The 68,222-nt window shown below is 42.0% G+C and overlaps 2 protein-coding genes across 4 annotated transcripts; both read left to right on the top strand.

The window, feature by feature from the left end:
* Window positions 1-2,953: 2,953 nt before the first annotated feature.
* LOC110086459 (uncharacterized) lies at window positions 2,954-20,408 on the top strand. Its single transcript, XM_020807389.3, has 10 exons — window positions 2,954-3,163; window positions 5,999-6,025; window positions 7,110-7,427; window positions 9,161-9,271; window positions 10,579-10,893; window positions 12,468-12,668; window positions 14,359-14,673; window positions 16,322-17,752; window positions 18,034-18,189; window positions 19,199-20,408. The coding sequence occupies exons 1-10, from the start codon at window positions 3,139-3,141 to the stop codon at window positions 19,609-19,611; spliced, it is 3,312 nt and encodes a 1,103-aa protein (XP_020663048.3). The 5' UTR covers window positions 2,954-3,138; the 3' UTR covers window positions 19,612-20,408.
* Window positions 20,409-47,317: 26,909 nt separating this feature from the next.
* On the top strand, window positions 47,318-68,022 carry SBK3 (SH3 domain binding kinase family member 3). Of its 3 annotated transcripts, none has more exons than XM_073004472.2 (4): window positions 47,318-48,271; window positions 61,411-61,611; window positions 65,053-65,255; window positions 65,701-68,022. In XM_073004472.2, exons 1-4 carry the CDS (start codon window positions 48,145-48,147, stop codon window positions 66,481-66,483), a joined length of 1,314 nt encoding a protein of 437 aa, XP_072860573.2. In that variant the 5' UTR covers window positions 47,318-48,144; the 3' UTR covers window positions 66,484-68,022. The 3 variants fall into 3 exon arrangements, with proteins under 3 accessions (XP_072860573.2, XP_072860575.2, XP_072860577.2); XM_073004474.2 differs by lacking the exon at window positions 47,318-48,271 and adding an exon at window positions 57,282-60,965; XM_073004476.2 differs by lacking the exon at window positions 47,318-48,271 and adding an exon at window positions 60,973-61,099.
* Window positions 68,023-68,222: the final 200 nt, after the last annotated feature.

Raw genomic sequence — 68,222 nt, 5'->3', positions numbered from 1 at the left:
TGAAGGTGTTCTCTTTAACATCTGGCAGTGATTTCCCCAAATTCCAAACTGTGATTGACTTTGTATTAGTGCAGAGAATGATACTCTTTGTAACCTGGACCTATAAGGCAGAGATTAGGCTGTATATTCAATTAATACATTAAACATAAATATTTTGTATGTACAGCAGCATAGACCCAAATGCTGAAAATAGGGCTGAATGACTTTCTAAAAAGGCATGTTGATATACACAAAAATAGAGTAACCAAAGATCTTAGCAACAATACACTCCTCTGGATTTTACTGGTCATGACTTCAACCATCTCAAGTAGCTAGCCACTTTTCTGTGTTACCCTGGAATGTTTGACTACATCATGCGGAGTTGCTATGGTTATCAGTGATTGTGCCAAAAACCATCGAACTGGGCCAGCAGCAGAAATTTTCATTGTGCAGGAATTCGGACAAGGGTTGAATCTCCCAAACTAGAGGCAGCCACTCTGAATCCAGAGGTTGCCAGATAAAAACACCTTCTTCCAGATGGGCCTCTGGTAGTGTCTTCCTTGTGGGCCCCACCCCCCTTGCTACCTCAGCCTGGCTGTTTCTGTTTGCCTTTTCCCAAATGCAAGAACTGACCAGCTGCTTCTCTGTTCCCAGGCTCTCCTGGCTGGGATTAAGAGTGTGACTCATATTTCCTGTGACGCTTCCCCTGTGGATGGAGTTGGCTTTGCCTTATTGCTCCTGCTCGCTGTGCTACCAGCGAGCATCAGTCTAAATTTCCTCTTGGTGTGGGTGTGAAGGAAACCTAAGAGTGTCACAAAGGATAAGATTTCCACAGATCTGGATACCTGAAAAGGAACTGTGATGCATGTTACCCTGTCTGGATAACTTTTATGCTTTCTTGTATCTCAACTACTCCCCAAGAACTCAGCCCCAATATAATTAACATGGAAAGTTCCAATTCGTTCTATCCCACATTAAATGAGCAAGCCAATAATTGTAAGAACTCATTGTACAGGCGAGAAACTGAGGCAGAGGGACTTGTCCCCAGGCTGACTTGAGATACAAGCAACGGATAAGAACAAACTATGTAATACAGTATAGGAGAGAATCTGCCAGTTGGTTTGAAGAAGTGGGAGGACTGGGCCAAATGTGACCCTCCAGATGTTGCAACTCCCGTCAGCCTGCAGGACTGTAATCCCTTCAACATCTACATGACTAATTTGCCAAACTCTGATTTAACTCTTTATTCTTGCAGCATTTTTCAGGTAAACGTGGCTTGCCTACTCTGGTGGCCCCACGGAATGACAAGCTGATTATTGATGAGTCTTTCACTTTTGAGTGTGTCCCCGTGTACAGGACTTTTGTAAACTATAAAGAATAAAGTCATTTGTGGCACTGCTCTTCAGTGATCTACTTAGGCTCAAAGCCAGCCTAAGTTAGGCTGAAGGTTTCCAAAGTCAATGGTTGAATTTTATTTCATGGGCAGTGGGGTGGTGGAATGTGAGCTCTGGAAGGTGAAAGGATGATGAAGAGGTGAAAAAAAAAGAAAGGCAAGCAAAGGAAAGGAGTAGCCCTGCCTCTCCTGCAACTTACTTGTCTATTTATTCATTTGTTTATTTAACTTTCATACCACCCATCTGAATAAAGGCTATTCTGTGTGGTTTACAGTGTTGAAGATACAACAGTAATAATATAACAACATACGTAACTAGAAATTCCAAATGAACACAAAATTGACAATACAGTACATTTTAAAATACTTTTAAAATATTTAAAAAGTAGGTGGTAATTAAAACAAGTTACTGGCTAATTCAGTGGTCTCCTCAGATGAGATGTTTTGGAAAGCCTGCCGACACATAAGAGTTTTTAGTGATTTCTTGAAAATCGACAGAGAAGGAGCCAGGCAGATTTCAGATGGCAGTTTGTTCCATAGCCAAGGAGCAACTGTTGGGAAAGCCCAGTTCCTTGTTTTCTACCTCTTGGCCTCTTTCCAGGCTGGCATCCTCAGCTGCCTTGCCTGGGATGAGAGTGTACAGCCATGTACTACAAAAAAGGAAAGGTGTGCAAAGCAGGGATCAGAGGCAGATGAGGCAGGAGGATGAAAGACGCAAGAGATTGATGGGCAGGGTCAGCTATGCCATGAGTAAGGCAGCTGCCTCAAGAAATTAGTTTTGGACATCATGAGAGGGCAGCAGGTAACTTGATTTGTTGTTATAGCATATTTAATGACATGGCTGCAGACAGGTACATGGGAGTTTCTGCTTTATGGCAAAGGGATTCAGCATATTAGGTCCTGTGAGGGAATGGAGTGGGTGGAAGTGGGGACCATTTGCTCTTCTTCATGAAACAGCAAAACGTCCTGGAGATGTGAAGTGAGGAAGACCTGGGTAGGTTCTGCCTTCTTTCTGTCCTGGGTAGCACAAGGTTGTGCTACTTGAGGTGAAGGACCAGATAGTGCCCCTCCCTCCATTCGACACCCAGAAGCCAACAGGATTGCCTGTTGACCACTGACCATGCGACAGCATCCGCCCCCATTCCTGAGGGCAACAGGCTAATTTAGGGGACGGGTCGCATAGCACGATAGCTGATACCTCCAACTGTGGAGAGGGACAGTGGGAAGGACCAGGAGGAAGAGTTAAAGGACTCCCATCACTTCTCTCCTGCATCTGCTCCTCCACAACAGCCTGATGGGTAGGTAGGGCAGCTCTGAACACAGAGAGGCATAAGCAGAGTGGAATGCAGATTGCATTGGATTACACAAGAGCCTTAACACCCTCTTCAGGGAGAGCTGGCAACCCCTCATAGACCTCCCCTCCACCCGAGGACACCACATTTTGCTGCAAAAATGCTACTCCTGAGGTGCCTGAAAATCCTCACAGAGAATGTCCTGGATGTGGTTCTCCCAGACTGGGCCTGATGGGAACTCCTCCTATCAGCCTCCCCTAGTCTGCATCTCTCGCTTCCCTCCCTCTTTCTTTCTTTCTGTGCTTCCCAGACTGCAGATGGGAAGCTACATGACCCAGAGCGAGCAGGGGTGTTTCCCACTTTCTTTTCGGCCTGCCTGACTCACTAGCTGGGCCCTTTGCCTTGACTAAAAGTCTCTCTGCCTAGTTGATTCCCTCTCAGCCAAGTGGGACCCTCGATCCTGTTATTAACACCATGCAACGCTCCTTCTTCTTTTTGGGTGAGTCTCATTCTATGATGCAGTACAATTTTCCTTTGTGGGCAGCTGAGGCTGTCAAAGGGAACTTATCTTCCACCAGCTGGATTGGACTCCAGCAGAGCTATGAAGTGTGGGTGTGAGTGTGAGTAATGATGGGGAACATGATGCCTAGGTTTGACGATTCTCCCCCCCCCAAAAAAAAAACTCCTCTGCATGGAAAACTGTATTTTGTTCACAGACCTTGCAAAGAAACCTATTCTTGGATCAGTGCAGCAAAAGCTTCCAATTTTACATAGGAAACCAGGGACCCTTAGGAGCAGAGATGGGGGAATTTTTTTTTAAATATAACTCCCAGAATACCATTGGCCAGGTCGGTTTGAATATCCCAAGGTTTGTAGTCCAAAAAAGTAATTTTTCCCATCTCTGCTCTGTCTTCATGCCTCTCTTCCCGCAGTTGTTATCCCTTGCTGAAAACCTTTCTCAATCTGCTGCATCTTGCAGTGATTTAATCTGCAATACCTTGTCTTTCACTGCTTTCTTAAAGAGAATGTTAGTGAACTCGCCGTAATCGTTGACTTGAAAAATAAAAATAAAAACCTTGGAGAATATCAATTCGCTTTACAGATTTGATTGCAATTTTATGGAAATGCTGCAATTCAACCCCACTCTGCAACATTTTACTGCCTCTTATGAGGAGTGAAGGAATGAAAGAAAAATAATGCACTGGCATTTTGCCTCTGTCTGTGCACATGCGGCTGACATGAAATATGTTGAGGGTCTCTCAAAATTTGCTAGAGAGTCAAGGGTGGGGATACAAATGGGAAAATACTTGTATATGCTAGCACATTTTAGTGAAGACCTGCCTCCTCAACAGGCATAATGTGAGCAGTGTGTTGACCAGGGTTCCTTCCAGAAAATAATGTCTTTTTGTAACATAAAGAAAAAAAATTGGAACATAGCAGCATGGTAAATTGAACCTACCTACCTACCTACCTACCTACCTACCTACCTACCTACCTACCTTCCTTCCTTCCTTCCTTCCTTCCTTCCTTCCTTCCTTCCTTCCTTCCTTCCTTCCTTCCTTCCTTCCTTCCTTCCTTCCTTCGCATTGCACAATTAAAATTAAACACAAATTAGAATATCAAGATAATTAGACTATTTTTGTTCAGAAGCAGGGTACTTCAATATCTCAGTCATTTGCTAGATCTTATTTTGTACCTGTGGTGGGGCATACATTGTATGCACACAATTGCTGCATTGATTGCATTTCTCCACAGTCATCTTGTATCCAAGTAGCCTTGATTATTATTTGATCTTCCTACTTCACTTCAAAGTCTATTAAGTGATTTCTGAGCTAGAATTTCACCTAGAGTTTTGTCCTGGTGGGAGACACTCTTCAGCATACATCCATTCAGCAAGGTGTGTTGTTTGTAAATTAATCCAGAAGTAGCTAGGTTTAGCCTAGCTACTTCTGGATCAATATTTAAAGCTTGAGATAGGTATAGAAAACGTTTCCTCAATTTATGAGGAAATTTCTTATGAAATACTTCCTCTAAAATCTTGTGTGTCACCTTGCCATTGTATAAGTCTCTCATGGCACAACAGTGGGCTTTTGAGGTAGGGTAGATCTGACATATCTAATGGAGGAATAAGACATTCAGGTGCTGATAACTTAAGTATCACCACTCTGTTTTTTTTTTTTCCCCAAGGCTAAACGGGACCAGTTCTTTCAGTCTTTCCTCATTAGGGCTTAGTTTCCAGCCCCCAGATCATCGTTACTGCCTGCCTCAGAACTTGTTCCACTTTGTCAGATTGCAGTTTGAACCACTGGTAGAGTGGGCAAATGCAATCGATTTCCCAGAAATCACACGACACATGGGGAAATGTGTTCCAGCCTGATCCCAAGTCATATCCAATGTGGACCTTTATGGTCCAGCTGTAAGACATCTACTTTTGGGGGCCGGGTTGAAGCAATTCCCCAGCAGATGGAAGGACCCCTTTAAGGCAAAGCACTTTGTTAAAGCCACCCTTTCTGGTGAGATCAGGCATTTATTTATTTATTTATTTGATTTTTACCCCGCCCCTCTAGACCATGTCTACTCTAGACCATGTACTGCTGCAGCCTTCTGATTGTACTCTAAGACTGCTTCAGAGTTTGGAGTCAACCTCTTTCAAAAAGTAGGGTGCAAGTGAATGCAAGAAATAATGCCATCAGCTATGATTAGGAGGATCAATTAGGAAAGAGCAGTTAACCAGAAGAAGGCAAGCCAAGAATGTAAAAATAGAAATAGAATCTTCTTCACTTACACGATTGTGTGAGGGAAATTGAACAAACACTCCCCCTTTAGGAAGTATCAGTCACACAAGGGACAGCACATTTGAGTGGAAAAACTTGTGTCCTTGTGCATACAGTTTTGATTAACAGGATTTTGGCAAGAGACTTTTTAAATCTGTAATGGTAGTCTCCACAATTTTACTCCTGCTGGTAAGGCATTATAGGAGTCAACGGTTAATACTAGCATCCATGTAAGGTTTACGTAACTTAAAGGAGATGCTTCCCAAGACCTTTGCAATTAGCTGCAATTATTTGTGGCAGAATATGCAAACCCTTCATGAACACCAATAGGATTCTAGCTATTTAATTCTTGAAATATTATTATTGTTGCTGCTGTTAGTTGTATGCAGATTCTTCCAACTGTCTCTGCCTTATCCGTGAGTCTAAAGGAACATTTATTCCTGAACACATAATCTGGCTTGGCAATATGCCCTGCTCTTCAGAACACATCTCAAAATGTATGATAGGATGGCCTTCAGCTTGTTCTTACTCTTTAGTAACATTTTATTTTGTTTTCACAGCTATTTTCACGAGTCTTCACACCACAGGTAAAAATGAAGGAATCCTTCTACTTTTTTCCACCCCCCTATGAACCTTAAAATGGAAAGTTGTTATCATTTATATTTGGCAGTGAGCTGAATTTTCCAAGTGTAGATCTTTATGCAGGCAAAAAAACGCACAAGCTAAACACAAGTTGCAGGCACCAGTCCCTTGGAAAGGTTAAGAAAAATATTTTTTTAATATGCTCAAATATTAGGTATCCAAAAAGAGGGCAGCCAGTGTAGTGATTATACTCAGGACACCTGGGTTCAAATCTCTGGTTGACCATAGAAATTCACTAGGTGGTGGCAGTAGTCAATCACTCATTGAACATCTCAACATACCTCAAAAACTCTGTCAGGGGCGCTATAATTGGACAATGACTTGATAACGTCACAATCCCACTGGAGGGGAGAATCCCACACAGTCAAAAGAGGACTGGACATGTTTGGTCACTATGGTAATATGGTTGACTGTAGGATGGAGGGAGAGGAATATGGAGAAAACCGGCAGGAGAAAGAATGAAAGGGAAACACCATGGAAGAGAGCACAACTGGGTTGGTCAAGCCTGAACAAGAGTCGTTGCAGGTCCAATTTACTTTACATAATGAGATATACACCACATGGATTACCCCACTTTCTTGCATACTGTAGCCCCCCAGGATGATCAAGGGTGCATCCATGTTGTTGCAGCGTGACCTAATCACACGCAATAGGTTTCCTCTCTGGTAGTAATTCTCAGGGAGAAAAGGCAGGGAGATGGAGGCCAGAAAAAGTACCAGCCGTGCCCTTCAATCATGTTGTAAGGCAGCACACTTACCCATTCATGGTTTTGTGAACATTCAGCTGAGAGAGAGGTTTGATTGTCACATTGCTTTAATCTAGCTAGTTCTGAGCTTTGTGATCATTGTCTTGAGAGCCAATAACATTGTTTAAGAAATCTGAATGGAAGTGAAAAAAGTTTGAGGACAGGTTTGAGAGGTTTCACAATTAAGTAGGAAGGTGGTATATCAAATGTCTATGCCTCCTGATTAAATTGGGAGGGACAGACATGTTGGTATCTATGTCACTTTAGTGACCCTTTTCTCCCAGCAGGCTCATTCCCAGTACGTTTAATTGGAGGCCCGAACCTCTGCGTGGGACGGGTGGAACTTTTTCACCAAGGCAAATGGGGAACGGTGTGTGACGATGACTGGGACATGCGGGATGCAGCCGTGGTATGCCGAGAGCTGGACTGCGGAGAAGCCCTTTCAGCTCCCCACGGGGCTTGGTTCGGGGAAGGAGCTGGCCCCATCTGGCTGAACGAGGTGCGTTGTGTGGGTACCGAGTGGCACCTCCACTCCTGCCGCCACCTTGGCTTTCGTAGGCATGTCTGCACCCATGAGGAGGACGCCAGTGTCATCTGCTCAGGTGAGACTCTTGCGTTCACACTGAGGTTGCCTCCACAAGATGTGAAGAGGGATAAATATCTTGCCACACAGTTCCATATGAGTGAAAAGATATTAGCAACATCCCTAGAATATGTGAGGTGCAGAGTGGATTTCCCTCAGTTTCATGTAACTGTAACTCTACAACACTGACATTATACGCTTCCAGTTCAAAGGAAATGGTTTCAGCATCAGCATCCTTCTGCATATGAAGTGAGCACTGTGAGGAACAAGCAACATTCTTCAGATCACAGTAATATTTGCTAACCTCTATTTCAGATGTTTAGTTTGTAAGACTGAATAGGGTTGTTAATGGTAGGACTTTTTGGAGGCCTGTAATTCATTTTACTACCATGTTTCCCTGAAAGACAGGGTCTTATATTAATCTTTGCTCCAAAAACCACATTAGGGTTTATTTGCAGGGGATGTTTTATTTTTTCCTGTACAACAATCTACATATATTCAAATACAGTCATGTCGCCTTCTTCTGGTTGCTGCACAAGGGTGGAGGGCGGGGTTTCACTTAACTAGGGCTTATTTTAGGGGTAGGGCTTATATTACAAGCATCCTGAAAAATCATACTAGGGCTTATTTTCAGGTTAGGTCTTATTTTCGAGGAAACAGGGTATAAATCAGAATCAACTTGATGGAACAACCCATCTGAGATCCAAACAGCTGAAGAAGAGGAGACACCTCTTAGGTAGAAAAGAATGAATTTGCAAACTGGACAGGACTTGAGGCCCTCAAAAACAGAAGCTCTTACTTTTTTCCCCTGCTAAAGTCTTTACCCAAATATTTTTGAAGGCATCTGCTTGTTCCAGAGACTTCCTGAAAGCAAAGAGATGTTCTCTGTTATGTCTGATTTAAAGCAGATCCCAAGGAAAGTAGAGGTGGATCAACTACACAGAGTCAACAATTCAGCCCTAGCATTTCCCACAGGTTGCACTGAGCCTGGAGATATACATGAATAAAAATGTTTAAAAAATATAAAGGAATATAAAGAAAAAGAACAAAGTGAGTGTCCAAATTTTCATTTCCAGATTCAACCTTTGGAAGTTATGGAGTCTGGGAGGACTTAAGGGACCAACTCAACAGCACCCGGAAGTAAAACTGGCCTCCAGGAATAGAAAAGCCTGTTTTATTGGGAGGCATTTTTTTTACTTTTACATGATGGGGCTCAGGAGGGCGTGTGCAGCCTGTGTATCATGCTTTGTTTGCCCCTGAGGTAAAAGACATTAAATTACTGCTTAGTACTGTATGTAGTTGAACAATGAGGGTTGACCTGTTTGTTGCAGGTTACAAGGAGAGTCAGTGTAGCCAGTGTGGCTTTCGGGAGGGGGCTTTTTAAAACGTGTAACATTTTGGGCCTCTTTATTGGAAGAAGGACAGTCTATAAAGAAAACAAGCAAATAAAAAAAAATAACAGAGCAATTTATATGAAAAAGGCCAACTTCAGCACTCCCTTGAAGGGACCACACACCACACCCCTCCCCTTTTTTTTGGATTTATGGAAGAATATAGCATCAGCTTTAAATGACAGGTTGCATGTGAGGTTTGGATATGATGAACAGGGAACTGGACTTCAAAAGCTGGCCTTCAGTAACCACTGATTTTTCTGTCCCTAAATAAAAGTGGAATCTGGGTATTCTGTAATTCATTGCGGGCCCCTGGGCCAAGAACTTGCTCTCAATTTCTCTTCTCGTGTCTCTTATACAGAACAGCGCTTCCCTCCTTTCACTGCTGCACCCCCTCCCACGGCTTTCAGGAGGGGCCAACTAGAGGAAGTAACTGAAACAGGACCTCATTTATCTCCTACACCTGCTGAGGGTGAGTATGCAGAGCACAGTGGTGCCTCGCTTAACGATTGCCTCATTGAACGACGAAACTGCTATATAACGATTGTTTTGCAATCGCTTTTGCGATCACAAAACAATGTTTTAATAGGCAAAATTTGCTTCCTGACGATCGGTTCCCTGCTTGGGGAACTGATTCTTTGCTAGATGACGTTTTTAAAACAGCTGATCCGCGGCTTCAAAATGGCCACCCGCTGTGTAAAATGGCTCCCCACTGTGTTTTTGGATGGATTCCTCGCTTTAGAGGCACCAAAAATGGCCACCCCTATGGAGGATCTTCGCTGAACGGTGAGTTATTCAGCCCATTGGAATGCATTGAACGGGTTTTCAATGTGTTTCAATGGGATTTTTTTATTTCGCTTAACAAGGATTTTGCTCTACAGCGATTTTGCTGGAACGGATTATCCTCATTAAGCGAGACACCACTGTATTGCTGAAATCCATCACTCCCTGTTCAGCCAGTGTTGCAACGTCCATCTCCAGATTAGGAGCAATGGAAGTACGGAAGAGGGCGACTGTGCTGAACCATGCTCAGAAAGCCCGTATGTCTTCTCTCTATAAGCGTGCTCAGCCTAACAGGGTAGATTTTGATCTGGGAGAGTCATTTATTTGCCCCAAGAAGCATTTTTGACTTGAATCTCTTGGGAAAGGTGGTTCTCCTGGGTGGATTTGTTTTAAGGCTAAAACAGAAATTAGGAAGAATGTATGCAGAAAAATCTGTTGGGATGAGATATGGGGGGGCAGGACTATGCTGAAAGGCTTTGCTCAATGAAGATTTTAAGAAAAATTTCAGGCAAACTTTTGGAAATATGTCAGCTGCAGAGTTATAGGAGCCCAGTCCCTGGTTGCTGTGCTTTTTAATGGTTCTGCGTTTAATCAAGCGATATTTAAGTAACATCATTTTTTTCAATGCATTTTAATATTATGTCCAAAGTTCTGTTGCATAATGTAAGCAAAATCAAAAGTTTTGGTCTGTTCATGCACTGATAAATAAATAGCCCCCACCATGATTCCTGGGGGCCTGTGAGCACATATGTATACGCGGAACCCCAAGAATGGTGGCAGGGGCTTACACTACACAACAGAATTTTGGCCTATATTCATGCTGTTTTGTATTGGTACATATTGCGATCTTGTTACAAGCTGCCTGGAGTCCCAGGTTTAAGGGAAAGGCAGGATGTCAATTAAATGGATAAAACTAACCAATAAATAAATAAATACCCTAACTTCAGCTCTCCAGCTATAGCCTTTCTTAAACCACACTTCTCTTTCCTCATGCAGGGTCTCCTTCTCTGCGCCTTGTGGGCGGCCGAAGCCACTGTTCTGGCCGGCTAGAGATCTTTCATGAAGGGCAGTGGGGAACAGTGTGTGATGACATGTGGGACCTTCTAGATGTTGCTGTGGTCTGCCGAGCACTGGACTGTGGAGAGGCTCTGGCAGCACCAGGTGGTGCTTTCTTTGGTGAGGGAAATAGTGTCATCTGGTTGGATGATGTACAGTGCCAAGGAGAAGAGTCAACTTTGGCAGAGTGTCATACCAGCCCTTGGGGGACAAACAACTGCCGACATAGTGAAGATGCTGGAGCTGTCTGTTCAGGTGAGACTGGCATAGCATAGAGGTATTACTGGTTTATTGGTCATACATGGGTCCCAGACTGGATGGATAGATCAGTGGCTTGGGTACATGGTCTGATTCACCACTATGCCTTCCGCAAGTAGAGCCAGCCTGTGTGGCCTTGTCCAAGCTGCATAGTTCTAGGATGCCCCCAGAAGAAGGGAATGGCAAACCACTTCTGAGTACTCTCTACCTGGAAGACCCGGAAAATGGTCACCATGAATCTGAATTTACTTGATAGCCCATGATAATGATAGTGATAGCTCCGAAGGAAATCTAGGAACTTTACTTCCGTGAATGGGCAAAAACCTAAACAACTCTAATGGATTTATCACATCATCTCTCTGAATTATTCTGAAGAATTTTTTGTGTGAAGCCATATGTATAGTTTAAACATGCCTTGGTGTTCTAAGGGTATTCAAACATTGCCCATGATGCAAGGGGGTTGTTTGGTAAACAAAAAAAAAATGCTTTCAAAATCAGAAATTGGGTATTATTTGTGCTTTTGGACTACCAGTGGCCATGCTGCCTGGGAAATTCTGGTAGTTGCAGTTCTGAAACATATATATGGACAATTATACCTTGCGGATGATAGATGCGTAGTGGGGTCAGGATTGTGCAAATAAGCTCCACTTCCATCTCCCACACTTCCATAGAGGTCAGTCTCAACTTCATGTGATGAATGTCAAGAATTTAAGACAACTCTGTAAGCACATTTGACTACTCACATTTAAGTGGTTGGGTGCCCTTTCTTATTTGGGTTCGGACATTTGTCTGGACATTCAGCTGAATACAGTTACCAGCTGCTTGTCAGAAGTGGACAGCTGCAGAAAGGCTGGAGGGCAGGGCTTATGCGCATCCTCACATTTCCACCATGCATAGACTTCTCTATGCTTTCAAACATACTTTCGGAATATGTCTTAGATATACAGTGGTGCCTCGCATAACGATGTTAATTGGTTCCATTAAAAACATCGTTATGTGAAAACATCGTTAAGCGAAACACCATTTCCCATAGGAATGCATTGAAAACTGGTTAATCCGTTCCAATAGGAGCCTATTCAATACATTTCAATGGTGAAAAAAAATCACCAAAAATTCAAAAAGACTCAAAACGAAGCCAAATTACTTTAACAAAGGTTTTATTAGGTGCACTAATGATTCCAAGCATTTTAAACATTTTAGAATATTTTTAAATAGCGAAAACAGTGCTGTCAAAAAAAAGTTAAGCGAAACAGGGGACCTAAAACTGTCATCGTTAAGTGAAGCAAGGTCCCAAACATCATTATGCGAAAATCCCCCATAGGAAACATCGTTAGGTGAGGCGGCAAAATTTCCAGCAAAGGCCATTGTTATGCGAATTCATTGCTGAACCAGGCACTCGTTAAGCGAGGCACCACTGTACCATATTTATATATATACGTATTCAAGCCATAGCAATAATTAACACTTATACACCGAATACTACTGCTCTAAAACACCATTTGAGATATTAGTTGCATTGCAGCTTCTTTGACTCAACTGAGTCTGTTACCTGATTTACCTTCTCACCACAGGCGAAATGCCCCTGGCCATGGTCGAAGAACACATGGCGATGCTCTCAAGAACCGTGGCACCTCAGAGATCCAGGTCGCTAGCTCCAAAGAGAATCCCGCGTCCTGTTCGCCCTACAAGAGGCCAAGAAGAGCCTGTGGCTAATGAAGTATCACACACACAGGAGAGCCCAAAGGGACATGCTTCAGAAGAAATACTGGGTGGTGAGTAGCAGCCAGAAAAAGGCATTTGCCTCCATTGCAGACTGCAAAACATTGAAGTACTATTGAGACGTCCAGCGCTCCGTCTCGCCCAATGAGACTTCACCACTTTCAGCCTGTGACTTCAGACATGGTGGACAGAGTGCTTGACCGCTGTCACGCCACCACCTCCTCCCTTAACCCTTGCCCGGCCTGGCTAAACAAAGCAGCCAGGCCTATAACATCTGATTGGGCTACGGCAATAATTAATGGGTCTCTCCAGGAGGACAAGGTTCCCGTTGCCCTCAAGGAGACACTCATTAGGTCCATTAGGAAGAAACTGAGCTTGGTGGCGAACAATATTGGTAATTATAGGCCCGTCACCAATGTTTCTTTTCTCAGCAAGGTAGTTGAGAGGGTGGTAGCCAATCAGCTGCAGGCTCTTCTGGATGAAACCAATGCCCTGGATCCATTCCAGTCAAGCTTCAAGCCGTGCCGCGGCACAGAAACAATATTGGCCACCCTCTTTGATTACCTACTGAGGGAGGCTCTACATCTCCTTTTTTCAAAAACGAGTGGATGCTGTTTCGTCCCTTGAGCACTTCCTGGGGGCTGTTCAGCAATGGATGCAAGTGAATGGACTGAGGCTGAATCCGTGCAAGACAGAGGTCCTTCGGGTGGGTGCCCCAGACATCAGTGGTCTGGAAAACACCTTCTCCTTTGGGGGGGGGCGGTGACTCTTACCACCAAGAGTGAGGTTCGCAGTTTGGGTATACATCTGGACCCGGCGCTCACCATGGAGACCCAGGTGTCGTCAGTGGTTCATTACGCACATTTCCACCTTCAGCGGATTGCCCAGCTGCATCCCTGTCTTGATGTGGGGGTGCTCACCACTTTGGCCCATGAGCTCATAGTCTCAAGATTAGACTACTGTCATGCGCTCTATATGAAACCGCCTTGCATTGGCTCCCCATTTGTTTCTGCGTTGATTTCAAAGTTCTTACAATTACATATAAAGCCCTAAGCGGTTTAGGACCTCGATATCTGGCAGAGTGTCTTTTCCCACCCAGTTCTGCCAGAGTTCTGCTGTTGTCTCTGGCCACTGCCTTCTCGGCACTTTGCCAGCCAAACAAAGATAGGCATTGAGTTGTAGTTGCTTAGGGGCAGACTGTGTACAAAAGTGGAGAGCCATAATCAGTAATCATTTTTATTGATTTTTTTCCTCAAATACTTACAGAGGAATTGAAGTGTCAAGAGCCTACCAGTTTCCTTAGGCAACCGAAGAGATGCCTGGGTTCCCCATTTGTATTGTTCTACAAGGCTAAGAAGAACAGCCTTGTGCATGTTATGTAGATACAAAACCCACAACTGCATGGTCAAATGTAAAGATTCCCCTAGGACTGCTATCACAACAAATCCCCCCCCCCCCGTTGTATTTGAGGAGAAAACAAAATGCTGGAAGATCCGTTTATGGATCCTCTCTGTCATGTCTGGGTACAGAATGTGTGCCTCTCCCAGAAGCCAAGGGCTGCACGATCATGGTATCTGGATACCTTAGAATGGGTTATGTTTGTGTGTAAATGAAATATAGACCTTTGACGGTGTCTATGATGACAAGACAGCCCCAAAAGGGAAACACTGTGGTTAATGAAGAAGCAATCTGTGATGTGCAGGACTTTGACTCTTTTCGTTGTCTAATCATTTGCCATTTTAGGCCAATGGCGAGTGCGACTGGTAGGAGGCCCTGGATCTTGTGCTGGGCGAGTGGAGGTTCTCTATAAAGATCGTTGGGGAACAGTGTGTGATGATGGCTGGGATCTAGTGGATGCAGCCGTGGTGTGTCGTGAGTTGGGCTGTGGGGCCCCTCTTCTCAGTCCTGGTAATTCACGTTATGGACCAGGATCTGGTCCTATTTGGTTGGATGATGTCAACTGCACTGGGTCAGAATTCACTCTGCGGCGCTGTCGCTCCCAACCTTGGGGAAAGCACAACTGCAATCACCATGAGGATGCTTCTGTCATCTGCACAGGTGGGGAACTACCTAATTTCTATCCTTCAGAGAGCCCATTGACCTGGTTCTTGGGAATGACCAGAAATGTTGTTTTTCAGGAAGAAACCAACAATTGGTTGTTTTGGTCTGAGTTTACAAAACAAGGCAATGAAAAGTTCAGACTTTGGGGGTGGGGTTGTAGTAACAATGCTCTAAGCAGGGTAGAACCTAGTTTGGTTTTAGGGACTAATCTCAACATTTTATTCCAAATAAATCTACAGTAGGATTCCTATACCCCTGGGGGATTGCTTCTAACCCCCTCGTGCAGTTTCTGAAAACTGTGGGTATTTTTATTTATTTATTTATTTATTTATTTATTTATTTATTTATTTATTTATTTATTTATTTATTTATTTATTTATTTATTTATTTATTCATTCATTCATTCATTCATTTGATTTGATTTGATTTGATTTGTACCCCGCCTATCTGGACTACCAGATCACTCCAGGCGGCTAACATTATACAAAATGTTAAGGGCAAACATACAAAAAATATTTTCACTATGTATTACTAGAACTGGACAGGGTCCACAGCCTGGGGGTGCTCCTGGACCCCAGTCTAACTCTGGAAGCCCAGGTGGACTCAGTGGCCAGGGGTGCCTTCCTTCAGCTGTGGAAATTATACCAGCTATGGCCCTACCTGGATGAGTGGAGTCTCATGACAGTTACACACACACTGGTAACATATCACATAGATTACTGCAATGCGCTCTACATGGGGCTGCCTTTGAAGACAGTCCGGCAACTGCAACTGGTCCAGAATTGAGCTGCACGGCTGGTGAGTGGTGGGGCCACTAGGGAACACATCAAGCTGATTATGTTTAAATTACATTGGCTACCAGTTGCTGCCCGGGCCCAATTCAAAGTGCTTCTTTTGACATATAAAGCCCTAAACGGCTTGCGTCCTGGATACCTGGACTGGCTCCTTCCATATGAACCTACCCGGCAGTTAAGATCTAGTCAGAGGGCCCTTTTGAAAGAGCCGTCCCTCAAGGAGGTAAGAGGGATGGCTTATAGACAAAGGACCTTTTTGGCAGCTGCCCCCAGATTATGGAATGCCATCCCAATTGAGATTTGTCTGAAGCTGACAACATTTCGGCACCAGGTCAAAACCTTCCTCTTCCAGAAGGCTTTCAATTGAAATAACAAATAAACGAACGAACGAACGAACGAACGAACGAACGAACGAACGAACGAACGAACAAACAAACAAACAAACAAACAAACAAACAAACAAACAAACAAACAAACAAACATAGGGAGCAAGAAACCATGCTATGTATTCCAACAACAAGAATACATAGCATGGTCTCTGGCTCCCTTTAGTATCCAGTTCTGGTAAATACATAGTGAAATTATGTATTTCTACTTTTTTCTTTTAATATTTTAAATATTTTTAGAGTACGGATAAGTGAAACCATGGATACCAGTCCTGTAGATATGGGGATCCTACAGTATTTCACAAATATATACTGTATTGGTTTTATACCTACTTAAATGCCAAGGCTCCCTTCTAGAGAACCCAGGGCATTGTATTTTATACAGAATGCTGAGAGCTGATAATGGCTGGGGGATAAGGAAAGGCTGCTAAAATGCTTTTGGCATTTTGTCTTTTGTTTTCTCAGGCAAATGGAAGCGCCTGTCATTGTTGAAGCCAACCAGTGATTCAAATATAGCGAGATCCACCACCACTACCACCACTACACAAAGTACAAGATCTGTAGAGAAGCTGGGGGTACATATCATGTTGCATGCTTTTGAAGCCACCACAGCCACTCAGAGTTTTCCAGATGAATGGGAAACGGAGTCATTCCATCCAACATACCCTACTGAACCACTTATAGCCACACAAAATGTGGAGCTAGAACAGGAAAAGAACAGAAAGCCAATAAACTCCATGGACATAGTCGAAACAACTATTAATCCTGTAATTCAGCAGCACATCGAGGAAATAGAGTCAACCACTCCTCCAAATACAAGGGTGATAACTCACAAATCGGTGCAAAACCCTACATACCCCTCAGTTGAGTTTCAGCCATCCTCAGCTGTGTGGAATCTAGAATCCGAAAATGAAATTGAGACAGCAACCCAAGGGAATATGGATAAAACAGTGCTTAATCCAGAAATCATAGAAAATGTTCAGGATGTGGAATCAAGCAGCTTCCTAAAGACAAGCATACCCCCACACATAGGGGAACAAAACCCCACCTCCCACTCTGTTACATTTCTGCATCCTTTAAGCAAGGGAGATCTGGAATCTGAGAGAAAAACTGAGACAACAAACTCATTAGGAACAGAACACCCCACAACTCCTGCTCCAGAGATGATGGTACCAACCAGCCATGCCAGGACAACAACATACACATACACAGGGGAACAAGAACCCATCCACCCTTCAGTCAAATCTCAATCGTCCTCAACCACAAAGGATTTGGAATCTAAAAGTGTAACTGAAACAACAATCCACTGGGACACGGATAAAACAATACCTAATACAGAGATGCTGGAAATGGTTCAGGAAACAGCATCAACCAGCTCCACAAACACACGGACAGCCTCACACAAACGGGAGCAAAAGCCCACCTCCACATCCATTGAGTCCCTGTCGTCTTTAGACCAGGGCAATCTGGAATTTGAGAGAGAAAATGAAACAGTAAGCCCATCAGGAACAGAACACCCCACAGCTACACAAGGCCTAAAGTCTGTGACAGATGTGGTGCCTTCTCTCCATGGGGACCATACAGCTGAAGGGCCTTCAGTCACACAGAACACAGAACCCATCAACTCCTCAGATGAAAATCAGCCTACCATCGCAGGATGGCTTCAGGAACCTGAGGGAGAGTTGGAGACAACCACGAATGTAGCAAAGGAGTTTGTCCTTTTCTCAAACAGCCTAGGTGTTAAAGTGGGAATGGATCTGGCAACAACCACAGAGAAAGAACAATCTAGGGATCGTTTGGAAACGGTCAACCCCCAAATTTTTAACTCAGAAGAGAACACCAGTCAGCGTCAACAAGAAGCACAGAACATAGATCTCCAGACTGTGAAGCCCATGGGTGAGAAACTGCCTGGAGACAGTAGTAAGATTTTGGGAGGGAGCAGATATCTTTGTTAGCCCCCTTTTCCCATGAGCTAAGGCTGCTCCTTGTCCTCCTCCTCACTACTACCACAGAAGAAAAGGCAGATAGGTGGACAACAGCAGGAGCAGCAGTATCTGCCCGCTCATTCATTTACTTGCCTTTTCCCCCCAGAATGAAATCCCAGGGTGGAGAGAGGACAGACAAGGAAGCCTCCATTTTAAATTTGTGTTAACCATGTTTTCTCTATTTTGCACCAGCATCAGCCTTCATTCTGAATACCTTGAGCACTTTGGATGCAACAGATGTTCACAAAACAACTGATCTTCCCCAAAGGCCAGTGTCACATGCAGCTGCCATTGGTGAGCTGCTGCAGGATGGTTTGGTGAGCTCCGGAGATTCAGAAAATGGGATGAGTAAGTAGCTACTTCTAAGACAAGCTCTTGGTATTAAAACTAGGGGAAAGGCCTTTAGCTGAAGACCTCTTTAACATCCTCCCCACCTTATTTCAAATAAATTGTATAGTTCAGAGCCTTAGAATGACATCCCAGTTGCCCCACTGGCCAAGGCTTAAGCCCTGTAGGCAAGGACTGGACTCTTCTCTCCACAGAATAATTTCCCATTTTTACATCTTTGACTATGCCTATTGACCATCCAGACAACTGCACAGCTTCATCTCCATGTAGACTTACTCACTGGAACTGTTTCCTACCCACTGGGTGGATCATTCATTGAGTTCGGTGCCTTGCTGTGGCGCTAGAGGCTGGGAGTTCGATTCCCCACTATGTCTTATGGGAGAAAAGGCAGTCTGTGTCACCTTTCGCAAGCTATGCAGCCCCAAAGTGCCCCCAGGAGGTAATAATGGTACTTCTGAGTACTTTATACAGTACATAGAAACCCCTAGAAAGGGTTGCCATAAGTTAAAATTGACTTGACAGAACATTATTACTACAGTGGTACCTCGACTTACAAACGTCTCCACTTGCGAATGTTTTGAGATACGAACGGCTCCATTCACAAAATGTTGCTTCGACTTATGAACAAAGCCTCAACTTACGAACCAAAAAGAAAGCTTTCCTGCTCTTTTTTTGACCTAAGTTCATCTTAGGTCAAAAGAAGAAGAAAAAAAATTCTCTCCCTAGTAGTAGAGTACAGATTAACCGGCTTTGCATTAGTTCCTATGGGAACTAATGCCTCTACTTACGAACAGGGCCTCGACATATGAACGAAAAACAGCCTGAATGGATTAAATAGTTTTCAGTGCATTCCTATGGGAAATCCTGCCTCAACTTATGAACTTTTCGACATACAAACGCTGTTCCAATACGGATTAAGTTAGTAAGTCGAGGTACCACTGTATAAGTAATATTGTGGTTAGAGTATTTGGGGCACAATGCAGTCATTGATTCTATTCTGTCTTCTCAGGCTACCCAGATGCCACCTCTGCACCAGACCCGACTGAAGCACCAGGTCCAAACATTTCATCTGCTGAGGCTGTCACTCATCATCCTAAACCTAGCAAGGCATCTCCTGGTTGCCCCATTAAAAACGAGCCAGTGGGGGAAGACCAAGGCTGCGGCTGTTCACCACCTGCCCTGGGAAAATTGGCCCATGCCATGGAAGGTCTCCACGGGGAACTGGGCTCACTTTCCTCTGCCATTCATCATCAGGGCTTCCAACTGGAGGCTGTGGCCCGCAGTTTGGCAGAGTTAGCAGCCTCTGTGCACCATCTGGTAAAGATTCTGCCCATCCTAGTACAGCCAGCTCCAGCCCAGTCCTCCTCAGCCTCATTTAGGCAGGATGAGGACCTGCTGCTGAACCAGCTGCCCCTAAAATGAAAACAGGACTTCCTGAAAGCCAAAGAAGTTGCTCCTCAAACCATAGAGATTGGAAAGAAACACCATCTAGTCAAACTCAACTGTGAAATGTGCTCACTTGTCAAGTTCTCCCATACAGTCTTATTAAATGTGCCGGAAGCAGAGGTAATTCACATTGCAGAGAGAGACTAAAGATTACAACAGCTTAGCACATTTCGACAGCATGACCTGGTGTTTTAAAGACATCCATTAGGTTCTCAGGACTAATTTTGTATCAAACGTATCTCCTTGCTTGGAAAATTCTAAGTTTTTCCAGTTTAAATAACTAGAGGAACATGTCAGGGTGTTTCTGCATCATGTATATTTGAAGATGTCTGCAAATCAAAGGAACTGCTGGATCAAATAAACTCAGTCAGAAAACAGGTATGTCTGAAAGATAGAAACCTCAGAGATGGGTGCAGGATTGTGTTTAAGAGAAATTTTAAACTGAACTGGATGAAGTTGAAGGGGAATTAGTGAGCTAATAGGCTGATTGCTGTTTTCTCTTAAAATATATCAGATTTTTACATTCAGATCTTTCCTGACTGATTTTCCTGCGTCATCTGCCCATGGAAACTTTCCATGTAAAGAAGCAGTTGCATATGATGTCATTTTATATCTGTGACTGGAGCCATCTGGAAGCTAGCATTGATGGTAATTCCCTTTAGTAATATGTCCACTATTTTAGCCTGTTCAGAATAACAAAGAAGTTGCACAGAAGGTAACAGTAGACAAGCTACCTACACCAACCAGAAAAATATATTTCTCTGAAGACCTAATATTTTCTTTTTAATTTGTTTTCCTTCTCTGTCTTACAGTATTTTCTTATCTTAATTGGAAGATTTTGCCTTCACAAGCCATCTCACAAAATGCTAACGGTGTACAAATCCAATCAGAGTGCCAGCATTTAAACCATTGTGTTATGAAATACAATAACTGAAAGCTGACATTTGAGAACCAGTCAAAATGCAGAATGTAGGTAATTGAAAAGTGATGCAGCAGGTTACCAAGCCACAAAAGGCAAAGATTCAGGGATAACTCCAGACAGGTGGTTCCTAGCCATACCAATCAAAGTATTTTTGTAGCCTTCATAGGTCTTCTGTACAGTGGTGCCTCGGTAGACGATAATAATCTGTTCCACTGAAATCGCTGTTTAGCGAAATCATTGTCTAGTGAAAAGCATTTCCCCATTGGAATACATTGAAACCTGTTTAATGCATTCCAATGGGGAAGAATCGTCATTGTCCAGTGAAGATCGGCCATAGGAAAGCCGCTTTGCGAACCACCGATCAGCTGTTTAAATCGCTGTCTTGCGAAGCTTAATTCCCCAAAAACACCTGTTTTGCAAGCAGAGGAAGCTGTCAAAATCGTTGTCTAGCGAAAATCGGTTTGCAAAGCAGCGACCAAACATTGTCCAACGAAATTCTCCCATAGGAATCACTGTTTTGCGAATCGCTATAGCAATCGCAAAAAGCCAATGTCTAGTGAAAAAACTGTCATACAAGGTAACTGTCTAGCGAGGCACCACTGTAATTAAAAAAGAAAGAAGGCACATGACCTAGGAAGGTTTCGGATGGAGGATCCTCAAGTGTGTTTATCCAGTAAAAGCCTGTACTACCAAATGAAAGACCACTAAAGAATATTGAGATAGCTCAGGGGTTTAAGTATTTGGCTGTGAAGCCAGAGCTAGGGAGTTTGATTCCTCACTATGCCTCCAGGGAGTACAGCTAGTCTACATGGCCTAGGAAAAACTGCACAATTCCAGAGTGCCCCAGAAGAAGGGAAGGGTAAAACACTTCTGAGTATTCCGTACCTAGAAAACTCTGGAAAGAGTTGCTGTGAGTCAAAATTGACTTGATGGTCAATTGTTGTTGTTATACTGAGAGGGGACCACTGCACAATGGCAGAGCACAGACTTTGTCTGCATAAAGTTCTGGGTTGACTCTCCAGCATCTTCAGTTAGGGTTGTAAAAGAATTCTGTCTGAAACCCTAGATAGCAACTGCCAGTTAGAGCTGGCGATATTTGGTTAGACAGACCATTTCACTGATCGAATTAATTCACTTTCCTAAGACTCATCTGTTAGTAGTATATGCAGGACCACCTGGAATCACAAACCAGAACCCAGTCTGTGCCTGTGATTACTTGGCAATCTATGGTCCACACAATGAAGGCCAAAATGCATTATAACAATATAGTATATGACATAGCAGATTTCTCCACTGATCTTCAAGCATTTCAGTGGGTTTCAAGCCTGTAAAGTAAAGGTAAAGGTTCCCCTTGACAATTTTTGTCCAGTTGTGTTCGACTCTAGGGGGCAGTGCTCATCCCCGTTTCCAAGCCATAGAGCCAGCGTTTGTCCAAAGACAATCTTCTGTGGTCACATGGCCAGTGCGACTTAGACACAGAACGCTGTTACCTTCCCACCGAGGTGGTCCCTATTTATCTACTTGCATTTGCATGCTTTCGAACCACTATGTTGGCGGGAGCTGGGACAAAGCAACGGGAGCTCACTCCGTCGTGTGGATTTGATCTTACGACTGTTTGGTCTTCTGACCCTGCAGCACGGGCTTCTGCGGTTTAGCCCGCAGCGCCACCATGTCAAGCCTATATCTTCCACTTAAAGATTGTAAGCTGACTGAAATAGTCAGGACAGACATGTGCTGGGTTTCACAGCAAACCACCATTTTATACAGGCCATTTCAAATATTTAGACCACATTAAAATAAAATAGTAATTCTGAAAGTTGGGCCACAATTCCTGTTATGAGATTAAATAAGTAATAACTCAAGAAGGTAGAGGCAAGATTTGAACCAGAAATGCTCGAGTTTATATTCTTACCCACTGAGCTATGCATGCTGTTGGTCTCCACACTATCTTTGCTAATTGCTCTTGGGTGTCTGAGAGCTTGAAAGTGGACTGGAAAGTTTTTTCATTCTATAAAACGTTTGATGAAACAAATCAGAATGCACCAGTCCTGAAACTGAACTGGCCACCAGATGGCATCACAATATTAGAGACATCACTTAAGCACCCTTTAGAGCAGGATGGAGAAGATGTGGCCTGCCAGATGTTGAACTAGAATTGTTTCAGCCCTATCCAGCCGAGCCAATGAGTGATGAAAGTACCAGCTGAAAAAACATCTAGGCGGCTTCACTTTACCCACTTTGGCTTTAGAAGGATGATTTCAGGCAATAAAGTTCCTTTGACATTGCTGATACCCTTTGCAGAAAGCTTTGTATGAAAAATGATGAAATTCGTATTAACATGACAAAAATAGGGTCTTGTGGCAATTTAAAGTCCCAGTTTATGAATTCCAGCTTCTCAGTATAAGCTTTTGTGGGCTGCGGTCTCCCAGCAGATGCACCTAATGAAGAAGACTGCAGTGCCAAAAAAAAAGCAGCAGCAAAAAGCAAGCAAGCAAACAAGACAAACAAGCAAAACCAACCAAATAAATAAACATATACAGTACTATAATTCAATTATTTTAAAAAATATCCAATTTATGAACACAGGATGTTGTGCTTCTGTATCTATGATTGAAAACACCAGGACATGGCCCAGTATTGCTGCACAATATTATGCCCCACAGTGCCAGCGGGAAAAAGGATACCAAGCTTTACATAGCAAAGGGCAGCCTGAATGTTCACACCATTGGCAGCAGTCAAAATGGTCTACAGCAGTGGTTACCAATCTAGCAGTGGGAGGGTGGCTTTGCAGCCTAAGGAAGCCTAAGGAAGACAGAGGATGAGATGGTTGGACAGTGTCTGCGAAGCAACCAACATGAATTTGACACAACTACGGGAGGCAGTGGAAGATAGGAGGGCCTGTCGTGCTCTGGTCCATGGGGTCACGAAGAGTCAGACACGACTAAACGACTACACGACGACGTGATTCTCTTTTGCCACTAGATTGGTAAAGTTCTTTTCCCACCTTTGGCATTTGAGGCAAGCCCCCATCCCCTCTTTCCATTTATTTGTTGCTTCCATTGTTTTGTTGATAGCCCCTTTTCCCTTTCTGATCCTCCTCCAAGTAGCAAGCATGCAGGAGCTCCTTCATGCTAGAGACACCACTCCCTCCTTTTTTCTTCTGACTGTAACTATAGATGATAATTGTAAGTAAAAATACATTTTTTCTACTTTAAATGCCTCTAGAGCATTGATTCCCAACTTTGGCTCCCCAGATGCTCTAGGACTAAAACTCCCAGAAGCCTTCACCACTAGCTGTGCTGGCCAGGATTTCTTGGCGTTGTATTCCAAGACCCAAAGTTAGGAAAGGCTAGTCTACAGAATATGCCCTTTTGCTCTGTGACATTCACAAAGTGACACCAAGCAAGGGAAAATCCCAGAAGGTGACTCCTTTTTTCATTATTTAACCACTTTGCACTGAAACACAAAGCAATTTGTCAGGGCTGTTTTTCAACCTTTTAAAATAATATAAGAAGAGAATTCATAACCCATAAAGCTACGTACACACTGACTGAATCTAGAACTTTTGTGTCCAGAGAAACTGTAGTTCTGATTACTGGTACACAGAAACAGTAAGAACAATTTACCTCCATTCTTTCCTGCTTAAGTTTTCCATGTAGCATTTAGCTGACCTCTGTCAGAAATCTTTTGCTGGGCCTTGGGTGTGATCTGACAACACAATTCTTCTTCAAGAGACAATAGTATCCTTGCTGGGGTTACTGCTCCCACTTATTCCAGGAAGTGATTGATTAGGCATCCTTCAGTCTCGAGAGAATATGGTAACATGCTCTGTATGGAGGCCTTGGAATAGCATCTAGTGTGGCTGAGAAGGCCAATTCCAGGAAGTAGTTTTATGCAAATTAGTATTAGAATATTAATCCCTGAGAGTTGGGAAAGTAGTTAACTGCCTGTGACATTCACCCCTTGTGGCCCCTGCTTGTCTTCCCAAACACGGAGCTCATGAAAGTACAGTAGACCAAAACCTCTCTTTACACGCTGCCACCAGTTGATCTCCTTATCAACGTACTTAGAAAAGAAGTACATCCATTCAGTACTAACTTTTTAATGGAACAGGTTTATTGATTACAGATGGTTTCTAGGATAATTCATAAGCATCTTCTTTCAGTTTCACTAAGTATCAATATTAATCTTCTATATTAAATATCACAGGTTACTAATCACTCCTCAGACTAATCACTTCTCAGATCCCCAAACTGTCTCTCTCTCCAATTCCTAACACAGACTCTTCTCCCATCCTCCTCTCAGGAACATCTCTCTCGGCTTCGCCTCTCAACCACATTAGCATAGAAAATGAATAATACATGACTTATTACCTAACAAAGGGTGAACATTACACTGCCCTCGTCCAGTTCTATTCTTCCTCAACTTTTAGACAGTTCAAAGTTCACAGAATTCCACCGATAAGGTTCTCACTAACAAAGTTGGCTCTGATAGACCTCTGCCCTGATGTACAGTGGACCCTCGACTTACAGACGGCTCAACTTACAGACTTTTCAAGTTACAGACTTCTCTGGCCGCAAAATTTAGGTTCAACTTGCAGCCGGAGAATTGACCTACAGACTAGAAAAAACCAAAATGGAACAAAAATTGAACAAAAATGGCTGGTTACGGGATTAATCGGTTTTCAATGCATTGTAGGTCAATGGAGACTGACCTACAGACCTTTTGACCTGCAGCCACCATTCCAATATGGATTAATTCTGTAAGTAGAGGGTCCACTGTAAAAAAATTATCATGGCGCCATTTCAACTCTTTTCAAAACAGCAAACGGTTGACTGCCAAAGGCAAAAAGTGATACACTAAAAAAAATATGACACACTACTTAACCATAAAACCAAATGCTGGAACAATTTGTTCCTCAAAGGCTACAGGATCACCGCACCCAAACCTGGGGAACAGAACAAAATGACTAGAAGCCTTAAAGGCAGAGGAATCTTTGACTAGTTGAGAAGCAGCAATCCTAGCCTCCAATAAGGTTTGCCGGTGAGAAACTAGCCAAGGCTCTTCACTCTCCATGGCATGATGGTATGGGCACTGGAGACGTGACTTCACAGTATAAGGGGAAGTAGTAATGACATCATCACTGTGGCATAATTGGCACGGTGACACCATAATAGGCTAATGCTACATCCCAAAGCCAAAGGTGGCAGTTTGCTACAAATTAATCCTCTCCAGATGAAGATAGCAAGGCTGTAGAAACAGTAGCAAGGCTGGCAACCAGACAGCTCAATAAATCAAGAGAAATAGAGCTGATTCATCAGCGAACAAAGATCTTCCAGAGCTGAGACACTCAACTAGCATCTGTGGCTAGGCGAAAATAGAAATGAAAGCACCGTGAGTCTTTAAAGATTAACTGGTTTATTTTGGTGACAGATTTCCAAGATTGCAATCCACTTCCTCAGAAACTGTTTTTATTTTGTGTTCTTGAAGGCTTTCATGGGCGGGATCCAATGGTTGTTCTGGTTTTTTCAGACTGTTTGGCCATGTTCTGGAGGTTTTTGTCTTGTTTTTGTTACAAGCTGAACAAGAGTAAATGTGGCTTTGATAACAAGTCTTTGAAAAATGTAGCTGGAAAGTTTGTGGAAGAAAGAAGAACATAATCCAAGGAACAGACACATGCTGTGGTGACATAGATGGGAACGGTTTTAACTGTGTGCAAAATACTTGAGTTTCAGAGGTAACTGGACCTTAATATTTTGAAGATCTATTCCTCAGATAGATTACAACAAAGGGACACATGATTGGTGTGATGAGTTTTTATATACCGTATTTGCCAGTGTATAAGGCGACTGGGTGTATAAGACAACCCCCCAACATTCCCACTCAGAATGTAGAGTTTGTTATATACTTGCTGTATAAGACTACCCCCTCTTCTGCATACGTGATTCTGCTTTGGCTGCATCATGGGGAGAGTTCCTTTTGCCCCGTTTGGTTCCTTTTCGGAGAGAGCCAGGGTTTGCTGGAAAAAGGTACAGCAGAGAGGCAGCAGCCATTTTGGAGAGGCGGCAGCCATTTTGAGAGGCAGCAGCCATGTGGTCGCATCTCAAAATGGCTGCTGCCTCTCTGCTGTTCCCGACAGTCAGCTGTTCGGCGCTAGAGTCAGGCTGCTCCCAGGATAGGAGTGGGGCTCTACTCGGTCTTACTACCAGGTAAGTGACTTCGCTGGGAGAGAGGGAGGGTTTGCTGGACATGCACCCGGCGTATAAGACGACTCTCCCACTTGGAGGCATGTTTTTCAGGGCCAAAAAGTCATCTTGTATGCCGGCAAATATGGTATGTAGTTGTAACATTCCCCTTTATTATGTCAATGGTTCATGTTTTGCTGTGTTAATTGTTCATGCATATTCATGTTGCTGCAAGGCGGAGCCCAGGAGAGTTGTTATAAGAGGCGGAGCCTGGGAGGAAGAGTCAGTCACGAGTATGACTAGAGGGAGAGAGAGGATAGAGTGTGGAGTTTGAGTAAATCTGAGGTGTGATTAGAGTTAGGAGTGTATTATCAAATAGAAGATGGTTGTTAATAATCAATTTACCTGAAAAAGATATTCACGAATCACTATCAATTTCTGTAATCAATAAACAAAAGTTATATTTAAAAGACTTTGAAGTTTGGACCTGAATCTTCATCTTCCTGAAGTAATGATGATTTAGTGATCACCTGGTGGCAGCAGTGTAAAAGAGGGGATTGTTTGCCATTGTGTGCTCTGAGTCTTGATGGTCAAGCAAAGGGCACGAGGGTAGACATAAGGAGTTGCGCTTCAGTTGTGGGTGAGTTTTATGATGCAATAAAAAGGATTCAGAACTTTGAAGCATCATTTTTTTTTTTTTTTTTGGAATTACAGCTTCCAGAGTCTTCCACCTTACTTAGCATGGCCACTGGGAACTGTAGTCCAAAAAAAATTACTTTGCCCAGCTCTTGGAAAAGAGGCAAAGTTGCATTTACACTAAGGGGGTGAAGCCAACTGTTTGAGGTAGCTCTAGCAGTAAAGTCCAACATAAGATTCATCTGTACGTAACATCTTTGTACAATCAAAAAGAAACATCAGTCCCCTCGCCCTGTTCTTTCGTGTACTACTGAGGAAGTTCTCAAACTTTCAAGAAGGAGAACATGTGGTCCACTAGATATTGCTGAATGTCAGCTCCTGCAATCCTATCCAGCCTGGCCAATAATGAGAGATGATGGGAGTTTCAGTCTAGCAGTACAGTAGTTGATGGCTCAATGAATCTCCATCCCAATTTGGAGTGGGTCCTCTTTAATGTAAGAACCATGTGCTGTCAAGTCAATTGTGATTTATGGTGGCCTTCTCCAGGGTTTTTCAGGTAGAAAATATTCAGAAGTGTTTTTTCCATTCCCTTTTTCTGGAGGGGAAAAGGCCACACAGACTGGCTGTCCTTGCAGTGAAAACCTCATCTTGGAACATAGATCAACAGAAAAGTGGGCCAGGGAGATGGGGAAAAATTACTATAAAACCAGTTTGAGTCTGTGGGGGATGGACATCACTGAAACAGCTGCCATGTATGTGCTTTCTTTGTCCTCACTTTTAAGTACCAAAATGGTTGGTCTGGGAATGGCTTTTTGTGATAGTGAACATTTTGGGGGAAAACAATCTATGAATACACTACGATCTCTTATCAACTGCTATTAGTAATCATCAGTTGCTATGAACAAATACAATGTTTTTGCAGTCTTGGGTGACATTTTGGTTGGTTCTTGAGAAGATGCTGAGATTTCCACTCCATGAATCACCACCACCATTCATTCATCTCTCTCTCTCTCTATATATATATCTGTATTTTTTTTACTCATGAAAATATAAATTATCTTGATGCACTGGCACCACATTGTTTCCTTCAAATCTCTGGTCCAAGTGACTTATGTTTCCCAGCTGGGCTGAGAATGCAAAGAGGTGCAGCGAGGTGGAGCATGGGCTTCAAATGCCACCCCTTTGACCCCAGACTGAGGACTCAGCCAGCTGCATTATATTTAGCACAGTGATTATAGAATGAGAGGCGTGTCAGGTGCAGCTGCTGCTCAGGAATAGGGGGGAAAGGAGAGGTGCTAATTCACTCCGTCATGGCTTGGGAGTGGCAGCCCAGGTGCCCAGAGAGATTCTGATAAGGACAGAGCTGCTGTCCCGAAAAGCCAGAGGCCCCACTGGGGACCTTGCACCTGACCCCATTATGCAAGAGCTCATTAGCAACTAATCCTACCACCTGTTCTGGCCTTGAGGGGGCCAGAGGTGCAGATCGTGACAAGGGAAGCCCCTCCCATTACGCCCTATTAGGCCATGTGCGGCGGGTATCACAACCAATGCATCGGCAAAAGAGTCCTAACGCTTCCATTTTCTCCTTCCATATTCAAGCACAAGAACAGAAATGGAAAGGGCACTGGAAGAAAGGCTAGAGCATTCATCTTAAAGGTGCAGCTGTGTGGGGAGTTTGAGGAAATAAAACTTCTCACATTTGGTGCTACCTCCTTATCTCCCTCAGCATTAATGTCAAGCTTCTATTTTTCATTGTTGATTCTTCCCACATGGCCGCCCTATTAATCAGCCTGTTTTCCTTGCCTATGGCTATACCTTCCTTCAGCCCAATTTGCCATCTTGTCACTGCAGCGTTTGTCCTAATGCCTGGGATATCCTCTTCCCTGCCCTTGTCTATCTTCTCGAGATGAACCCTTGCATATGTTTTCCCCCTAGTTTCACCCTACCCTTTGCTACACCACTACTGAACAGTTCATGCCTTTTTTGTGGTATTCACGTGTATATCTTGGGCTTCTAACTGGGCAGTCTTCTCTGCCTGCTGTGAATGCAAAGATAACTGTCTTCATCGGAAGTTCAGCCCCAAACCAGTAAGACTGTGTCTCTGAGATGATGAAAAAATTGAATAGCACGGGTTCATTTTTTTTCATATATCATCTGAAAATGGTATCATATATTCATACTGAATGGCCTCTCTCCCCTGCCAAAACAAGAAGAAACTGCTTAGGGTCTGAAACAGGTGTGTGTGTGGGGGGGAGGAATTACCTTTTAATAGCAAATAATACATCCCCAAAGTTCTTGCCACTTGCCACTTTTATAGCCACTCTCCTCATCCCCATTGGGACATATATAGCCTGTTGAAGCCTGGCAGAGGGCAAAATATGATTGGGGACTCTACGAATAGGGTTGCCAGATACATGGGTACCAAAAGGAGGACACAGAAAGACAAAAAAGAGGACAGAGGAGGACGCATTGAATGTTTCATTTGAATCGGTCTGGATTAAACCTGCAATCAATACAATTTTATTACAATAGCTGCCAATAAATGTCTCTTAATGAACCAACCAAGAAACAGTCATGTTAAAAAATAAAAATAAATTCAATTGAGGCTTTTTTCGAAATACCAAAACACATTATATAAACAGCCAATTGTATCCAAACCCACCCCAGCCCGGCTGCGGGGATCCCCCAGCCGCTCGTGCTCTGCACAGACTCAGAGGCAATCTTGCTAACCTGGACGCCCAAACAAGGCTCTGGCGCATGCAGGGGGAAAGCGGTGCTGGACAAAGCCGAATGAGGCAGCCTCCGCTGCCCCAAGGGTCATAAGTTCAAGGCTGGAGAGTGTGGGAGTTGGAGTCAGTGAAAGGGACTTTGAACACACACAGTCCGGGCACTCGCCTTCCCATCGATGTACTCAGGCGCTGCTTGCTCCTGCCTGGCTCCGTGAGCAGAGCTTTGCTCATGCTGCCTTTCTGTGCTCCACGTGGGCTGGGCAGGCATGGCGGATCACCGAGCAGCTGCTGCCATGGTGGGAGGGGGCGAGGGCTGCGCCCTGGTGCCAGCAGCAGGTAACTGGGAGTGGGCGGGCAGGTAGGTAGTCCATCTACCTCTCCCCCTCCCATTCAAAATTATAATATAAACTATACAAAAGTCTGATATTTTAAAGGTTTTTATTAGAGATGGGGACAAATAAAAAAATGGCGATTCATTTTGATCTGTTATTTGTCAAGGTTAACGGAGCAATGAATACGAATATATGAATATTCTTCGACGAATCAATGGATCAATTTGACAATTCAGCTGCATTTTAAATGGCTATAACACTGGCTTCCAACTACCCAGAGGCACCAAATTTGCAGAGAGGCTTCCTCAGACAGTTTCCTACAACCTCTGAAAATTTGGTGAACATTGGATCACAGACCCCTGAATTATATAGTCACAAAGAGGGACCCCCCAAGGAAAGCTCCCCTCCAGAATCACAACGGAGCTTCCTATATCTTTCCCCAACATGTCTGCCAACTTTGGTGAAGATTGGATATCGGACATCCCAGTTATTCACTCACATATTGGGTCCCCCCAGGAGAGTTTACCACATGGCACAGAAGCCCATTCTGCCTACCGGCCGCCAATCAACTGATCAGAAGCTGATAGGCAGCCACCGCAACAGCCAGCCCCCACACTCCCTTCCTTTCCCTACCTTCGCCCCCACCCCACTCCCACTGACACCCCTTTACCTTAATAGCTCCTGCCCAGGTCTCCATCAGACCTTCACAGTGTAAAAAAGGCAGGCTAAGAGAATCCAGGCTGCCCTTTGCAAAGATGGCAGCTGCAGCTTCCTTACCCTAACGAAGCAGCAACAGCCATCTTTGCAAATGGCAGCCAGTTGCCATTTTTACATGCATGTCTCCAAGGCCAGAAGACCTCTGTAGCAGCAATTAAGGTAAGAGGGTGTTGGTGGGGGTGGAGTGGGGCCTAAGGTAGGGAAAAGAAGGGGGTAGGGGTAGGCTGTGGTATCGGGTGGCTGTGTGGTGGCAGCTGGTAGGCGGAATGGTGGGTTTTTTTTGTTTTTTAATACGAAAGATGAATAAAAATGGGCAAATATTCATCCCTTCATATTTGTGGGGGTCTCTGGAACCCACAAATATGGATCAACGAATGTTTAACAAATCGGCTATATTCGTCAGAAAAAGCGATCCGTTTTTATATTCGTCCCCATCTTTAGTTTTTATCTTTGCCTGCCGGACGGAGGACATTAGGCTAAAAAGGAGGGCATGTTTTCTTTTTGCCTAACATCTGGCAACCCTATCTAAGAAGCTCCCCACTTTTGTGCTGGATGAACTCCTCTGGGTGGCAAATTGGTATCAAAAGAAGCACCAGAAATTGAAATGCAAAAAAGGCGATGCAATTTTTAAAAGTCCTTTCCTTCACTGTTGTTTCCTGTTCTCTTTCACCTCCTTGCTTGATCTTTTTTTAAGCCAGCTTCATCCTGCTGGTTCTGCATCATGACACTCTGGCTGCTCTTTTAGTAGGAGGAGAAGGATGCAGGTGTGCTGCCAACAGAAATTAGACAGCGATGGTGGGGCCCTTCCCATTAGGAGAGAATTGCACCATTCTCCACTACTGGTACCTTGCCACCTGGGGTAGCTAAATCACTCTGCCTAATGCCAGGGCCAGCTCTGCTTCTTCTCCTTACACCTCCAGCAAAAAAGAACATACTCTCCTTTGAGATATCCCCGTCAGGCGTCACAAACACGTATGGTACGCATCATCTTTGTCGTCGTCATCGCCGTCATATCTAGGTAAAACTAAGTCTCAACACCTCCCATTTTAGAAATTGAGGGCTGTAGGCCTTGTTGTATTGGGAGGTTACTAAGCAGCTATCAAGTGCTTCCTCCCCAAGACAGCAAAACACTGACATGGAGCCAATAATACATCAGCAAAAGTATTACTCCCAGAGAAGATGCTGTCAACACGCACGGCTGTTTGCACAATCCACCCAACAGGCCATGCTCAGAGCATATTATACAAGCGCTCATAAAACATTGATGTGCCAGTATTACTGGGTACAGAGGATCAACTGGAACACACTGTGAAAAAAAGGAGATGCCAATCTGATACAATAAATACAACTGGAAAATATAAATGTTCTGCCCTTTGCCATCGCCAATAGTTGCTTGGGCCTACTTCAGGAGTGTTGTGGAATGCCATTCTGTCATCAAGGCCTTCACTCTGGCATGGCCACACAAGGAGGCTATTAATAGCTCAACACGTCTATTTATATCTCCTACTCACCTCCTCTGGTCCTCACTGCCCCTTGGCTTTTTCCTTCTCACAGCTCCTGGAGTGGGAAGAATATGGCAGTCTCTTCTGCAAAGGGAAAGGGACACCTACCTTGGCTTCACAAGTACTCCACGCAAGCCGCACTGGTGCCTTTCACAGGCAACTATGGCCTTACAAGGGAAAATGCCCCAATGAAGGTTCTAGATGAGAAAAAGAGGCAGGCTTAATTGGCAGAACTTGCTTCTTTGTGTCTGTGGCAATCAAATGAAGTCTCTTTCTCTTGCTTCGGAAATGGGGAATGTGTGGTCCCTTCAGCTGTTGTTAGGTGGAAACTCCAAGAAAAAAAGAGAAAGAATTCAATTTATATTTTTCTCTCTGAGATAACATGTATGTTTACTTTTAGGGCTATACAGAAGACACAAAGCTTAAAATAAATTAACCCTCTTGGGATTTTATCTAGGTGAATTATGGCATCGAATGTCTCAACCTGGAGGTTAGCCCAGTTCCTCTTATGTAGTATATCTACACTGTGGAGTTGTGGCTGTTAGATCCCACTTTAACTGCCTTGGCTTCTTCCTAAAGAATCATGGGATCTGTAGTCTGATAAAAGACTTAGAACCATCAACTCCAGGACTATCCTTCCAACTACAGCAGAGACTTCTAAGTCTCTCACCAAATGACAAATCTCAGGATTCTATAAGGTGGGAGGAGGCTCTTGAGAGTCCCCTGGACTGCCAGGAGAACAAATCTATCCATTCTAAAGGAAATCAACCCTGAGTACTTACTGAAAGGACAGATCCTAAAGCTGAGGCACCAATACTTTGGCCATCTCATGAGAAGAGAAGACTCCTTGAAAAAGACCCTGATGCTGGGAAAGTGTGAAGGCAAGAGGAGAAGGGGACAACAGAGGACGAGGTGGGTGGACGGTGTCATTGAAGCGACCAACATGAATTTAACCCAACTCTGGGAGGCAGTGGAAGACAGGAGGGCCTGGCATGCTCTGGTCCATGGGGTCACGAAGAGTCGGACACGACTAAATGACTAAACAACAACATGGCATTCAAAGGGGTGTCAGACTGTTGTATCTGTACAGTGTGGAAGCGCTCATGGCTCACCAGTATTGCCCAGTACATTATGTTCAATGCACTGGCTAATTCTGAAAAAACAAACAAATAAACAAAAAACAAGGCTAGGCTACGGCTTATCAGCAGCTGAGGAGACACGATTAAGGCATTGGTCTCTACCCCACATCAGCACTCGGCATAAGTTCTCAAGAATGGAAGCCTTTAACGTATGCAAGCAGACACAATGGTTTTTTTAATTTTATTTTCATCTCTGGTGTTGTGGTAGAGACACTTTCCTTCACTCTGTCTTCCAGCTATCCATCTCCTCATCCTGAGTAAACAAATTAACCAGCTGGATGGCTGCTCGGAAGTCTTTGCAGGAAAATAGCTTCCTGCCTGACCTTTCCCTCTGCCAAGCCCAGGTGCTGCTAATGTGGTGTCAAGTATTAATTGCTTTCCAAATGAGGTCAGCAAGGTCAGGCAATCTCCCCTACAGCTGGCTCCTTCAAGGGTCAGGAAAAAGCTGAGCAGAGGACAGAAAGAGGGCCTTAGGAGAGAGGCAGAGTCTGTTAAAGAATGGCTTCTTGGTACAACATGCTAAAAAGACAGCTGAAGTACAAGGAGATAAACTAGGTAGAGCCAGCAATTTGATATTGGATGCGCATGACTGCAAAGGTATTACTTGTGAATCATTTGAGAAGAGTGTTCCCATTTTGTGAAAGAGTGCCACTAACCAGGGAGCAGTTCTGGAATTTTGTTTTCAAACTGCAGCAAGTCAATTTTTCAATATTTATTGATATGAATAAAAGAAACTACAGGGAAATATGTGGAGCAATACCATCATCCATCATTGAATGACTGAGTTGGAAGGGGCATATAAAACCATTGAGTCCAATCCCCTTCTCAACGTACGAATCCAAATCAAAGCAGATCTGAATGTTGGCTGTCCAATTTTCTCTTGAATGTCTCCTGCGTTGGAGCGCTCACTACCTCCCAAGGTCATTGGTCCCATTGTCATACTGCTCTAACAGTTAAGAGGTTTTTCATGATATTCAGCCTAAATCTGGCTTCCTGTAGCTTGGATCCAGTAATATGTGTCCTGCACACTGAGATGACTAAGAACAGATCCTGCCTTCTCTGTTGACTGTTCAAGTATTTGAAAAAGTGCTATCATATCTCATTATTCATTGTACATACTGACAAAGACTGATGGGAAACATTGGTCAAAAACTATTGGATGGCCACAGCTGCCCACTTGTGTTTAGAATTACAACCTTGTTTTAATGTCAAAGTGATTCTACTACAAGTTGTATTAAATCAAATTGATTCAGTTATAACTTGTATTGGAAAAGTGTCTTCAGATTTTTATTTATTTATTAAATTTATACCCCACCCATCTAGACTGAAATGACAACAGAGATGTTGTCCGCTATAGAAGGAGACTCTCTCTCCCTCATCTAAGTGAGTGGGAAATCCTGCCGATTGTATAAAACGAACTCTCATTTTTTTTTATTGGAACAATCTTACAAGAAAAGAAGCAAAGTCTTACAAACAAGACAAAACCTAAGCAGTATGGAAAAATGGGGGGAAAGCAATAAAACTAAAATCAGACCAACAATAGACTCTTGTAGGAACATATGCAGCATTAAAATATCAAACTGCATGCAATCATCAGCCAAAATAAAGCTAAGAAGGCAAAGCTGCCCACAGTGACTCACTGGAAAGGCCTGGAACTGGCAAGACTCCTTCCTCCCATAAGGTTTTCTGTCCCTGTTGTGACAACTACGGGGTTAAAAACAAACCAGTAATAACATTTTTAACATCAGAGTATCTGTTGTCTGTCTGGCCATGGCTGGGAGACCCAGAGGTGTTAGTGGTAATTTTCTCTTCATATCCCCATTGTGGAATAATGACTATACTAATTAATTTTGTTAAGTATTTTAATGTATCCCTATGGCAGGTGAGGCAGGCTAAAAGGCTGGTCCAAGAGGCTTCTCTATTACCTGAGGTAGAGCAACAATGGTAGTAATGCCAAATCACAGTACATAATAAAAACAGATGATCCCACAGCTGCCCCCTCATTCTTCCCTGCAGGAAAAAATCAATAAAATAATAATTTCACTAACTAGTATTTTCCTTTTATGACACTCTTGATTAGTTGATTGAACTAATTCCTTCACTCTGCCCAACTGTAGGGCCAAATCCTGTCTCTGCTTAATACTGGCAGAGCTCTACCATTTTACAATGCAGTTTCCCCCTACAAATAAAGGAAAACACACACACACAGCCTAGTACCATGCTTGTTTAGTCTAGAATTTAGATCCAGCTGTAAATCCATGGTAAAAGACTCAATTGGTGTTGATGCAGCTGCACAGCTCTAGCATTTAGGACTGGTATGAGGCTGGGAAACTGTGAAGGCAAGAGGAGAAGGGGACAACAGAAAGACAATCTACATTGAATGACATGTCCATTTGGAAAGTGGGGTGGGTGGGGTTAAAATTATAATCTCATTTCATCTCAGGGCAGATTCAGTGAAACCTCTTTCTTCTCTTTCATTTTCCTTAGTATAGCCAGTTCCCTTGTTCAAACGCCTAGTCAACTTCTTTTTCATACATTTTGTATCCCATTCTTGCTGCAACATGGAGTGACCATATGCAAAGGACTTATACAAAACAAGAGGATATAACCTTTGCGAAATCCCGAAGGATATGAGATTATACCTTTTACAAAAAGCTTTTGTAGCTTTTAAAGTTCTGAAGTCCATTCCCCCTCCCCAACTTACGTGAAAGGAACAGGTGGCTGTCTCCCCTTTGCATCTGGATATTGAAAGGTATGGGCAGTCTCCTTGAAGTTGCTGATGTTCGTAATGGGGGGCCATTGTCCCATAGCAATTAAGTAGCTCTTTTTTTAACATTAGAGAATTCACTTCAATACTCAAATCCAATAATACTGTTCTGGCAGGACACAAACTCTGTGTGCTGCCAAGGAGCTGTTGACAGAGCATGCCCTCCAGAAATAGACCCCAGGAAATTTCCATTCCCAGAAAGCCCAGATGTGAAGAATTGGGGGCTTAGTACAGGAGATCCATCAGTTAGAGCAATGTGTTCAGGGGACCAGGTGGAAAAAATGGAGTGGCTCTTGTATGTTCTTCAACAACTATGTACAAAAAAAGGTTTGAGCAGACATGGGGATAAAATATCTCTGCCTCCTGAAATTGTCTGCCTTGAATAACTAAAAGAGCAAACAACATGGCCTCCTTGGTCACCATATACAATACTTCCTTCATCCTGAGGTCACAGAAAAGAGGCAGGAAGATGTGGTGGGAGTGGAGACACCTGTTAATGTTGGCCTTCACCCTTGCCTTGTAGTTTTATTTTCTAAATTCAAAAAGGAGAACCTTCCTTTGTGAATTGCACAACCAACAGGCTTAAAGACATGTATTCACACAATTAAATGTTCTTAAGGTAAAGGTTCCCCTTGACGTTTTCAGTCCAGTCGTGTCCGACTTTAGGGGGCGGCACTCATCCCGCTTTTCAAGCCATAGAGCCAGTGCCTGTCCGAAGACAGTTTTCCGTTGTCACGTGGCCAGCGTGACTAGGGAACACCGTTTTACCTTCCCACCGAGATGGTACCTATTTATCTACTTGCATTTACGTGCTTTCGAACTGCTAGGTTGGCAAGGAGCTGGGACAAAGCGACGGGTGCTCATTCCGTCGCATGGATTCGATCTTATGACTGCTGGTCTTCTGACCCTGCAGCACACAAAGGCTTCTGCAGTTTAGCCCACAGCGCCACCATGTCCCTTTTTAAATGTTCTTAGCAACATTCAAAGTGGTAGCCATGCTACCCTGTCTTGGTATATAACAAGAACAAAACAAAAGCACCGAATATTGTGGTACCTTAAAGACTAACCAATTTATATCAGTGTGAGATTTTGTGGATTATGGCGTAGTTCCAGGTGAGAGAGTAGATACGTCTCAGAAAGTGGATTGCAACCCATGAAAGCTCCCATTGAAATAAGTTTGAAAGTCTTTAGGTTGCCACCAGCCTTTTGTTTTAATTTTTATTCTATAGGTTCTTAACAGTTCACGTGGATTCTCTCATGACTGGCTAAGCACAGTCGTATGGGTAGAATCTACGGCTGAAATCCAGTAGTAAATCACTAGAGTAGGTTCACTGAATCAATAGAACTTTTGGAAGAGTTGACACCAGACCTCCACAGAGTCAATGGGCCTACTCTAGTTGTGACTTACTATTGGATTTCAGCCTATATGTTGCGCCTCAACCCTCTTGCCAGCCAAATCACGAACCAAAGAAAATTACATAAGTCATACCAAGTTATAAAGTTACATAAATGTAACCGTCAGCATCTCAACATAGCCCTGCTCTCAAGACAGATTAACTGTTCTTCCAACCACAGCCCCCGTCCCCTCCAGGAGGTGCTCTCCCTATAGTACAAACCAGCATCTATGAATATAGCTTAGGGATCATCAACACTGCTAATGCCATTTAGAAATGACAAGAAACAAGGGAGTACACTATTTATTTTTCCATTCCCAGTTTGAGTCTTTGGAGTTGACATGTGTCAAGACTGCCATTTGGATTTAGATTCTTTTGGAAGTGTTATATGTATATCAAAAGAAACCACATGGGACCTATATGGGTCTTTAAGTCTGTTCTTGCTCTTCAACAGCAACTTTTTACATCTGGACTTGTGATCCAAATAATGTTCTCTCACACCTGGCATAGCACCTAACAAGTTGTGTTGTTAGGGTGTCATTTTTCAAGTCAAAATTAAGGAGACATGCATTGCTTCACTGAAAACGTAGGGGGAAATATCCACACTTATATCCTTTAACTCATCATATAATGGAAGAGTACAATGGCAATGTTGTCATTGATGAAAACAAAGCAGTGGCCATTTTCCTTGCTTCCTTGGTTTACCATTTATGTGGCTACTCATACTCATTGCTGTTCATACTCCTGGTTGGTGTGGGTGCTTCAGTTCCACTTCTTGTTGGCTTGCTCCTGCCTACATGTGTGCCATGGAAGGGCATGTGCTTGATTCTAGGAAAGAACAGGACAAAGCTGTCATTTCCAAAGTGCTGCATCGCCATCCATGATTGCCCACCCTGATTTTTTAGCAAGAAAAAGCAGTGCTGTTATGACAAAGATGAAACATTGGGTTGGATGGGAACTTATTGTGTATTTTGGAAGTTGGAAAAAAATGCATTCAGCCCCAACAAATCAGGAGCAGAATATAATGGTGTGGTTGTCCTACTTTTTATATATAAAAGTAGGACAACCACACCATTATATTCTGCCCCTGATTTGTTGGGGCTGAATGCATTTTTCTTCCAACTTTTATATATATAAAAGTAGGACAACCACACCATAATAACTGCTTGCTTGCATCTCTGTTTCTATGCTCTTGTATGTTGCACATCTGTACGATGGTTATGATGCTGGTGGATAACCAATAAATTAGGGGAGAAGCTCTGTCACTCCTGTTGCTCGGTGATACAGTAATTACAATGGCAGCTATGCTTCTTCTTATATTGAAGAATGATTCCACTATCAACTCATCCCCTCCATGCCATGTGCAGGAAAAGGGATGGGTGAAAACAGAGGAGAACAAATGGCTGATAACATGTGCGTTATTTGGACTAATACTGTGTCTTGAAACACATCATTAGGTGTTACAGTATGACAAAAAATAATACTGTAAAGGAAGAGTCCATCATTCAATCAATTAAGCATAACCTTTACTTATTTGTTTTAAAAAGACCTCCCCCCGTCAAAAGTTGAAAAAGGAAGGTTCTGTTTTGTTTCTCAGAGGACAAGGGAACTGATGTGACAGAACAGACAAAATCAAAGCTCTGCACACTTGGTTTCTTCTCCACAGTGGCACATTTCATTACATTAGATGCCATTTTTTAGTATTTGTGTGGCATTTATACAGCCTTGTGCAGGACACCCAACATCAAAAGAATGGCATTTCTTGCATGACCTACAGAATTAATTTAAATGGGGGAAAGCCATGTGTATTGAATTATACAAGTTGTATTATATGAATCTATTATATTCAAGTTGTTGTATTATATGAATCTATTATATTCAATGACTTAAATAAAAGTATTTCGATATGTATTATGCAGACCACTAATACTACATGGATCATTTTAAAAATACTTTCTACAGTCTGTGTATTTAACAAACCGCTGTGCTAACAAATAGCTTTTGTCATTATTCTAAGCTTCAAAGATTAAAGCTTAGGAAAAAAATAGTTTGCTCCAGCTGTTCCAATTTTTAAGTAACCGTAACTAGGAGTACTTAAGCTTAGTTCCAGATGCAAAAGCCAAGTAGTTGCGTACCAAGAAAGTCTTCCAACAGCTGTGGAATTTTACAAGGCATAAAAAGAGCTGTTCAAGGAATTTTACTAGCCTGATATGAAGCCGATGGGCTAACTGATTATCATTAGCTCATAAACATCTCTGTGCTGGCAAATGGTGACCCTTGAGTTGGGTGCCTTCCTCGCTTGAATACCTTGCATAAGAATAATGTATAAACATAAATCAAAAGCTGATGAAACGGAACATAAAATATTGTAAAAAAAAAAGCCTGCCTACTGCCCATAATTCCTGATAAACCTTTCCCATTAAATGATTTATTCCCTATAACAGAAGGATGACTTGAACAGATTATATCATTTGCTCCTATTTTCTTTATGCATTGGAAACGGTTGAAATGCAGATAAAATATTTTTTTTAAGATTTAAAAAATTGCTTATAAGTACTGTATAAATTGTGAGAAAGAAACTATTGGGGGTATACACACAGATTTGTATTTGTATGTACAGTATTTAATTGATGTGCAACAAGAGTGTGATTTTATGTACACTCTTTTACAGATTACAAATTAAATTAATTTTTTTTCATTTAAAATTTTATATACTTTGTTTATTGGAAATAATGTTAGTATCCTGAATACCTTGAAGATTCATGATTTCTTCAGAACAGGTAATCCCTTCTCTCATATACATCACAACTATTCCATATTATTTGTGGCATAATAAAACAAGCCTACCAAGTAACAAACAAAAACTATCTAACAGCAAATTCAGACGTTACAGTAGGAAAATGAAAAGGGCCATGCAAAGCAAAGGAAAATATTGCTTTTAAATAATAACAAAAGAGATTTAAAATGCCATCAGGATTATGCAGAAAATAACTTCTCGTGTAGGGAGGAGAATTCTAGAAACACATACACAACAACAATAACCAAAAGACTGGACAGTTATAGAAGTGAAAGGGAAGAGATAAATTAGTGACGGTTGGACATGACACTAAAGGAAAAACTACGGCTAAGTCTCCAGAGCCATTTAAGACCTTATCAGAGAAAAGACACAGTAGGTATGACATAAGAAAAGATTAAGGAGAATACAGTAAGAGAACATAATGTGATGAACTTGAAGAACAGTCATTGTTAAAATAAAATTGAAAAAAACAGAAAAGGAGACTTGAGATTTATGGATGCAATTGCAATAATAAATAAATCCAGGGATTCTGAGAGAAGCATCAGCTAGAGCCTGTGCAGAAAAAAATAGCTATTAAGGATTTGGAAAAACCACACAATAAACTCAGTGAAGACATAAGGGAGAGAATTGTATGTAAAAATTTGATGTCATCCAGTTCATTGCTAGCAGCACAAAGCCACGGATAATTCAATATTTATTTAATTGGTGTTAATGATAAGAGTAAAGGTATGTGGAAGATTTTTTGAAGGTGACAACAGCACATAAATGTTGGTGAAGTAGAGTAAAGTGAGACAAGAAAGGATATCAGATGAAAACTGCTAGCAACAATGCTGTATGTTCATATGGGACAGGAAAAAAAAGCAGAAGAAGGCATTTTATTTTATAAATCTCTATGTGTATAATTGGAGGAAATATCTGTGAGAACTCCAAAAGTGTAATAAATCTGATCCCCAAATACACATTGGGGGGCGGGGGAGGCAGGAATGTAGAAAGATGCCTGTGTTGTCATGGAAACACTGAAGATAGGCAATTATATGGAAGCTTTCTACAATAGATTTACAGTAACTGAGGAAATTAAGGAAGTCTGTTTTCATACTGTCAAAGCATTTAAAAAAGAGGGAACAAGTCAAAAGCAAAGAAGATTCAAAGTCCCAATAAAATGTACACACTCAAAGTACGTAGAAGCAATGGGAGAAAAAAGGCAAGAGAAAACGCCAGAACTGAAACAAACACACGTTTGTTGATTAGAAAAGAAAAATAAAAGCACAGAAAACCAAAGAGTTTAATGAAATTTTTTTAGATCTTCAACCATTCAGCGCATTGAATGTATCATCAATTTTTCTAGGCGTTTTGAAAATGGTACGCCAGTAACACTCAGCTGAACATTTCATGTTTGAGAAAAGTGGTGTATTTACATAAAATTCAGTCACATTAGAAAGGTCTTTGTCACTTTTGTAGTGTCTTCAAAATGTTAACAAAACCTCTAAATTTGTGATAATCTTTTACAGCACTTCCTAGATGATAACAGTGTAGAATATACATCGTTGGAGTTAATTTGAAACATGTTTATTCACCAAAACCTTTGGGGAATTATGGATTGTGTGGCTTTAACAGCCTTTTAGAAACTTCTCTACTGTTGTTTTAATTTATGCAGTTTTTACTGTCTGAAATGGTTTCAAAGTATTGAAGTGTTTCATATAGCTTTTTTTTGTTGTATCCGCTCTGGGACCTTAGAATATAGGGTAGAATATAAATGTTCCAAACAAGCAAACCCAGTAATATATTAATAGAAAAACTGCATTGAGAGCTGTCTTTGCCATAGACATGGAAGCATTAACAGAACTAGCACAACACTTGCAAGCGAAACTTAGCCTAATAAAGTCATAAGCAGTTGTTGCGCTTGTTGATGTTTTATATTCTGGAGGCCAGGTTGCAAAAAGCGCAAGTTCTTTTTGCCATAATGAAAGCATAATGAAAGTGACTGAAATGTGAAACCATGGGATTTGCTGGGGCATGGAATAATTCACTAATTAGAACAGTCAGCACCTATTTTTTGATGCAAGAGCCTGGGTTCATCAAGATCCAGATTTAGCACTTGTTTTGAATGCCATGGCTTGTTGCTAGAGTATGTTAAAGCAATGCTGGAAAGCGAGCAAGTACAAAGGGTTCTCCAATCTTCACTCATCATTTACCCGCTGAAGCACGCCTTGCCTACAACATCTCACTAATCTGTTAGGTTTTGGAGTGATGACAGGCGCAAGGAACCATTTCTTCTTTCATCTACAATTGTGACAACCTCATCCCTATGTAGGACTATGGCTGCAGCTTCCACACAGATTTCAATCACGAAACTTCCCTAGTTAGAAATCAGTCCCAAAGAACAGGTTTTAATTTCTAAATTGGTTTGGCTAGCTAGCTTTTCAAGTTCTATAACAATGTGATAAACAGTTGCATTAACCACACATAGTACAATCTCCACACTTGAATGTGAGGATCTTTCAGCTATGCCTTTAAAAATAAAGCCATGAAAACTCTCGGAACAATTTCTTTGTTCGCCGGGATTCTGTGGACACTTGATTTTTGTGGTAATGCGGGAAATCATAAGGTGTACCAGGCTTCTCAACCCAAGCATTTCCCTGGGTTTGCTTGTAAAAAGCAGAGGCGGCTTGATAGGCTTGTAAAACGGGACATCCTCTGAAGTTGCACAGGGACAGGAACTTAGCCAGCCATTGTAAATAGTTCAGGCAGCTGCAAGGGATGGGCTGACCAATCTTTTCCAAATGTTACAAGGTGGGTTTAAGGGATGATCTGCTTTCACCACAAATATCTTTAAGAGCCTCAGAGTACATCACACCGGGGGGGGTTTGGCATTTGGCCACATTAATTTTTTAAAAAGTTGACTCGCACACCACATCTTTGAACTTTTCTTTCGCTACTTACCACCGCCTGGACCATACTGGGCTATGTGTGTGTGGACTCATCTGCTTTCTGGAAGACATTTGGTTACATTTTCCTTTGATTCTGGCTCAGGTGTCACAAAACAGGGCATCCATCAGTCAAAGCATTTGTTGTTGTTATGTGCTTTGAAGCCACCTCCAACTTATGGTGACCCCATGAATAAGAAATCTTCAAAATGTCCTGTCCTCAACAGCCCTGCTCTGTTCTTGCAAACTCAAGCCTCTGGCTTCCTTTAGGGGGTCAATCCATGCTGTTCTTAGTCTTCGTCTTTTCCTCCTGCCTTCCGCTTTCCCCAGCAGTATTATCTTTTCCAGAGAATCCTACCTTCTCATGATGTGACCAAAGTAGGACAGCCTCAGTTTCATCAATTATTCCTTCAGAGACAGTTCAGGCTTGATTTGATTTAGGACCCACTTGGTCATCTTTCTGGTACTCCATTGTATCTATAAAACTCTCCTCCGACACCACATTTCAAACAAAATGTCAGCTTTCTTAACTTTCCAGCTTTCACCCTCATACATGGCGGGGGGAAAATACACGAGTGTGGATGATCTTGGTCTTGATCTCCCATTACACATCCTTACACTTGATGATCTTTTCTAATTCCTTCATTTCTCCACTTCCTATTTACAGTCTTATTTTGATTTCTTAGTTGCAGTCTCCATTTGGATTAATAATTGAATCAAAGTTCAGTACACAAAATCTTTAGTTCAGTTTCTTCATTGTCAATGCTAAGGTTGTGTAGTTCTTCTGTAGTCAAAGCATTAGCTACGGGGTATATGAAAGAAGTGAGTTCATTTCCCATATTATCATATACACTGGTGCCTCGCTAGACAATGATAATCCGTTCTACTGAAAACCACTGTTTAGCGAAATAATCATCTAGCAAAAAGCATTTCCCCATTGGAATACATTGAAACCTGTTTAATGTGTTCCAATGGGGAAGAATCATCGTTGTCTAGCGAAGATCGGCCATAGGAAAGCCGTTTTGCGAACCGTTGATCAGCTGTTTAAATAGCTGTCTTGCGAAGCTTAGGTCCCGAAAACTCACGTTTTGCAAACACGGAGGGAGCTGTCAAAATCGTCGTCTAGCGAAAATTGGTTTGCGAAGCAGGGACCAAACATTGTCCAGCGAAATTCCCCCATAGGAATCACTGTTTTGCGAATTGCTATAGTGATCACAAAAAGTCAATGTCCAGCGAAAAACTGTCATGCGGGGTAACTGTCTAGTGAGGCACCACTGTAATTGTTGCCAGATTTTATTTAGAGGTGGGTAGCAAGCTAGTGTTAAGGCAGAATATGGGGAAAGAGAATGATTTCCTGTAGGCATCGGCATCAGAGAAGGATGTATTTCATCTCCCTAACTGTTCAGTCTCTACACATAAAATATCACAAAGAGTAAAAATTGGTGGAAGAAACAGCAGCAATTTAAGATATGCAGATGATACCATTTTACTGACTGAAAGCGGCACTGTCTTGGAACAGCTTTTGGTGAAGGGGAAAGAAGAAAATGCCAAAGCATGACCGCAGATGAACATTAAGAAGATGAAAATCAGACTACAGAAGGACTATTAAATTTTAATACTCACAGTAATGAAACGGAAATTGCTAAACACTTGGTATACTTCAGTTCAATAATGTATTCAAAAGGAGACTGTAGCCAAGAAATCAGAAGATGATGAAGACTCAGAAAGACAGCAATGAAGGAACTAAAAAAATATCATGAAATGTAAAGATGTATCATTGGAGATCAAGACTAAGATCATCTGCACTATTGTATTCCCAGTTGCTATGTATGAATGTGAAAGCTGGACAGTTAAGAAGACTGGCATAAAAAAAAAAACTGTTTTATTTGAAATCTCATGCTGGAGGAGAGCTTTGCAGATATCCTGGACAGCAAGAAAGATAAATAAATAAGTATGTCTTAGCTCAAATCAATCCTGACAAAACTGAGGCTGCCATACTTTGGGCACATCACGACAAGGCAAGACTTGCTGGAATAGTTGAAGGCAGCAGGAAAAGAAGAAGACCATATATGAGGTGAATTGACTCTAAAGTAATCCTCAGCCTTCAGCTTATAATAGCTGAAAAGTATGGTATATTCATTGAAGACATGTCATTTTGGAGATCACTCATTCATAGGATTGTCATAAGTTGTAGGTGACTTGACATCACATAACAAAATACACACACATGTAGAGACATCACATAACAAAATACACACACATGTAGAATACATGATGGAAATGGAAGGATGTATTTTATATTTTAGGCTATCACAATATTAAATAGGGCCAATATCTGTGTTAAGAGAACAAACACAAGGTTCCCAGCACATTTTGCGCTTTGCTAACATAAGGTAACATCCATTCAGAGCATTTGGAAGAGATGGAATGAAGGTGCTTTAATTTCATTAACACTAGTTCCCCTTGCTAACATATTACCTCAAAATTTCTCATTTAGTTTTGTTTAACTACCCTAGTAGTGCAGGCATAGACTGTCCTGGAAGACCACATCTTCTCTCTGTGACAGTCCATATTCTCTAGAGGTTGTGTATACATAAGCACTTTTTTTTCTTAAGATGAGAGTGAGGGTTTTCTGTTAGATAGTCTAATTTTAAAACCTGCCATAGGATTCCTCTGATGAACTCCAAGCAGTCATGGTTAATATTCTGCCTTTTAATTATACATTCAAATTGGACTCCCAAGGATTAAATGGTATATTTATTTATTATTTATTTATTTGAAATATTTTCTCCCATATTTCTCCTAAGAAAGAACCTAAGGCCACTTATAGCATTAAAACACAACATTAAAGCTAAAAACAGTGAATTATTTAAATATTGAACAAATTAATAATATTATATTGAACATGTTAAATAAAGCTTTACTAAAACAGGTTTAGAATCAACAAAATGCAAACAGTCCCACTTTTAGATTCAGTCACTGAAGGGAAGCATGCCTGCAGAGAAAGCTCTTCACCTGCTTGTGGAAAGACAGCAAAGATGGTTCCAGGCTGGCTTCCTGCAGGAGGAGTTCCAGAGTCTGGGAGTGGCAAGAGAGAAGTTGTTTTTTGTGTCCCCACCAAGCATACCTTTCTGGATGGTGGGACAGAGAGAAAGGTCTCCCCTGATGATCTTAACGCCCTGGCAAACTCAGGTTTAAGGCTTGTTGAACTAATACGGACCAGCTAGATGCAACTTCATACTTCCTTAAATAATATCAACTGTCAAGCAGGTGTTTTTTTTTTATTTTTTTTATTGGACTTATATACCGCCCCATAGCGCTACAAGCACTCTCCGGGCGGTTTACAATTTTGATTATAAAGGCTACACATTGCCCCCCCAGCAAGCTGGGTACTCATTTTACCGACCTCGGAAGGATGGAAGGCTGAGTCAACCTTGAGCCGGCTACCTGGGATTTGAACCCCAGGTCGTGAGCACAGTTTTAGCTGCAGTACAGCGTTTTAACCACTGCGCCACGAGGCTCTTAATGGCCGGCAGATGGTCTTTAGCTCCTTCTGGGTGTAGGCACGATGGTCTGGTGCGGTCCCAGGGGCAGTGTTCTTGGACTAAAACATCCAGGAGCCTGCATGACTAGATTTCTGGGAGTTGTAGTTCAACAACATCTAGGGCTCCAAGATTGGGAACCACTACAGTAGGCAATTACTGTTTCCACCTACAGACAAGTGAATTAAGGCTTGGAAATACTGATGTGAATTCATTCAGAAGGCAGTTGCTCACAAATATTATGCCAATGAGTATCAACCCAGTCCTTTTGGCCAGGGTATGATTCATACATTCATATCATTCATTACTTAATCTCTGAAGTACTTACACCACTTAACGATTTGCAACTGGATGTGTGAACTGCTCCAATCAATACATAGATTTTTAAGAGGGGATGTCAAGTCATTCTACAATTGTGTACTTTGCTGAATGGTGGTTGTTGTTTCACTTACCGCTTATCACGAGCAACTGCAGTTTTCTGGATTTGCGTCAGTTTTGTTCTCTTACCATGCAAGTCTAGGCTTTTCTTTTTATTTCCATCTCTCACCCTCTTCTCCATTTAGGTTCCCACACCTTTGGGATGGCAGCCTTAGATCTGTGGAATGCACAGCTTCCCACTGCCCAAAGATGGAGGCCCTGGCGTCAGCCCTGGCACGGTGTATTGTTGCCATTACCTTCCTGCTCCCTTCCTGCCTACCCTACATATCTTTGGAAGCTTGCCCGGCTTGTGTCTCAGCCTGTGACACATGTTGCCTTCTCCTCACAGTGGGAGAGATTAGAAGTAGCCAGGGCAGCTTCTGATCTTACAAGAGCAACTGACAGCCTGCGCGCAGAGAAAAATCTTAGTGTTTTGCAAATCCCTGCACACCCTGCTGCCCGCCGCTTGGACCAAGGCAGAAGCAGCTGAGCCGGCACAAAAGACAATGACTCCTGGACAGACAGATGCCTTAGCACAAGACAGACAGGTGACAACAGGAGAGTGGCCCGCGGCTGTACGATCGCAAGAACCTTCCGTCACTGTACCAGCTGGGAAGAGTCTTCCAGACCAAGGTAAGGAAATATGGGATTGTTTGAGAGGAAGGACCACAAAAGGATCTTGGTATAGTACATCTTGCAAGACCGTGCAAAAGACTCTAGGCAGGACAGATCCTTTCTGCAGGAAATACAGTAATATGAAGCAATAGTGTGCCCATTTATCCTACAGGCTTGAAATCTGAGAGGCATTTTAAAAATAATTCCTGGATTGTTTTGCTAGATTTCAGAAATGTTTGCCTGGAATACATGATGCCGGCTATTCGCCTACCACCTGTCTGGGCACATTGTAATGTTTTGATTAATTAAACAAATCTGGCATGAGCTTGCAATTTTAAGAAAACCCTCAAAATTAAACAAAATTAAAATATTTTTGGGTCATCCTTCCAACTCTTTAAAGCAGGCGTTTGTATTATGCTATTATTTGTATTATCTGAATTAAAGCAGGCTGCATATTCTTGAATTAATAATCTAAACACCTCCATAATTAATTCCAAGCAAAGAATTCAGGAATTCTGGCAATCTAATTCAAAATTCGTTTTAACAGCTTCATTCACATTTGGACACATCATTGCCTCCTATTGTTTCCTGAAGAAGGACCCTATCCTGCAGAGAGTACTTGCATGATGCTTTTATGGTGCTGCTCTTTAATTGCCTTCTAACAAAAATTAAACAAAATACAAATAATTATTAATTTTGTAAACCTGGATGGGCTACAGAACACTTTCAATAGGATCACACAAGTCATATGTGCTTCATACTCCATTACTACAATTCTTAGTTCAGGTGATTAAGTTTGAAATAACTGTTGAAGAAGACTTTAAAAACAGCATTGCTTATCATCTGGTTGTAATGGCTCAAAGGGGCAACTATAAAACTTCAATCCCATCTGTTGATAAAATCTAATATAAACAGAATGTGTTGGTTAAAGGTTTTGCTGCATGGGGATGGAGTTGCATTTTTGTTATTTAAAAGCTCCGTCTCATTGTTATCAGTCATGCTGATCCAGGAACATGAGAATTCTTCAGAATTTCATGGATCTGGGAATTTAGACAGGAAATTTTATCCTGACACCCCATGTTTTCAGCTGAGACACAAAAGCAAATATAGTCATCTGCTATTATTTTCCCCCTTTTTTTCAGTTCCTCATTTCTTACTCCTTCCTTCCACACCATCACAACTCACCCTGTTAAGTTCCTTGAGATAGGAGCCTTGCGGAAGTAATTTTGCTTTTTAAGGCATCTGATATATTGATGAGGCATAACAATAATGATAACAGTCATCATCATCATCATGATCACCATGAATCCACAGTAGTAACAGGTGTAATAAAATTGTGGCTGATAACATGTAAAGATCATCATTTTCCAAAGTCTGATAGTGGGCATCTTTTCACTGTATACTCCTTGTGCAAGTAAATAACTGGGAATATTCGCAAGAAAATGTCATGATTTCTCTGGCGATCTGGTTCTTCTTGTTCTTCTCTCTTTACTTCTCTGGCACTCCAAAACAAAATAGGGAAGAAAAGCTAGAAAAGATGAAGGTTGGTCCATCTCTTCTCAACCTCACATTGTTTCTGAAAACGTGGATGGATATATCTATGCTGCATAAAACAGAGATGGAAGAGAGGGAGATAGAAGAAGCCAAACCTACAATATCAAGATATGTTAATTTTATCTTCTTTAATCACCATGACTTTCCTTAGAAACAAGAGAGCTGTAGTTTTACCTGTTAAATATACTTAACTAAAGACCACAAGTTTGTTCCATATAGAACTTCAATTCCTTATGCACTTATGTCCCAAGCATATTCTCCAGAATTGTTGTGCCTTATTTGCTAAGCCTACATAGAATACCTAAACGATACCATCATCCATAATTGAATAACAGGACAAGAAACCATCATTGTTTTCATCGTTCCCTTGTGTTATCCCTGCAAGTGTTCTGACTTTTCTCAAACCATTTTGAAAGAATGGAACAGTAGCACAAAGCAATCGTTACTGTTGCTTTAGTACTGCTTTACCAAAATACGTGCTTTTGATGGGTGCAGTGACCTATCAGAAAAATGTGCTTATCTCCACACATCTACTTCTGCTTACTCATAATCTTCAAAAGCACCCTTCCAAAGTGCCTTTATCCAGCAGGCTTTAAAAATCAGTCTTTGACGTGTGTTAAAAATCAGATCAATTAATTAAAATGCCTCTTCAGCAATTGTTTTTTTTAAAGTACTAGAATAAAATGGAGTTTGGAAGTTCCATTTTAAAATTTTCACTGAGAGAAAATTTAAAGCTGTTTTTTTTTTAAAAAAAAACACTACTTTTTCAGTATTTTCAGTTAATATCACTATTAGAGTAGCTTTACAACTGCTAAACAAATCAATATATGTTATTTGTGAGGATAAGGACTCAGTGGAGAGAAAGCTTTGATTTTTATTACCATGGATTACACTGGCTGAAATCTTGATTGTGTATATTCTGTGGCATAAGGCTGATTATGTCATCAGCTAGGACAAACTTTTTTTTTGGAAAATTAAACATCTCCCTTATCTCTAAGCCCCTACAGGTCCTGAGTAATTTTCATCACCACTGGGAAACATGGGGGCTGAGAGACAGTAGACAAAGTCTTCAATTACTGAAAATCATTATCCCCAGTACTTTAGCTCTCCATGTCCTTGACCACTGATGATGCTGGCTGAGACTTCTGGGAACTGAAACCTAAAATATCTAGATGGCAAAAGGCAGACAAACACTGCTGTAGAGGCACATTGGTTTGTTCTCAAATCATGATATCCGGGTGGAAAAGATGGTCACTTTATTTGCACAAAGTGGGATGCTGGCTCAAGCTTCTCTTTATACAGTATTCCATTCTCTTAAATTAAAAGCTCTTTCCCCTAAAATCAGTTGTATCAGGACAGACTGGGATTTCTCTGATATCTGCACATACTCAGAGGGCGGAGGTCTAGCACAAAAATTTTTCTGTGTTTAAAATTTGATAAACTATAGCTCAAACAAATTCTTTCAAGTAACAGGTGGCTTCAACGTGTGCTCTGATTAGCTCTAATCCACATATTTCCTTATTTATACTTATATTTATTACATGTTATCCTATATTTTCCAGGAGCTAATTATTTCTCTCTTTATTCTCATAGCACCCTTGAGAGAGGTAGGTTAAGTTCAGTGGATGCTGGTGACTCCAGTTTCAGGGGTGTGGTAAATCCACTCCAGGTTTACTCTGCACTTTACAGGAGCTATCCAAGGTGTTTATCCCTAAGCACTTTCAGCACCTTGGATAACTCCAGTAAAATGCAGCCCAAACTTGGCATTAATCCATAGCACACCTGAAACTGGAATCATCATCTGCCACTAATTAGGTAGCAAGTGACTAATCTCATGTTACCAGAGAATTATAGGTTCAGCGTGCCTTTAAAACCAGACCTCCCAGTGCAACATGCTATCCAGGCAGAGACTTTCTACAGTCATGATTACTCTGAGGCATGAAGAAACATGTGGTGCAGACAGCCACTGCTATATACAGTGGTACCCCACATAGCGACGATAATCCATTCCGCAAAAATTGTCGCTATGTGGATTCGTCGCTATGCGGGGCAAAAAAGCCCATAGGAACGCATTAAAACACGTTTAATGTGTTCCCATGGGCAAAAAACTCACCGTTATGAGGAAATCCTCCATGCGGCCGCCATTTTTGCTGCCCGGTAAGCGAGGAAAGGGTGCAAAAACAGTGCGGGCGGCCGTTTTCTTTACCCAGTGGCCATTTTGGAACTGCCAATCAGCTGTTTAAAAATCGCTATGTGAAAATCAGTAAGCGAAACGCTTACCGATCATCGCAAAGCGATTTTTGGCCATTAGAAACATCGCAAAAAACCACATCGCTATGCAGATTCATTGTTAAACGAATCGCTCGTTATGCGGGGCATAACTTATAGTGGTTAGAATGCTGGATTTAAGAGCTCTGGATTCAACTCTTCACTCTTGATAGGTGGCTTTAGGTCAGTAACACACATTCAACCTTAGTTATATCACAGTGTTTTTGTTGAGGGTAAAGTGAGAGGATGTGAATCTTGCACTCTGCCCTCATCTCATTAAAGTTAAGCCAGCATATAAATGTAACATTAAAAAAAAATTTTTAGGTTTTTTAAAATTCCACACAGATTCCTTTTTGTCATGGACTGTATCAAAAATACTGCAAAATTAAATGAACACATCAAAATATCTGTTTCACTGAAAGTACCACTGAAATACCGCCACCGGACAGAGAAGTGATGAAAGGCTTGGTATTTTGCTTTGAACACCTCCCTTTGTCCATAGGGCGTTTAATTTTGCCAAGCTAAAAGAAGCAAAGTCAAACTTGCATGCAAGAGTCCATCTATAAAGGCTGAGCAAGGAAGCTCATTCCTATCACTCTGGGATGTTGTAAAAACTAGGAAGATAATTAGGAGTAGAGCTGGATTAGGCATATTCACAGAGGATCAATCTATCAACACCTACTAGCTATAGTAGTTAAAGGGAGATTAAACCAGTGCTCCGCATAGAGACAGCTGGAAGTTGAGAAGGAACAACAGCAGGATGAAAACTGCAGGACAGGAGAGATGAAACGGTTATCTCGGAAGCACTAGATCATGAAAAATAGCGAGGCAAGCTTTTGTACTGAGATTTCTTGCTCACATTTAAGAGTTCAGAGCACAAAGAAGAATATACACATTCAGTCATGTAGTAGGTTGGCTTTCCTTTGACTCTGTTAACAAACTAAAAGGAACAGTGCCAGGCTATGTTAGCTGAACTTCGATAGTCGTACATTTATTCTCCCTCTCTTTTTTCTTTTAAGGAAACACTAGTCACTGAAGATTTCAGATAAATGACATCACTAAGAAGTAGGTTACGAAACAACAACAGCAAGTTTGACAGGGTCGAAAACCATTTTCGTGCTTTGTTTTTCCCCCCACTCCAATGCCTTGAAGGGAGTGTGGATGCACATGTGCCTGTAGGAGAAAACGCCAAGCTATTTATGATCCAATTAGCACAGTCATCAAATATTCCTGCTCCTTTGTTTAAAGAACAGCTGATTCAGAGGGATTAACACAGGGCGTAAGCCAAAGTTAGACAAGGGTCTACTGGAAAAGCTCAGAGTGATTTCAATGAGATTGCCAAGGACTTCTAACTCCCAAACATGTAACAATAACAATAGTTTAAAAGCTTCCTTTCCCAACTTAAAGAAGGAACTACTAAAATACTTGGAAGGAAAAACAGGAGTGGATTATTCTGTTGAAGGAGTTGAGAGAATGACTCGGATTCCAAGTTCCTTACATTTCTACAGTTTCATATTGAGCCTTTAACTGGATTTTGTTGGCTGCTGTTTTTTTTACTGATTAGCATGAATTTACTCTCTGACTTGCAAAAGTTACTCAGTAAATGAAGCAACTTTTGCGAGACAATCTGTAATATTATATGCATTATCAGATGTTGTTAATAACCTCCCTACTGACTTTTACAAATAAATAAAGCCTACTGTGCCCTAAAAATACTGAAGCAGAAATGTCCTATGTCTTCCCATCTCTAACAAGTGTGTTATAATAGTAACTGGAGATGAGAGGATTGTTGTCTGATTCATTGTTTAATTGAGATATGCAAGCAAGGGTGGCTCCACTATGAAATTAATGAAGCTTAAGCTTCAGGGTCCCCAATTCCTGGAGGGTGCCTAGAAGCAATTTTAGTCCACATAATTTTTTTTAAAAATTGCGATCTGCAATGGAACAACGGTTACTGAGACCTCGTTGCTGGGTGTGAAAGACCCCTTGTAACAGTTCAAGCTTCAGAAACTAAAAAAAGAAAAGAAAAAAAAGTAGGTCCACCACTGTGTGCAAGTGAAGCTCATTTCTGCTCCCATCTGTGGGACAACTAGCTGTATTTGCTCAAGTGAAAGAAAGTCACACTGCAGAGGGTCATGACACGCTCTTCATTATCCTTTCTTTCTTAGCTCATTGGAACTTGAATCAGGAGAAGTCCTGGTAAACGCTGATTTGAGATCAAGTTGTGATCAGATCCAACGTTTGGTTGTAAGGGAAAATAGTCTGAGGAGTTATTCCCAGTTCATCATCGACTTAGAACTGCAGAGCTGGAAGGACCCAATGGATCATCAAGTCCAGCCCCTGTCAAGGAGGCACAGTGGGGAATTGAACTCAGAACCTCTGGTTCCACAGCCAGGTGCCTAAGCCATTGAGCTATCTAGCATTTTTTCCCCCAGGTTCAGGGTCACACTTTGCTTATCCCAGTAGAATCATAGAAGTGAAAAGGAACGATAAAGCAATTGAGCCCTCTGCTCAATACAGGAATACTTTGGTGTAAATGTCTGTGTAACTGCCCCTGTTTAGATAATTATATGCTGACCCAACTGGACAGATGGCAGGCATTTTCCTCCAAGTGGCCCAAATACTCTCCCTGTGGCTTATCAGGTTAGATCCACAGAGGATGGGGTCCTGTCTCAGCAGGAGCTCTAATATCGCTGTGCAAGAGCAACCTGGCACCCAGTGCCCTGTCAGCAATTTCCCACAAGGAAAGAGCACGCCTGTCTTCACCCAGGAGTGGCAGGCATCCTTTTCTCTCCTCTCCTACCATATCTGCCGAGTGACTTCAAATGGTGGGGGCAGCTCCGTGTCTCAATAGCTGTCACCCTTGATTTCTAGCATCAGAGGTGTTGTATATTCAAGCCAACCTAGAAATTTAACTCTCCTTATTTTTGTAAGTGTGAATGGGCTATGCTGGGCTTTTTGCTGATTTGTGCTCAAATTAATATGTTAGATACAAATCACCATGAACTGAGGTTGGAGGAATATGAAAGCATTTATATTATTTTTATTGTTCTTCTTTCTGTAGCATGATAATATATACAGTGCTTTACAGGGAATTAGCACTTTACATTAAAAAAATCAAAAAGACACAAGCATCTCATTTAAAAGAGTTTTGATCTAAATTCCAATGAAGGCAACACCAGAAAGAAGAGGGAGGATGAGTGGTAGAGATAAGGATATCAATCCTGTAAAAATGTGCTCATAGCTAATTTTCTGCTAGCATGGCTCATGTGTCCTAATTATTTCTCAGAAAAATACACACACACAAATTTACATTTGGCTTTTATACTGCCAGACCCGTCCAACCATCTTTTAAAAGCATTATAAGAAGTATCTTAATTTGTTTTGTTCTCTCTCTGTGCAAATGTTCTTGGGATTCTGGTGTGTTTAGGTTTTAATATTTATTTAGGCAAGACAAAACCTGTTCACATATGGGAATTTCAAATGTATTTATTATTAATTGCATTTACATTGCATCTTTTCTCCACTCCGCACAACAGCTTTCCTCCTTCTGTTTTGTCCTTGGCAAGGACTCTGAGAGACAGACGTCAAGCTGAGAGTGTGTCCTTAGTGCCATGAGTTTCACTGTGCGACAGCAGCACTACACTGTTTATATAGAAAACTTTGGAAATAAAGCATAGAGAAAGAAATTTCAAAATAGTTGTATAGAAAAGTAACTGCAGTTTTTGAAGAACAAAAGTATGTCTTTCCTACAAAAGGATGGGGTTTGGTAGAGTGTTAAGAAGTCATTTTTGAAGGCTTGAACAACTGTGGTCCACAAACCTGAACATAGCCAATCAGACACCTTGGCACTCTGGAGTTCTTTCTTTTCATGCCTTTATCCGATTTTTTGGTCTATTTTTTTGTATCATTTGATATGGCAAATGGCTAAAACAAATAACTGAAATTAACTGATGAGTAGGGGGAGGATTTCTATGACATTTCACACTTTCTCTGCAACCTGTACTTGAACTCACAAGCATGTTTAAACATGTTTATGAGTAATCTAGCCTTTCTCATCAGATTACTCATAAATATGTCCAGACCCACTTATTTCAAACATTGCAGAAAAAAAATATGACATGTCATAGAAATCCTCCCCCTACTGATGAGTATAGTGGCTTGATAGCTGCTCAGCTACTTTCACTATTTCTTTTATTCAGTCACCACTGGCAGGGAAAATAAAAGTGTGGGGGAGAGAGTACTGCTGCACCTTTAAGAATTTCAGATTTCTTTCAGTATGATTTTTTTTTTGCAGATTTATGAAAGCTTATGATAATAAATCTGGTGCCACAAGACTTTTCTGTGATTTGTTACACCAAAACAGACTAACAGGGCTATGTCTTTGAAACAAGCAAAAACTGGAGGTTCACTGACCTCCTAGTGGGCTATCATCCGTGCCCATTGGTGTGTGTTTGGAGTGAACACTAGTTGAACATGTACTGGTAGCAAACGTTTATTATCAATTATTCTACCAAAAAATGCAGTAGTAACATTTATAGCTCATTTCCTTCAAGGAGTTCAGAATAGTTTGCTCACAATCCTCAGAGGTCTACCATTTTACTCTTTTTAGCTCACAGTGGATAAAGGTCAAAAGAGAAATTATAAACACACCAAGCTGATAAAGTTCTATTCATCGAGATCAATGTAGGAGATGGACTGAGCTATGCAAGACCACAAAGTGTGTTTCCTGTCACATTGGATTCTTCTCCTGCTCTCATGTCATACTAGCAAAAATGTGATTTATTTATTTATTCATACATACATACATACACCCCCCCAACCTTTCTCCTTAAAAAGGACCCAAGGCCATCATTGAAAGCCAATACTTAAAACTGAAAGCAATGAGTATAAAACAGTGGTTTAAATTATTAAAAGACAATATTTAAAGCTAAGAACAATGGGCATAAAGAGGCAACTTGCATAATTAAAAGACAAAGCTAATACGATATGTATATAAATATTTAAAAGGAAAAAAAAACCACTTTGAGATGGTAAACACTAGTACTAAAGGCCCAGTCAGAGCAGTGATGCATAACAATCCATCTATAAATTGTCGTCAACGATGATGATGATGATGATGATGATGATGATGATGATGATGATAATAATAATAATAATAATAATAATAATAATAATAATAATAATAATAATAATACATGACAGAGTGGCAAAGTTAGTGCACTGGTCATTATGCAAAAAATATAACATGCCAGCCTTCAAAAACCCATGGGAACATCTGGTAGAGAAGGTTTGAGAAAATGAGGAAGTCAAGATCTTGTGGAATTTCCAGAACCAAACTGATAGACACCTTGAATATAACACACCAGACATAGTAGTAATAGAAGAAAGGTCTGGATCATTGACATGGCAATTCCAGGGGATGCCAGAGTTAAAAATAAAGAATTGGAATAACTAACAAAGTACAGAGACCTGGAAATCGAAACATCTCACCTCTGGAAGAAACACACTTCAGTGGTCCCGTAGCCCTTGGGGCTTTAGGAACAATATCAGGAAACTTCATACAGTATAAGCATTTGCAGATTTCACAAATCATACAATCAGAGCTAAAAAAAGCAATATTAGGAACAGCATACATACTGTGTCAATATTTAACAGATATTTAGGTTTTTGGTTAAAAATTGTATCACCACTCAATGTTTTTATAATTTTGTCGTTGCCTGGTGTTTTTTAATAATAGTAATAGTAATAGTAATAGTAGTAGTAGTAGTAGTAGTAGTAGTAACAACAACAACAACAACAACAATAATAATATCATCATCATCATCATCATCATCTTTGAATTGCAGACTTGTGGATCATTGAATCCAGCCCCTCTTAACGAGGCACAGTGGGGAATTAAACTTCCAACTTCTGGCTTCATAGCCAGAAAGCTATGCCACTGAGCTATCCATGTAGCCACTCATGGCATATCAGAGGAAGATCATAGTGAGCAAAGTTTGTTTATTTATATCCAGGGAAATAATTGAAAAGCTAATATTTGGTTAATGTGGTATTTGTATGTGTTTGTGTGTTTTTACTATGAATCATGCGTAAAATAAATCACGATGCCATCATGCCCCATGTCTGAGAGGTTAACGTATCCATTCATAAGGTTAAAGGAGATGCACGCATTTTCCTGGGGAATATTTCAGACAGTAAAGATTCAGGCATTCTTTACCAGCTAGTGTTTCACTCTAGCTTAAAACAATATCCAGAAAGATGAAGAAAAACATTCAGCTGTAGAGGGTAAGGAGGATCCTTAAGGGACAGTTTTTTGTGCCATATACGGCTTCTTGGCTCTTGCTGAGTTAGCAGCAAATCCCCATGCGATGTCTGTCTATGCCAGCGTGTTTTATGGTGCCGAATTTGCAAACTGACTCATCACTGTGTCCCAAGTGACTAATGAACAAAAAAGCAGGGGAGAAAACTTTGCCCCACAGTTCAAGGACCCTCCCCGCTCTCTGTCAAAAGGCGTTTGTTGTTGTTCACACTCTATCTCACGATGGCCCACCATAACGGTGAGTATAAAGAGCACCGGACTCAAACTTGGCCTACTCCGTGTGCACCTAAGATCCCAGAAATTAACAGACTGTGCTTTCGGGTTAGAAGTTATAGCTTCCGATGGACCCATACATCTATTGGTTTTAGCGGTGTACTATGGAAAAGGACAAACAATTTGTTCATGTCTGATCAGTGAACAAACTCTGACCAATAAGCTTGTAACTTTATGGGAGTAATATGGCCCCTCCAAATATGGACAACCAGTTTGTACCCACTAAGATTTCTTAAAATTCTTAATTTCTATTTAAAGAATAAGAATTCTAAAGCATAGGAATGTTTCTAAGAAATGGTACCACGTGTACTTTGCTATGGTAGTGTTATAAACTCCACCCAGCTGCCTGTATCACTGTGGGTACTAGCGATGCTCTCTGGTTCTGATTGGCTTAAGAGTAATGCTTGTGATGTTTAACTGTATTTGTTTTCCTGATGCTATTAGCAAACTTGATTTCTTTTTAAAAAATGTTATATTATGTTATGTACTGTCAAGCCATTTCTGAATTACGGCAACTGCAATAGGGTTTTTGAGGAATATGAGATTTTCAAAGGATGGTTAATCTTCACACAAACACACACTGTGAGTTTCTATGGTTGAGCATGTAGGATATGGATGATTTAAACAGGCAAACAAACATAAACCTAACCAGGCAAACAAAGGTTCAAAGGTACAGTATATAGGTGGCCTCCCTCCTGTGCCTCCTAGAAGAGCCAGCCCCGTGTCCCCCCTCAGAAGAAGGGAATGATAAACCACTAGAAAACCTTGGGAATGGTTCCCATAAGTAGAAATTGACTTGCTGGAACAAAGTTCTTTTTATTATTATTATATAGATGAACATAAACAGCTTAATGAACCCAGATAAATGTAGGGAAATAGATCATATAGGTAATGTCAGTGCTTTCATGATGTGCATAAGACTAGGACAAGATTTAGGAACAGTAATATTGATGAATTGGTGTTTTTTTTTTTTTTTTTTTTTAAAAACTAGATGGGGAAAAAGAGTCAGGTGAAAGCCAACAAGACAATTTGAGGGGTGCAGGGCTATCCCTCTGGCTATCAAAGTTAGAGGGATATTTTTATTGCCCTTAAGCCCTGTTGTTCTGAGCTCTCCGCCTTAACATGGGCTCAACAACCTGTAAATCAGTTTCCAAAAACGACTGGCAGCAGTCTAAAATCATTCTGTCCAAATTTGAACATTCAAGCCAGCAATTTGGGAAAACCAGATGCTGGAGGTCTCAACCCTTCTTCCTAACTCTAAAGATGGGTCTCTCTCATTCTCACGCCATCCCCTCCCAAGGAGCTGGCTTGAAAGAGTTACTCGTCCAGGGGGGTCATATTTCCTCTGTTTCTCTGGCAGAGAAGAAGAGTTCCCAGGAAGAGAGAGAGAGAGAGAGAGAGAGAGAGAGATGGGGAGGGATAGATAGTGAGAGTGAGTGTGTGTCAGAGAGGAAAGGAATGTAAAACTCCAGGTCCCAACTATTTTCGTCTTCGCCATCCCCAGGCCCTCCAGCTTTAATTTGAACATATGCACTTCTTCAGGTTTGTTCCTGGGAAGGCTGCAGCCGTGGAGCGTTCTTCTCCACAGAACCGCAAGGAAGGAAGGCGGGAAAGAACAAGGGCACCTCCACCTGCCGTTGCCCGGCCCTCGTTGAACTCCCCTTGGATTGGAGGCCTCCTCCCCCCCGGGGGAATCTGGAACTGCCGAGTCAGACGCTCGCACGCTCGCCGGCGGCGAGAGGCCCGTCCTCTCCCGCCGTGTGTGGAGCGGAGGGGAGATGATTCTGCCGCGCTGGCTCCCATTCCGGGCCATTTCTGGCTTCCCTGCTCGGGTGCCTGCCTGCTCGTGTGCCTGCCTTTATGGCGTTTGTCTCTTCCCCCCTCCCCCGGCCCAGGAGCACGACAGACTGGGACGGGGTGGTGGTGGTGGGAAACAAACACCATTAAGCAGAAAGATACTGTATAGGGGTGCGATTGGATGAGGGGAATAAAGGATTTTCCGTAGTCGGTCAGGGCCAGCTCTACCATTAGCCAGGGGGAGGTGGCGGCCTTTGGGACATTATTCTGAGCTAAAAGAGCTGGAAACTCAATTAGTATAGAGGTCATTAGATTGCTGTGTTTGGGAATACGTACAGTAATAGAATAATGGAGTCGGCCAACGCCAATAAGGCTATCCAGTCCAACCTGCCCCCCCGCTGGCTTAGTGTTGAAATTCCAGTCAAAGTAGATCTGAGGGTCGCCCAATTTTCTCTTCAATGTCTCTAGCGTTGGAGCACTCACCACCTCCCTCCTTGGGTAATTAGTCCTGTGTCCTTACTGCTCTAACAGTTAAGAAGTTTTTCCCCCTGATATTTAGCTTCCTGTAGCTTGACCCCATTCTTGTGTCCTATGCTCAGCGACTACTGAGAATGGATCCTGCCCCTGAAGAGGTAGCTAGCTGCAGGAAGGTTTACCTCATGCACCAAAATACACCAGGCCGCACCTGGGAAGGGAGGAGGCATGAATTTCTGCTCCACCAGAAGCATAAAAATGTCTTGAGTCAATTCTAACCCGGCGTATCAGGTTTGGGATTCTGGTACAGAAGGATGGGCATGGGAGAGAAAAATGCTTGACCTTCCCTACTGCATTCCTGCAGAAAAAGGAGAAACTCTGCACTTTCTAGTTCTAAGAAAAATTGCACTCCTCATGTAGATTTCAGAGTCTTATTTTCATCATCATCATCTTCTCTTTCACTCTACAGTGTCTACTAGTGAGCAGGACACCACCAGTTCAGCCACTAGCCTGGAAGACACAGAGGACAATGAAGAGTTTCTAGAACAGCTCATGTCTCTCACCTCCCACAGCTTACCTCAGTTGGAGGTAGAGGAGAAATATAGCATATCCAAAGAGCTAGGCAGTGGCTCTTACGGACAGGTTCTGCAGGTTCAGCACCGTGAGAAAGGTGAGAAAGTATTCCAGGGCTATTTGAGAATAGCCCAAGAGAAAGCAAAGTGTTTTCATCTGTCCTTCCTGTATTCTTGTTGGTCTTGGGGTTACTGATGCACAAATCCTGCCCTAGAAGTTCCTGACTTTTACTTGTGTATCCTGAGGACAAGTCTTGTATCTTGTTAAAAAAAAATAGGACAAATGTGATTTTAATAGGTGGGACGTGGTGGCGCTGCAGGTTAAACTGCAGAAGCCTCTGTGCTGCAAGGTCAAAAGACCAGCAGTCATAAGATTGAATCCACGCAACAGAGTCAGCTCCCATCACTTGTCCCAGCTCTTGCCAACCTAGCAGTTCGAAAGCATGTAAAAAGCCACGTGACTACGGAAACTGTCTGTGGACAAACGCTGGCTCTCTACGGCTTGGAAATGGGGATGACCACTGCCCCCTAGAGTTGGACACGACTGGACTTAATGTCAAAGGGAACCTTTATCTTACCTTTAACTTTTGACGTAGTACTTTTCTGTATATAAACTGAAACTCATTTTACTCTCACAACAATCCTTGCAGTAGATTAAACTGAAATAACAACTTGCCAGCAGTTGATAGGTCATGATTATGAGGTCACAACTGATTTTCTCAGCCATGAGGGCATCACCTGCTAAAACATTTCCTCATACCAACACTGGCCCACAGCTGTAGAGCTGGAGTGGGGGAAACATATGAGTCTGTTGTAGGACTGCAACTCCCATCAGGCTTTCCCAGGACAGTCAGTGGGGATGGATTATGGCAGCTATAGTCCAACAACGGCTTGGGCCCTGGATACCTGAAGGACCTCCTCCTTCCATATGAGCCTACCTGGCAGTTAAGATCTAGCCAGGGGGCCCTTTTGAAAGAGCCGTCCCTCAAGGAGGTAAGAGGGATGGCTTGTAGACAAAGGGCCTTTTCAGCAGCTGCCCCCAGACTATGGAATGCCCTCCCGACTGAAATTCGTCTGGCTCTGACTTTGATGACATTTCGGCGCCAGGTCAAAACCTTCCTGTTCCAGAAGGCTTTTAATTGAAATAACATCAACTGTGGGTCCTGATGGCAATTTTAATTGTATTTTAATCATTTTATTTTTTATTGAATTTAATTGAATTTTAATTGTTGTAAGCCGCCCAGAGACCTTTGGGTAGAGTGGGCGGCATATAAGTTAAATAAATAAATAATAAAATAAACAAAATAAACATTGGAAAGAGCACTTACTCCCTATCCCTGTGACAGGCTAGATCTACTGCTACTTTTTCTCCTTGTCACGCTAAACCTGCTTTTCCTTGTCTCTGATTGGCTCTGCTTCCCAGTAGTTTGGTAGGCAAAAAGGTCTGAGTTGCTGAGTCTCTCCTTCTTTAGGCCCCCTACTTAAAAATCGAGTAAAGATAAAGAACTTGTTATGGGAAGGTGGCTGTATTAAAAGTATGCAGGAGAGAGGGGCATTGTGTTTCCCCCCCAAAAGTGCCAGTCAAAAATGTCTTTAAAAAGTGGCTCCCAATGTTTGGTCCCCAGATATTCTTAGACTAAAACTCCCAGAAGCCTTCACCACTAGCTGTGTTTGGCCAGGATTTGCGGGAATTGTAGTCCAAGAACATCTGGGGACCCAAGGTTGAGAACTACTGGTCTATAAACACTTACTGTCCCTTGGTTACCTATTTCAAAGCCATTTGTTTAAGGGGCTATGTAGACATTGCCACATGACGTGAGAGTGAAAATACACTACTGAGAGAGTATCCTGAAAAGGGTCACTATAAATCCGAACTGACTTGACAGCACATGGTGATCCATCCTTATCTCCATATTGTGGGCAGCCTTAGGTTTGAGAGACTGACTATAGTACTGAAAACAGTTTCTAGGGGTAAGTCCTTGCTTAACTTAAGTCCTGGCAGTGGCTCAGTTGCTGCTCCATTCAAGCTGCTCCCTGACCTCATCCATCGCATAAGTTGTGTCATTAATTAGCTGTGCCATCCCTGGCATGTGAGTAGCTGCCAGCAAGCAGGTGCAGTGCTGGCCAGACAAGATGCAACAGCCAGAGTAGTAAACCAACCAGCTGTAGCAATAAGAAGTAAGGCGGGAGCCAGTCCTGTCTAAACAGATATGCAAAGTGACATCAGAGCTTGGATAGTTAACAGTTAAAAAGTAGTTTCTTCCCTTTACTCAGTATGTATATTGATTAAAGAGTTGACTCGTCATTATTACTCATTATGCTAAAATACAAGTAGATACATAGCTCATTATTCTCCAGCACTCTTTTTAAAATGTTCAAACTGGTAAGAGTACAGTGTGACACTTGAAAAATTCCCGTCAAACTACTTCTAAAAGTGCCTTTGAAGGTATCTTAAAGTAACTTTATAAACTAATTGACTCTAGTGGGACTAACAAACTAAGTTGAAATATAACTTCATTATACCCTCCCTCTAAAAAAATGAGACACACAACCTGTTACATATATGTCTGTTAGTTGTGACTCATTACTTCTGGAGAATGTCATGTCCCATAACAAGATTCAGACCGAGTGGTATGATCCAGATGGAAGATTTTTTTCCTCTGCAGTGTAAATGAAAGAAGAGCTTCCACACTGTTGTGAGCTGGCCTTGCAGTGCCACCTGCTGGAAAGACCCTGGTGTAGAGCAGTTAATATCTAAAAACAAGGAAGCACAGAGGAGAGGTTAAGTTGTTCACCATCTAATTAAAAACTCGAAGGGAGCTGTGTGGTCATTATATTACAATATAACTTGTGGGCAATGCATCTGAATTATAAATGAATATTCCAAATATTTGTCCCTGGAAATTTCTAGAGATGGATAGAGTTGTGCTACTCGCTGTCAGGTCAGATTTAAGTCACACTGGTGACTCGACTCAGTTTCTGTTCGTCAACAACTTGGACTCGGAACCCACCCACCCCTTCTCTCTTTGGGGGTTGGGTGGGTGGTTTTGCTTGTTTTAAACAGGAAATTGGACTTGAGCCTTGGAACTCAGGACTAGTTTCCAAAGACTCAGACTTGGGACTCAGACCCAAAAACTTACCAAGATCCCCGGAAATTTCCAACCACATGATACTAGCGGTGAAGCATTAAACCACACACACACACACACCCAAAGCTTGCCTGTAAGCAGCTTTAAACTTACCTTAAGAGGAGACTTCTACCAAGAATTTTTGGGAGATTCATTTATCAATCATATGCCTACAAATTACTGGTGCCTGCCTGAAGGGTTTTTTAATCCACAAAAGCTTGCATTAATTGGTTGATTTTTTTTGGTGGTCTAATAAAAGCTTTCACAATCTTCTACATTTGTACTCCATCCAGTACTTTCTGATCTGGAAGCTTGTAATTTCACTTAATGTTTTTTTTCTAAATAGAAGCTGTAAAAGTATACTTCAACCTAGAAAAACCCCTGATGTCCGCTTTTTCTTGTTGTTTCCAGGGACCACAATGGCTCTGAAGATGATGTCCAAGAAGCGGATGGAAAGGCGGGAGTTCCTGAGAGAATATTGTATCTCTCTTTGCCTCTCATCTCACCATGCCCTCATCCGAACTATCAGCAGTGCATTTGAGACACCTACACACTACGGCTTTGTACAGGAGCTGGCACCAGCTGGGGATCTCTGTGCTATCCTGAGCTCAGGGGTATGGAGTGGAGATAAGGGATATTGTGAGGACCATGAACTTTGAAAAAAATATTGCAGCAAGGTGGTGTGGTAGTGGGATTTCCTCTGAACATGTGCAGGATGTTGGCAATTTTAATTAGAAATTAGACATGGACACAAACCAAACAATGAATTAGAAAAACCAACATACCGGGCTGGTTTGTGGTTTGGTTCATCACCCGGTTCGGGAATCTTGTTTCACCGGAGGAAAATGAAATGCAGAACATTTTTCCCCTCGGTGCTTCATTTTGTTCAGCAAAAGGAGATGCCTGTCTGTCCCCTTCCTCCTGCCTCTGTTGCCTCCCTACCTGTTCTTGCTGCCACAATGCAAGGAGGGCTTTTCAAAAGTGGCTCTGCTACTCTGTAATGGAGCTTGGTGGACCTGTTCATACTTTTCTTTAACTTCCTTTCCTCTCTTTCAACAGGAGGGCCTCCCTGAGGTGCAGGTGAAGAGGTGTGCAGCCCAGTTGGCCGAGGCCCTGGATTTCATGCATGGCAAGGCCTTGGTGCATCGAGACATAAAGCTGGACAATGTTCTTCTTTTTGACAGAGAGTGTCATCGGGTGAAGTTGAGTGACTTTGGTTTAACACGATTGGAAGGCACAAAAGTAGGTGCCATGTCTGGGACCCTGCCCTATTCTCCACCTGAACTGTGCCTACTGGAGAGCAGTGAGACTCTAGCTCTGGATTCTAGCCTGGATATCTGGGCTTTTGGGGTGCTGCTGTTCTGCCTTTGCACTGGTTGCTTCCCTTGGGATGTGGCAATGAGCCCTGACCCTGAGTTTGAGGAATTTGGCATCTGGCAGAACCGCACAGTGCCAGGGGAGGCTCCAGGCCTGTGGAAAGGTTTCACTACACACGTCTTGGACATGTTCCGCCGCCTAATGGCTCTTGATCCCAATCGCCGCAGTCCTGCTATTGATGTGCACAAATACTTACATCTGCCTTGGCAGGTAGTCAGATGTGGAGACACGCAGAGTCCCCAGAGTGAGTGTCCAACGGTCACAGATTCTGATGTCTTGCTCAGTGGCCTTAAGGGAGATAATAAAAACTTGGGGAAGAGCTCCAAGGACACTTGCCTTGGGCAAATACAACCGGAACCGATAGCCTTGGAAAAAACTCACACCATACAGATGGCTCCCAGCACTGGAAGCAATCCCAGTCCACTGGAAGGCTCACGGCTAAGTGAGCCTGGGCTCCAGCCTTGAAGGAGTCTTGATTGAGAAAATCATCTTCATCTATGAACAGAGAAAACCATCCTCTTCCATGAAAAGATTAAAGGGAGTTGAAAGGTCCAAGTTAAAGAGAAGACACTAGCATGGCTACTTAAGAGGGAGCTTTCAGATAATTATGTAGTATCCTCTTCTCAATCTCACTGTTGGTCTGGCAAAGAAGAATTAATCACTCAGTATAGAGAGAAAAGTCTCATTTATGACCACAGAGTTGGTCAGTCAATAACAAAGCAATATGATGACTTGCCTTTCAGTAACGCAGTAGAAATGTCTCCAGAGATAGCAAAGGTTGCTACTGTTTTTTTTTTTTTTTACTGGATAAAATCATTGCAACCCCCAATTATCTGTGTCATCCTCCCATTTTTCCCTGACCAAAACTTGATTATAGGGGCTTTAAGGACACAAAAATCCAATTACAGCACCAACCTGACCACCACATATTAACACTCCTCTGGAATCTTGTTCATTCAAGCAAATATTTCCTGTTTGCAAACCTTGTTTGATTAATTAGTTCCTAGTTGTGAGGTTAATGATGAGTAGCCTGTTAGTTGCCCCTTGAATAGCAGAATATTTTTGATTTCAAAGTATCAGCTTCTGTTTCTGTCAGGGGTAGAGATGGACATGAATCATTGGTTTGTTTTTTGTCCAAACAAGTGTTTGACATTTTCCAGCCCTGCCTCCTCTGGTTGGTGTGCACTCAGAGGCAGCATCCTGTTTAGCGCTGCCTCTGTCTGGAGCTGGGAAGCACCAGAAAACCCTTCGCGTGGAAGAAAAAAAACAACACAAACCACTGAACTGGTGGTTCGTGCCCATCTCTATTCAGAATTAATAATTATTGATTTTTGTTAATTTTATTTGCCAAATATTTTAACTACTGTATTTTAAAGAAAGGAAAGTATAAAAAAGAAAATAAAAGAGTGAAAGGAAACGTATTTTCCTCTCTAAAGATTCCCCTCTTAATTTTTTTTCCCTCCCAAATGAGCAATTCAGGGAAGCAATGATGGAGCAGGCAATAGATGGATTGTCACGAATCCTTCAGATATACCGTAGTTATGAAAAAGCAATAAAAAAGGCACAACTTATGAGCAATACTGTAAATTTGTAATCAAACTTTAATTGAATCTTTGCTTGATTGGACTTAGCTATGAGTAAACATAACACAACGATCTTGGCCATGGGAGAAGATTAATGGTGGATAATATAGCATTATTAATGTGCAATGTGGAACTTCAGTTTGAATTCTGCTTTCCACTAGTTGCAGAAAAGCAATCGGTGCTGCCAAAGGGCTTTAATACAGTTGCTGTAAAAACACATATTTTGTGTATGTTGCTGGAACAGTCTAGCTAAGGGCATAAGGAGAAGATAGGTATATGTATTTGTAAAAATGCTCCATGTAGAAAAATACTGATTTTTAAGAAAATAATGTATGCACAGAAAATTGTATATATATAAATACAGTATATTAATGTTATTGTATTGTTGGTGGAATTTCTATAATAAATTGTTAACAACAAATGTTTTTGCCATGGTGGCTAAATTTCTTGAGGCTCCAGAATAATTAGGATAATTATCTAGGGGGAAGAACACAATCCCACTATCTTGTTGCTGTAGACCAAATAATGGTTTGTGTACATGTGTGTAGTTCAAATTAAGTTTTGACTAAAGTCACACCATAAACCCCTAGTCTTGAATGTAACATGGAAGTAAACTGGAAC

This window comes from Pogona vitticeps, chromosome 6, assembly GCF_051106095.1.
Source record: "Pogona vitticeps strain Pit_001003342236 chromosome 6, PviZW2.1, whole genome shotgun sequence".
NCBI lineage: Eukaryota > Metazoa > Chordata > Lepidosauria > Squamata > Agamidae > Pogona > Pogona vitticeps.
This window is presented reverse-complemented; position numbering and strand designations above follow the sequence as displayed.

Excerpts from the sequence above, each read along its gene's own strand:
- SBK3 (XM_073004472.2), top strand. The coding sequence starts at position 48,145 with ATGACTCCTGGACAGACAGATGCCTTAGCACAAGACAGACAGGTGACA. Across the intron at positions 48,272-61,410 it reads GAAGAGTCTTCCAGACCAAG|TGTCTACTAGTGAGCAGGAC; the intron begins GTAAGGAAATAT and ends TTCACTCTACAG. Across the intron at positions 65,256-65,700 it reads GTGCTATCCTGAGCTCAGGG|GAGGGCCTCCCTGAGGTGCA; the intron begins GTATGGAGTGGA and ends CTCTTTCAACAG.
- LOC110086459 (XM_020807389.3), top strand. The coding sequence starts at position 3,139 with ATGCAACGCTCCTTCTTCTTTTTGG. Across the intron at positions 7,428-9,160 it reads CGCCAGTGTCATCTGCTCAG|AACAGCGCTTCCCTCCTTTC; the intron begins GTGAGACTCTTG and ends TCTCTTATACAG. Across the intron at positions 10,894-12,467 it reads TGCTGGAGCTGTCTGTTCAG|GCGAAATGCCCCTGGCCATG; the intron begins GTGAGACTGGCA and ends TTCTCACCACAG.